We start from the raw sequence: 60,948 nt of genomic DNA, 5'->3' as shown, positions 1-60,948 counted from the left end.
TTCAACAGGTCTAACACACCATGGAGCACCACGCAGTGAGAAATCTTCAGCGCGAAACTTGGCAGACCACTCTTAACATGTTCAATTAGTTACGGCACCTTCTCCATACACTGCACAAATCCTTTTTATGAGTTTCAGTTATATTTTTACCTTGCTTGAAACAATAAAACATAACATACCAAAAATGTTCCGTATTTTCTTCCATTTTCAGTATTAAAATGGCTACACAAAAATTCCCCAATTTTGATGTTTTTTAAGAATGTATACTTATACAACAGCTATCACAATACAATGTAACAAAACTGTTTTGAATGAAGTTAAAGATAACTAAGCACTAGTAGAGCCATCTTATGGATAAAAACAAATGAATTTTTTAGCTAACCCAGTATCTCTATATTGCACTTTTTTATGTACAAGAATAAAACAGTAAAGTCAAATGTCCTGTAAATACTAAGAACAGCACAAATTTGTCACAATTAAACTTAATGAAGAAGCTGATATGAGTATTAAAAATGTAGAAAAGTAATACATGTAAGTACAGAATGCCAAGATTGTATCAATAAATTTTATATACAGAACAATATACTACACTATTTTAAACTTTTTAGATTTTTGTGTTTATTAATACATGTCTTTGGTTCTAAATCAAGACCTTTTTTAAAAAAAGAAGGTCACTTGAAGATACAAAAGATTTTTTGTAAATGTACTTTCTGACCTGTCTTCCTGACAAATTCAGCACTAAATCACAACTAAATCTTAGTACCAAGCTCTTTGACAATTCCTATATTCAAAAGCAATGTAAAATATAAAAGGAGAATGGAAATATTCTGAGGAATAATCAATTTTGATATATTTTCTAAGCTATTCTATTTTAATAATTTTCTTTGAAACTCTAGATGATTTCAATAGTCTCATAAAATTAACATTTAAATAAAATCATTCATCCAAATTATTTTATGCTACTTATAATGACTTTCTCAATTTTTATCTTAAATTGAAATGTTCCTATTCACAAAATGAGAGTAATTTATCTCTAATACATAAAGTACTCATTTTTGTAACTCAAACGAAGATAAAGTCACTTCTCACAAAATAAATAGTAATTTAACAGAATTAACTTTCCTCTATTGGCACTAGATGCTTGAAGATTATCAAAGATCAACACAGAGCACAATACATTTTGGAATTAGTTGAGAATACTATAAAATTTCTACTAGTAAATATAATTTTGTCCAAAAATGAAGACAAAAGACAAAAGTAATGACAATTCCAGAAGAACATTTCTAGTCACAAATAATTAGGTTTTACTTAAGTTTATGGGAAGCATTTAATTGCCTAAAACTTATAGGGGAAAATGGCCATATTTGAAGACAGCCACAAGGATCAAAGTAGAACAAAGGATGGTAACAAGCAGAGTCGCAGAACATACTAAAAAGGTATGTGTAGTCAGTCCCACTGGGACCTGTAAAGTCACATTTTCATATACCTATAAAGAGAGATGGAGAGAGAAGTTAGAGACATTTAAAATGCATGCTATAAGTGAGATCACTATTTCTTTGTTTTTAAGTTTTTAAAAAAATATCTTTCAGCCAATGCTACACTATATGTAACATTATTGATTGATTCTTTTGGATTGAACATTTCATTTAGTATAATAAAATCAGATTCATCTCCCACAATAATTCTTAAATTCTCATTAGTTTTGACTTTTTGTACCTTTTACATAGAACTGAGTATATTCTTTTTTAAAAAATGCAGGCTATATCCCAATGTCACCTCTTTAATCAATATAATATGTTTCATATTAAATTATAGAATTCTAAGTTGATGCCTTAAAGGAAAAATATTAAAACAATAAAACTAAAGTATCCATTCATTTTGTTTTGCTGTTTCTCTCCCTAAATAGCTTTTAAAAGTCTGTTGTTCAAAAATTATATAATTGAATGTATCCTTTACTATTAACACAATATCAAATAGTTGTAATAATGACTAGCAATGAAAAAGTGCTCCTATGTTCAACTTAATTTATATTTTCTATTTGGTTTTGAACATAAAGGGTTCAATTAGAAACTTTGGAAAATCTTATGGTTTAAAAATGGGTTTTTAAATACATTAAAATTAGGTAATTTGGGGATATATTTATTTTTGGCTTCTTTTTATAAATACCTAGATTATAATTTCACATACAAAAAAGATTATGTTACCAACACAATCTGTAACAAAGTACTATTTGAAAATTATCTTTCAAAAAATGGCATCTTAAACAAACAAGTCCTGGTATAGATCATCACCTTAGTAACGGTCACCTATTTTCTGCTATATATAAATAAGAAATGTAACACAAAGTAAATTTAAAAAATCAAACTACTTTTTAAAAAAGATTTTATTTAATTATTTTTAGAGAAAGGGTAAGGGAGGGAAGAAACAGAGGGAGAGAAACATCAATGTGAGAAAGAAACACTGATCAGTTGCCTCTTGGATGTGAACCAAACCTGCAACCTAGGCATGTGCCCTGACTGGGGATTGAACTGGCGACCTTTCACTTTGCAGGACTATGCCCAACCAAACCACACAGGTCAGGGTTAAAAGTATCAAACTGCTTAATTATGACCTTTTATTTGAAGTTACACAGTCTTAAATGGAATTGAATTAAAAATGTTTTAACAGGGTAATTACTTATTTTACAGCAATGCACATCACCAATTTTTAAAATTAATAAATCATGTATAAACACTAATCATACTCTTTATTCACACAAGAAAATCTAATGCAATTCTCCAGATGTATTTTGGAATTCGAAAAAATTCAAGTAGCATGTGATACTGTGATTTATATAATAAGAAATACATATTTAGTTTTTCATTCTCCTTCCTTGCTCAAACCTCCCCACACTGTTGGAATTTCCTAAGTGTTGAGAGTGACCATGGTGTCTTTTATGATGATGAAGTCACTTTCGAAAAGCACCTAAGGATGAAAGCTGGTTGCCTGTGGAGCCAACCATATGATAACAGAGTAGGAACTCTCAGTCCCACCTCCTGACTTCTAGGAGGAGGAGAGGGACTGGAGGTGTTGTAAAGACTTAACCACTTTGAAGAGAGAAAAGAAGTGGACTATGTTAACTAAAGAAGGTAAAAAGAGCCCTGGCTGGTGTGGCTCAGTGTATTAAGCACAGGCCTATCCACCAAAGGGTTGTTGGTTGGATTCCCAAATAGGGCACATGCCTAGGTTGTGGGCCAGGGCCCCAGTGGGGGGTGCACGAAAAGCAACCACACATTGTTGTTTCTCTCCTCTTTCTCTTCCTTTCCCCTATCTAAAAATAAATAAATAAAATACTTTAAAATAATTTTAAGAAATAAAGGAGAAAACTGTAGACTTCTTAGACAAAACCAGTGTTAATCAATTATTAATACTTACCTAATTTAATAACTAAAAACAAGTTAGGAGGTCAAAACTATAAAAATGGTCTCAAACAGCCTAGGTTTAAATATATAACAGTGCCCTAGCCAGTGTGGTTCAGTTGGCTGGGTACCATCCTACAAACAGAAGGGTCACTCGTTATGGCACAGGCCTGGGTTTCCAGTTTGGTCCCTAGTTGGGGAATGTACAGAAGGCAACCAATCGATGTTTCTCTCCCTCTCTTTCTCCCTCCCTTCTCCTCTCTCTGAAAAAGAATAAAAATAAAATAATAAATATATAATAGTAATACAACTGTCTAAAAATTAATCATAGTAGGAATGATTCTACTTTAAGTTTTATTTTCCTTTTTTCACTTGTTCTGTGTAACACAATGAAGTTAACTACTTTATTTTGCTGTTCAAAAAATTAATAAAAATTTCTAAATAAACTAAAGTTTTAACCAGATGGACATACTATTATTTTTTTTAGCCATTCCACATCTTTAAAAAGCCTATCAGCTACACTTAAGATCTGGACCAATGAGGCATGGGATTAATGCTGAATAATTACCAGCCCTCAAAGTAAATGATTCAATGACTCTTTATAAAGGAGAAACCACTATTGCAATCAGTAGCAAAGAAACAACATTAACAACAACAAAAAAAAACCCTAGTTTTCTATGGTAGAACATAAAATTCTAATCCCTTAGATGTGGCAGAAACATTACAGAAAGAATTTTAGATGAGGCAGTATGATCTAAAAACATAAAATATTAACTTACTGATCTATATTTCATATTGTCCCACTGGCAAATATCCTTACTCTTCAAAGCACAAGGAGCTGCCACTTTTGACTGAGACCAGCATTTCAAAATTGGAAACTCTGAGAAAAGTGGTAGAAGATCGTATCAGAAAACCTGTATCTAGACTAGAGGCTAGTCCAGAGGCCAATCAGTCATGTTGGTATATAAGTATTCAAATATTTTAATACGCAACATACAGGATTTGGATCCATCTATTACATGCTGTTTTATTTTAATAGCCTATTCTAAGTGAATGTGTGAGAAATTATAAAATCACTTCTTAACAAATCTCATTAAACTAGGGACTACTTTACAAATTTTTTAATTTAAACTATTTCTTGAAGCAGATAAAACATACTTAGAACAGTGCACAGAACCTAAGCATACAACTCAATAAATTTCCAAGATTAAACACATCCATATACAAAGCACTCAGACTAAAAAACAAAACAATATCAGAACCCCAGATTCTTTCTCAGAGGGCATATTCTTTTCAAACTTTACTTTGGATATGTCAAAGGTATAATTAAGCCCTGGCCAGGTAGCTCAGTTGGTTAGAGCATTGTCCTGATAAGCTGTGGTTGTGGGTTCGATCTCTGGTCAGGGCCCATACAAGTAGCAGCCAACAAATGCATAAATAAGTAGAACAACAAATTGATGTTTCTTTCTCTCTCTCAGCCTTCCATTCTCTCTAAAATAAAAACTTTTTTTTTAAGGTACTACTAATAGAAACAGAAAGCTAGGTTGGATGAACAAAGCTCACACAGTTGAACACTTTTATTTTCTCATTATGAAACATATGATGGCAGCAAATGTATGGATTAAACACTTCCTATCTGTCAGTCTTTAGTAATCATACTAGTGACTTATATAAACATTCTAATCAGCCACAATTTGGAAACACAAAGAACCAAAATCTGAAAGGAATTTCTTAGTCTTGATTCTAAGAAAAACAAAAATGGTGAAAGCATAGTTTGTTTTCATTTATTCAAATCTACACATAAATACAGAACTACACACAGAACGAAAAACTCATGGACTATGCTTATAGCAAAACTAGGTGATAAAGTACCCCCTCAAAAAAACAATAGCTGTAGTCCTGTAATGCCAGCACAAATACATGGAAAGCAGCCAAGAGGCAATGAGGACCATGTCTGAAAAAAGAAACACACCAGACATTATATATCTACTCATAAAAGAACATAGCACCACCCACAGTCTTGCCAAAAGAAGTAAACCTGAACTGATCACACTTCTGGAGCCAGCTGCCAATTTCCAGTAAATAAAGAGATCAGATGAACTACATGAATACTGTCACCAAAATCCCAACTCTGAGAAAACTTTTTAAATGGGCAAGACTAAATTAGTGTCTAAGAATGCCCATGTGGGTGACAAAAGTATAAAGAAGTATAAGGAAGTGATTAAATGTGAGGATAGTGGGTTTAGTCTTAAAAGACAGGACGTGGCTATGATGGAGACAGCATACATGAACTGTTGCTGGGGTGGCTGGCAAAGTTCTATTTCTTGACCTGGGTAGTAGTCAAAGGATATTTGCCTTATAATAATACACTAAACTATATATTTGTGAAGTTTTTTATATTGTGCTTTATTTTATAATAAAAAAGTTAAAAAGAAAAAAGAAACACGTTTTGTTATCCCTTGACTTCAGACCTGCCACCATACTTTTAGTTTTATTTTCAGCCCTCAGAAAACATGTGCAACCCTCACCTTGGTCACAATACATGAGTAAATCAGGGTTATTGATTACAATAAAGGTTTCTCCATCTTTACTATGTGGCCGATGATAGCGGTAGTGCACAGGCAAAAGAGCTTGGAAACAATCAATGCACTGTGAATCCTGTCTGGTATAAATGAGAACTTCGGATTCCTCAGACAAATAGTTGGGAGCTTCTATATTAAAATCTTCTGAAACCATCACTGCCTGTCAAAAAGAAAATAAATATTAACCCAATAGAAAAAAAATGAATGAAGATTTCAAAAACAAAAATAAAACCAGAAGACTGCTATACAGGTGAAGAGAAATGTCAAATTCATCCCTCTTATAAACAATCCCATTGCCCTTCCATCTTCAACTTTAAGAAAACACAAGACATGATGATCTATGTTTAATAAAATTTTATTAAAAGCAAAGTGAAGAAATTACACTGAGATGCAAAATTTTCTAACAAAAATTATTTCTATGTAATTTATCAATCTTTGTTTAGGTGATAAAACAGGCACTAAGAAAAATTTTGTGAATAAATATAGAATTATTTGATAAGTATGAAAACCATTATGTAAAAAAGTTAACCCGATATTGGGTTAAAATGATTGGTATCCTTCTAGTAATTTCCTGTTCTTCAGGGAAGCAGGTAAGATGGTAGTGAGATAAAGCACTGTGTCAGGAAGTCAAAGCAAAGGTCAGCACTCTTTCTATACTAGTTATGAAAAGGTAATGGAAAAAATGGTAATAATTCCTATAAGAAAAAATATAGTAAAAACCATTTTAAAGTAAGTATTCTACACTAAAAGTAAAAATGTACATGTGGAAGAAATTAGCCCTATAGTATAATATGCATGTTTGTGTATTACATATGTATCTATATATGTACACATATTGATACAAGTAGGTAGGCATTATATACATACCTGTGTTTGCATATGGATGTATTCACACATACAACTTCTCTCTAGATTATCTATGCAAAGCCCTGACATATCTCAGAAAACAAAGCAGCATTAACTTCTTCCCATCACAGCAAAAATCCTAATGCTCCTGTTTGATAATGACACAAATTGCTGTATTTTTTTCAGACGTTGTTGAACTCAGTGGCAAAGGTCACGGGATTATATAATCTTATGAGTCATAAGGAAACTCAAGAGGTGATCAAATTAAACTACTGTCCCAACAAGGATATTTTTCAAGTGTCCAGCAACTGCTTGATTACTTTCAATGACTGAGTTATTTCATTTTATCTAATGTTAAAAGGTTTAATGTTATTCTCTTCCTATGAGTAGAAACTTGATGATCTGGTCTATAACATTCACCAATTGTCCTTGCTTACAATATCTGCAATGAATCTGTTCCTCATTTCACTAAGGGTCCTTAAACATCAAAAGTCCTCCATCATGCTGCCTCTACTACATTTTTCTCCCCCTTTCTCACGACATGGCTTCCAAACCATTTATATTAGTTACCTTTGGAAATACTCAGGAACTAGGGTAACAATATTACCTTCTTTAGCCAAAAATTACATTAGCTTTGTAGCAGCCCTATTTCAGTGTGATATCTAGCTAGCTAGCTATAGATAAACTCTTAAAAAATTAATAGGCTTTATTTTTTAGGGCAGTTTTAGGCTTACAGAAAAAATGAGAAAATGCAGCATCCACATATAGCCTACTCACCCTCCACACACAGTCACATAATTTTCTCTACTATTAACATGGGTGTAGTACAGTAATTTTCAACTGGTGTGCCACAAGAATTCTTAAAACATGCAACACCTGACTATTTAGTCAGGGGCACAGACTTCTTTTCTCTTACGTTGTCAAATAAAAATAAAATGACAACAGCCAACACAACAAGAACTGCCCAGTGTGAATGAATCAAAATTATACCTATATTTTGTCAGACTGGCAAAAAATTTAATATATCTTTTGGTGTGCCACAGAATTTTAGTAATTATTTTATGTGTGCTACCACTGGTAGCACATTTGTTACAATTGATACCCAATATTGATAATGTTATTAACTAAAGTTCATAGTTTTAAAGTCAGGGTTCACTCTTTATTTTGTATAGCCTATGGATTGACAAGTGTAAAATGACACATATCCACTATTACAATATCATACAAAATAGTTTCAGTGACCTCATGCTCTACTTACTCATCCCTATGTTTTTCATTTGAACTTTTTGCAGAAAACTTTAGGTAAATTCCATCCTACTTTTTCAAGTAATTAACTCAATCAATTAAATGCAGGACTTTAGATTGATCTCTATTAAATTTTATCTTTCTGGCTACAGTCCATTTTTTTTAGACTGTTGAGATTTAATTGAAATCCCAATCTATTAACCAACCTTTATCTAATATTTATGAACATAGTAACTATGTCTTCAGTATTTTTAATCTAAGGACAAACATGTTGACTTTTTTTTGTCAACATTGGAAGGTCAAGAGAAAAGTCCTAAGGAATATTACTAGAGACCTTCCACTAGAAATTTTTAAACGAACTCTTTCAGTACAGGATACAACCCAAAATAACACAGCCCAAATTTTTCTATCTTGTCTACAAAGGTGTATATGTGACCTGATATCAATAAAGGTACCTTTCTTTGAGTACTTACAATTAGGAAGCATTTCACAAAGTAGTTAATATACATTATATCCTTTAACTTTCACAAGAATTTTATTAGGAAACTATTAAATCTGTTTTGTGTGTGTTACATGCTATTGAATTAGCTTCAACTCCTGGTGACCTCTGAATGAGTGATTTTCACAATGTTTTGTCTTCAACAGCCCTGCTCAGTTACTGTACAGTCACACATACAGCTTCTTTTATGGAGTCAATCCATTTCTCATTTGCCCTTTCTCCTTTCCTGCTGCCTTTTATTTTCCCCAGCATTACTGTCTTTTCCAAAAAAACTCTGCCTTCTCATAATGTGCCCACAGTAGGGCACTTTCAGTTCTGTCATTTTTGCCTCCAGAGATGATTCAAGCTTAATTTGCAATAGACCCACTTGTTTTATACTTCTGGCAGTGCAGGGGTATCTGTAGAGTTGTCCTCAAACACCATATATTTCAAATGAATCAATGTTTTTCCTATCAGCATTCATCACTGTCCAACTTTCAAATCTGTACCCAGTATTTGGGAATACAAAGATATGGATATCTTAGCCATGGTCTCTAATGATACATCTTTGCTCTTGGTGATCTTTCCTAATTCTTCCATTGCTGCCAAGACTTCTCCTGATTTCTTCCTTCCTTCCTCCCTCCCTCCCTTCCTTCTCTTTCTTTTCTTTTCTTCCTTCCTTTTTTTTTTTCTCAAGATTTTATTTGTTCATTTCTAGAGAGAGGGGAAGGGAGGGAGAAAGAGAGGGAGGGAAACAGTGACGTATCAGATGTGTGAGAGATACATCAATGGTGGTTGCCTCTCACACACCCTGAACCAGGGACCTGGCCTACAACCCAGGGATATCCCCTGACTAGGAATTGAACCAGCAACTTTTTAGTTCGCAGGCTAGCACTCAACCCATTGAGCCACACCGGCCAGGGCTCTTTTGTTTTTTAATCTCACAGGAGGACATGCTTACTGATTTTAGAGACAGTAGAAGGAGGAAGAAAGGAGAGAAACATCAATGTGACAGAGAGACATCGATTGCTTGCCTCTTGTATGCACCCCGAAAGCGGATAGAACCCACAACCTAGGTATGTGTCCTGACCAGGAACTGATCCCATGACCTTTGTTTTTTTTAAAATATTTTATTTATTTATTTTTAGAGAGAGAAGGGAGGGAGAAAGAGAGAGAGAAACATCAATGTGCGGTTGCTGGGGGTCATGGCCTGCAACCCAAGCATGTACCCTGACTGGGAATCGAACCTGCGACACTTTGGTCCGCAGCCTGCGCTCAATCCATTGAGCTATGCCAGCCAGGGCTATGACCTTTGGTTTTACTGGATGATACTCCCACCAACTGAGCCACACCAGCCAGGGCTTCCTTTGATTTTTTTTTTTAATTTAATCTTTAATCAATATTTTTCCATTACCATTTATATCCTTATACCTCCCTCCCCCTGGCAATCACCACACTGTTGTCCATGTCCATGAGTCCTTTTTCCTCAATTCCTCCACTCTCTAACTTTTCCCCCAACTGGCTGTCATCTGCTCTCCATCTATGAGCCTGTCTCTGTTTTGCTGGTTAGTGCAGTTTGTTCATTTGATTCCACATATGAGTGAAATCATATGGTATTTGTCTTTCTCTGACTAGCTTATTTCACTTGGCATAATGTTCTCCAGGTCCATCCTTACTGCTGCAAAGGGTAAAACTTTATTCTTTTTTTATGGCTGAGTAGTATTCCATTGTAGAAATGTCCCATAGTTTTATCCACTCATCTACTGATGGACCCTTGGGCTGCTTCCATATCTTGGTGATTGTAAACAACACTGGAGTGAACATGGGGGTGCTTATGTTTTTTCAAATTAGTGTTTTGGGTTCCTTCAGATATATTCCCAGAAGTCAGATCACTGGGTCAAAAGGCAGATTCATTTTTTTTAAGATTTGATTTATTTATTTCTAGGGAGGGAAAAGAGAGAGAGAGAGAGAGAGAGAGAGAGAGAGAGAGAGAGAGAGAGAGAGAGAGAGAGAGAGAGAGAGAAACATCAATGTGCGGTTGTTGGGGGTTATGGCCTGCAACCCAGGAATGTACCCTGGCTGGGAATGGAACCTGGGACACTTCGGTTCCCAGCACGCGCTCAATCCACTGAGCTACGCCAGCCAGGGCAGGCAGATTCATTTTTAATTTTTTTAGTTATATTCATACCTCTTTCCACAGTGGCTGCACCAATCTACATCCCAAACAACAATGCAAAAGGGTTCCCCTTTCTCCATGCACTTGTTATTTGTTGCTTTACTGATAACCATTCTGACAGGTGTGAGATGGCATCTCATTGTAGTTTTTATGTGCATTTCTCATGATTACTGATGTTGAGCATCTTTTCATGTCTGTTGGCCATCTGTGTGTCCTCTTTGGAGAAGTATCTGTTCGGGTTCTTTGCTCATTATTTAATTGGGCTGTTTTGGGGGTGTTGAGTTTTGAAAGTACTTTGTAAATTTTGGACATTAACCCCTTATCAGATGTATCAGCAAATATGTTCTTCCATTTTGTGGGATGTATTTTTATTTTGTTGATGATTTCCTTTGCTCTGCAAAAACTTTTTAGTTTGATGTGGTCCCATTTGTTTATTTTTTTCTTTTGCTTCCCTTGCCTTGGAGGTATATCCAATAAAAATTGTTATGAGCAATGTCTAAGATTTTGCTGCCTATGTTTTCTTGTATGATTTTTTGGTTTCAGGTCTAACAGTTAAGTCTTTGATCCATTTTAAATTTATTCTTGTGTGTGGTGTAAGGTGGTCTAACTTCCTTTTTGTGCATGTATCTGTCCAATTTTTCCAACACCACATATCGAATAAACTATCGATAGCCCAGTGAATGTGCTTGCTTCCTCTGTTGACTATCAATTGACTATAAAAGCACGGGTTTGTTAAGAATTGCCCTGCCTGGTATTAGAAGCTGTAACCCCCGCCAAGGCTACGGCTGAGGGAACGACCTTGGAACCGTAAGCCAGCAAGGAGACAAAAGCTTATCTCCCTGGCAGGAGCACTGCTTCTGCTGCTTCATTCATAACTGAACCCCAATGCTTGGTCGGTTAGCCCATGATGGGTAAGATTCCCCAAGGAGGGAACAACCTAAGGCAGGCACGATCACGTGGGAGGCCCCCAAGAAAGGACTTCAGGGGCTACAGCAAAACGGGGTGATGGACCCTCGCTCCTCAGCTTTGATATATAGCCTGAGTCCTCATCAGCTGAGGACTAAATCTCCTTATCTCTTGGTTGCCTTAGTTCCCTTGCTCCACCTAAGCCTGAAACAATGACAGGGTGGTGCAGCTCTGTGCTGAAAAGGGCGGTTCCCCGGGTGATCAGGCCTAAGAAAGAAAAGGTAAGATCCTGTGAAACCTGCTTTGTTTAGAATGCTATCAGTTGAATGATAAGGGTCTAAGGAAGAAGTAAGTTTGTTCTTTAAAGTTTTACAGCTCTTTGATCCTGACTCAAAATAGGCCCTCAGACTTCCTTGCTATCTATTGTTTGATCCTTACTTCCCAGCAATGTTTAATGAGCTTTTACCTGAATCCCTATGCAAACGAAACCAATAAAAAGCCTCTCCGGAGAGGGAACAGCAAGCTCTCCCCACCAGAGAGAGGGTGGCCAAGGCGGTCCCCACGTGAGGAGTGGCGGAGTGGCCCTTCTGTTCCTATTCCCCCACAGGACCTGGTTGTCTCTGTGTATGTTTTTAGCATGTTTTGACAAGTATCCACAGCCAAGATGGATACTGCTGGCTGGTATCCTCCACATGGGTTTATTTCTGGGCTCTCTATTCTGTTCCATTGATCTATGTGTCTATTTTTATGCCATGACTATGCTGCTTTGATTACTATGGTCTTATAGTATAGTTTGATATTAGGTAGTGTGATTCCTCCAAATTTGTTCTTTCTTAGGATCAGTATTACTATGTGGGGCCTTTTGTGGCTCCATATAAATTTTTGAAATATTTGTTCTAGTTCTGTGAAAGACACAATTGGAATCTTGATAGGAATTGCGCTGAATCTATAGATTGCTTTGGATAGTATGGACATTTTAATGATGTTAATTCTTTCTATCCATGAACACAGTATGTGCTTCCACTTATTTGCATCTTAAAATTTCTTTAGTGCCTTCTAATTTTCTGAGTACAGGTCTTTTGCATCCTTGGTTTATTCCTAGGTGTTTTACTCTTTTTGAAGCAAGTATGAATGGGATTGTTTTCTTAAGTTCTTTTCTGTTAGTCTGTTATTGGCATATAAAAATGTAACTGATTTTTGGATATTAACTTTGTATCCTGCTACTTTGCTGGATTCATTGATCAATTCTAGTAGTTTCTTGGTGCAATCTTTGAGGTTCTCTGTACAATATGATGTTGTCTGCAAATAAAGACAGTTTTACTTCTTCCTTTCCAAATTGAAAGCTTTTTATTTCTTCTCGTCTGACTGCTATGGCTAGAACTTCCAGTACTATGTGAATAAGAGAGGTGAATAGAGGACATCCCTGTCTTGTTCCCAATCTTAAGGGGGAACGCTTGGGTAGTTTTTGCCCACTGAGTATGATGCTGGTAGTGAGTTTCTCTTATATGCCTTTATTATGTCTAGGTATGTTCCCTTCAATCCCACTTTGCTGTGAGTTTTTATTGTAAATGGGTGCTGGGTTTTATCAAAAGGTTTTTCTGCATCTATTGATATGGTCATGTGGTTTTTATTCTTTTGTTTATGTGGTGAATCACAATTACTGATTTGTGAATGTTATACCAACCTTCTATTTCCAGAATAAATTCCACTTAATCATGCTGTATGATCTTTTTGATGTATTCCTGTATTCAGTTGTTTGCTAATATTTTATTGATGATATTAGAATCTATGTTCATCAGGGGTACTGGACTATAATTTTCTTCCTTTGTGTTGTCTTTATCTGGTTTTGGAATTAGGATAATGCTGGCCTCGTAAAATGAGTTTAGGAGTCTTCCCTCTTCTGAATTTTTAAAAATAGTTTGAGAAGGAGAGGTGTTAGTTCTTCTTGGAATGTTTGGTAAAATTCACATGGTGGGAGTTTTTGTGCTTCAGTTTCAAAAGGTGTAATCTGTCTATTTGCTGTAATTTGTCTATCTGTCTTCCTGATTTGTTTTGGAAGATTATGTGTTTCTAGGAATTTATCCATTTCTTCCAGGTTGTCCAGTTTGTTGGCACATAGTTGTTCATAACATTTTCTTACAATCTTTTGTATTTCTATGGTGTCAGTTGTTATTTCTCCTCCTTCATTTCTGATTCTATTTGGGTCCTTCTCTTTTTTTCTTGATGAGCTTGGTTAAAGGTTTGTCAACTTATCTTTTCATGATATTTTGTATAATTTTTTTAGACTTTAGTTCATTTACTTCTGCTCTGATCTTTATTATTTCCTTCCTTCTACTCACTCTGGGCTTTGTTGTTCTTTTGCAAGTTTTTTTAAGAATGAAGTTAGATTGTTTATTGGAGGTTTCTCTTGTTTTTTGAGATAGGCTTGTAATGCTATAAATTTTTCTCTTAGGATTGCTTTCCCAGTGCCCCATATATTTTGGGTTGTAGTGTCCTCAATTTCATTTGTTTCAAGGTATCTTTGGAGTTCTTCCTTGATTTCGTTGTTGGGCCACTAACATGTTATTTAATTTCCACATCTTTGTGTTTTTTTTCAGTGTTCTTGTGTTTGAATTTAGTTTCATAGCATTGTGGTCAAAGATGCTTGATGTGATTTCAATCTTTTTAAATTTATTGAGACTTGTTTTGTGTCCTAACATGTGGTCTCTCCTAAAAAACAGTCCATGTGCACTTGAAAAGTATGTATATTCTACTGCTTTGGGGTGAAATATTCTGAAGATATTGATTAAATCCATTAGATCTAATGTGTCATTTAAGGCCACTCTCTCTCTGTTGATTTTCTGACTGGAAGATCTATCCACTGAAGTCAATAGGGTGTTAAAATCCCCAACTATGACTGTATTTCTGTCGATCTCCTCCTTTATGTCCATCAAGATTTGCTTCACATATTTAGGTGCTCCTATTTTGGATGCATAAATGTTTACTAGGGTTATATCCTCTTGTTGGAGTGTTCCTTTTATCATGATGTAGTATCCTTCTTTCTCTCTTACTGTAGCCTTGATTTTAAAGTCTATTTTGTTGGATATAAGTACTGCTACCACAGCTTTTTAAAATTTTCCATTCACATATCTTTTTCCATCCCTTTACTTTTATTTTGTGTGAATCTTTTGATCTGAGATGGGTCTTTTGGAGGCAGCATGTATATGGGTCTTGTTTTCTTACCCATTCAGCTACCCTCTGTCTTTTGGCTGGAGCATTTAGGCCATTCACATTTCAGGTGATTAGTGATATATACATATTTAGTGCCATTTTATTGTTAGACTGTTTTCCTCTTTTGTTGTTGTTGTTGTTTCTCTTCTCCTCCTCCTCCTCCTCAAAGAAAGCCCTTTAACATTTGTTGCAGTATTGGTTTGGTGTTAACCAACTCCTTTAGTTTTTTTCTTGCCTGGGAAAACCCTTTATATCTCCTTCAATTTTAAATATAGCCTTGCTGGGTAAAGTGGCCTTGGTTGTAGGTCCTTGCTTTTTATCATCTTGAATATTTTACGCCACTTCCTTCTGGCCTGAAATATTTCTGTTCAGAAATCAGATGAAAGCTAATCGGTGTTCCCTTGTATGTAACTACCTGCTTTTCTCTTGTGGCTTTTAGGATTCTCTCCTTGTCTTTAAGCCTTGTCATTTTAATCATGATGTGTCTCAGTGTAGGCCTCTTTGGGTTCAACTTGTTCAGGACTCTCTGGGCTTCCTGGACTTGTGTGACTCTTTCCTTCACCAGATTATGGAAGAGTTCAGTCATTATTTCTTCAAATAGATTCCCGATCCCTTGCTTGCTCTCTTCTCCTTCTGATATTCCCGTGATGCAGATGTTGTTACAATTCATATTGTCCAAAATGTTTCTTAAGCTCTCATTTTTTAAAATTCTATTTCCTTTTTGCTGTTCTGCCTGTGTGTTTTTTCCTACCTTGTTTCCCAAAATATTGATTTGATCTTCTGCTTCATCTAACCTACTGTTTATTCTCTCCAGTGTATTATTTATTTCAGATATTGCATACTTTATTACTTATTGGTCCTTTTTAATGGTTTTTATGTCTCTTTTCATGTTGTTGAGTATCCTTATAATCATTACTATAAACTATCTGATCAATTGCTTGTCTCCATTTCACCTAATTCTTCTGGAGAATTCTCTCATTCTTTCATTTGGGGTCTGTTTGTCTTCCCATTTTGGCTGCTTCTTTGTATTTTCTGACTTAGCTGCTAAACTAGTCAGTCATCAAACAGATCAGTTGTTGATCTAATCAGGCTGTGATCAGCAGCCTGGCTTAAGCACCACACAGCAGGGTAGAGTAATTCCTGTGAGCAGCAGTTGCTTTCCCTCAGGCTGATGCCACTTAGAGAGGAGTGCTCTGCCCGAGAAAGATGGCTTCTGTAGTATAGGGTATGACACAGCACATGGATCCTGGTAGCTATTTCTTCAGTTCTCTCCCCAGAGCCACCAGTCCCAGATTCTCCTCAAGCATTTCTAGTCCACTCTGCCTTCCCTCTGCCAAAGCCCAGGGTAAATGGCTACAAAAGAAATTTTTGGCATTGGCCCTTTAACAGGCTCTCTGCATCTCCAGCTGTCTCTCCCTGGCAGACAGAAATCCTGTTGCTTTTCACAGCTGGATGTTACCTGGGTTCCTTTCCAGCTGTGGTGCTGTAGACTGGGGAGCCCAGCTTGGGGTTTAGACTTCATACTTCTCAGGGGAAATCCCTGTGTGCTGAAATATTCCTCTGGAACTTTAGCTGCTATCCGTGGGAGCCCAGCTAGCCCTCTCATGCCTACTCCGCACTGCCTACCTGTCTTGTGGTGAAGTGATTTCTTCTGCCTGTCCTTGGTTATAAGGCTTCTCTCTACCTAGTGTTCAGTTGATGATTTCTCTACAATTTATTGTAATTCCAGGTTGGTCCTGGGAGGTGGTTAGTGTAGCTTCCACTTACTCCTCCGCCACCTCAGATCTGGATTTCTTCTTTTAATTTCTTGAGTGCAGATTTTATATGAATTGATGAATGAACCAAGGTAAGCAAAACTTTAATAATTGCAATGTCTTCACTGTCAATGTTAAAGTTGTGTATTTCTTCTATAATCATGAATTCTGTCTTGATGTTCAAATGCAGACCTGCTTTAGCTCATTATATAAATGGACAAAGTTATCAGAGTGGATAAACAACATAGTTAGGAAGTAGAGGAGCCAAAATTCGAAACCAGGTCAAATTGATTCCCCTATTCTATTAGGTTAAACAATATAAAATAATGTTTGACTAGTTGAAAATTATGCATAGTAAAAACTGACATAAAATATATTCCTGACTGTGCTGTTTAGAATTTATGGCGGCGCTATGACTTCAATTTCTCTAATTATTTATTTGTTTGGTTTAATATTTTTATTGTTTTTTTTCCACAGGAATAAAAACATGGTAACTCTCCCAAAATTGAGAATTTTTTAAAATATGAATTGAAGCTAAGATATATGAAAAATGAGGCAGGCAGAAATGGCAATTTGGTCTTTAGAGAGGGCTCTGTTGCTCAAGGATTATTTGGTGATGGTCAAAAAAATTTTATTCCTGGTACCTTAATCTCAAAAATTATCCTTATAAGGGGTTTCTTTTCAGGTGATGAAAATGTTCTAGAATTAGATAATGGTGACAGATGCACAACTTTATGAATATACAAAAAACTACTAAATTGTACACTTCAAAAGTGTGAGCTTTATGTTGCATGACTTATGTCTTGATTTTTAAAATAAGGATAATTTTTTTAAATGAACTTTAAAAGAGACCCAAATCCATTTTAAACCAAGATCAATTAAGAACGAGCAGAAGTTAATCCACAGACAATAATTTGAGGTCTTGGAACCAACTTAGGCGTTTCAGGTATGAGTTTTTTTGAAACCTAGTTTAAACAGGGAGAGAGAAAAAAATTATACAAGTTGGTACATCAATTGACAAGTGATTAAAATTTCAGACAGTGGAGGTATGGATATCACTTTAAATTTAAAACAACGGAAAACCATTTTTAGAAATCATAGCCTGACAATCAAAAGTGATTTGGGCAATGACTGGATGCTGGAAAACCTCCCAAACATGTGAGAAACCATTAATGCAATCCCCAAAAGTACAGTGACTATATGCTGATATACAAAAATTATAATTCATTATTTCATTTTTCACTCCAGATAAGACAACAGAATAGCATGTTACCAAGAAATTGAAATTATGCATTAAAAATTAATCCTAAAGCACATGCATTGGTTAACACACATGGACCTATACATTTTCATGACGACACTCAACAACATGTGTCACAAACTGACCACAGCAAAGTTAAATGAATTAAGCTACAAAATTGTCAGTAATGTGCTATATTCACATTTGCAAAATCTTTCTCTCATGGACTAGAGCTCTAAAAAAGAATCCTCAATTAAAACATAGTAACTGGTGCCTTTGAACAACTTAAACATATAATCTAAAAATGTAAAACTTTATAAAAATGAAATATATAATATTTTTCTGACACTGGGATGTTAATCCTTGGATGTTAATTTCAAGTGGGAGAGTATCTGGTACCTGTTCTCCAAGTTGGACATGGCAGAAATCCTACTACTACATAGTTTGATTGAGTAAAATTTATGATTTCAAAAACACAACATTTTCATTTTGACCATAAAATGGTAATTTCATGTTTCAATATAATATAATGCTGTTTTCAAAGAATGTGAGAGGTTTTGATTAAATATATCTAATAGATCTACCTAATAATGGAATTATTACCTAATAATGTTAGCTGCTCACAAACCATCACAAGCTGTTTTTTAAAAAATATTTTTTTTCTTTATTTTTAGAGAGAAGGGACGGGAGGGAGGAAGAGAAGGAGAGAAACATCAATGTGTGGTTGCCTCCCATGCATTTCCCCATTGAGAACCTGGCCTGCAACCCAGGCATGTGCCCTGACTGGGAATCGAACCCGTGACCCTTTGGTTTATAGGCTGGCACTCAGTCCACTAAGCTACACCAGCCAGGGCTCAAGCTCTTTAGAAAATATTTTGTTGTCACATCACCCATTTGATATAGACTCACTGTTCTATTTGCTGCAGCCAAAAATTTCATGTCATGGAACAGAGTCAAGATCTCAAGCTAAATATATAAGCATCAATCTATATATAAATTCTCTTCTTTCCATTTGAATTCATCACATAATATCACTTCTCATGACAAATTTTCTGTACACAAAGAATTGAGCCACAGTCTCAAGTCACTGAGGCAGAAGGAAATAGCATCTAATAGAGCAAGAAATCAATTTCCAATGATTTATATGTCATAAATGAGACATCTATTTTTCTAAAAATTACCAAAAGAAAAAGCAAATTCACCTAAATGCCTTATAATTTAGGATTTGAAGATTGGGTAACAAAAAAATATTCAAGAAAAGAGAGTTATCAATCAATCTATAGTGGCACCCTTTACTCCCTTCATTATCTTTGTTATCCAGTCAACCAACACACATCCCAATCTATCCCAACCAAAGGTGTGGGCATGTGACTTCACTCTGGGTACTTCTATGCAAAAAAATTCCATTTTCTTAAAATATAGAAGACAATTTTATTAAGTAGATTTAAATATAATTCTAACACATATTACTACAAGCCGAAAACTGCATTTAAATTCAAAGCCTATTATTTGAAGTTTCAAAAACCTCATTCAGAATTAATGATTCAGAGAAGAAACAAATGAAAAAAAAAAAGCAACAAGGTCTTTCCACATGTGTATATGTATCTAAACTGGTATATATGTGAACATGGGTGTCAAAACTGCTATATATACACAAAACAGAGCACAGGAGAAACCTGATGAGTGGGAATTAAGAGAGATGGAAGCTTATCATTGTGTACCTTTTTATACGTTCTGAATTTTGAGGTATGAGAATGCAATTACCTATTCAAAAAGAAATTTAAATAAAGAAAGATAGAAAGAAAGCAAGCAGGTGGAGAAACTGGCCTCAACAGAATTAGAAGTAAATTGCCGTCATGAATGAGTCCAAGTGCATCCATATTTTGTCTTTTTAAAATTCACATTTAGATTATAATCTTATGAACTAAGACAGTATCTCCCAAAATTTCTTAATAGGAATCACCTGAGCCATTAAAAGCAGATTTTGGGGTATAATCTAGACCAACTGAATTAAGATTCCCCAGAAGACAATAAACTGTAGGAAAAGTACCCCCAGGTGATTCTTATTAGAGAAACCCCTTAACTAAGGAGTAAGGTTTGTTTCTGGAAAGAGCAACAACTTTGCAATTAGACAAACCTAGATTAATTTCTTGGCTCTTCTTTCATTTACCTATGTAATCCTGGATAAGCTTGATCTTTTTATGCTTCGCTATCCTTATGTATAAAATGGAGACAATATTTCCAGGGTTGTTATAAAGATTAATCTACGTAAAGGATGTGGGACATAATTTTTCTTAAATGCTTAATTTTACCTTTCTTAAAAAAAGATATCTGGCATACAGAAATCCAATAAATACTAACTTTCTTTCCTCTCATACTCAAATCATACAGATGTTGGGGTATGTGTCTCTAATTCAATAAAGTTGCTCCCTGGCTAGAGTGGCTCAGTGTCTCCCAAAATTTCTTAATAGGAATCACCTGAGTCATTAAAAGTAGATTTTGAGGTCTAATCTAGACCTACTGAATTAAGATTCAGTGAACCAAAGGGTTGCTGGTTCCATTCCCAGTCAGGACACATGTCTGGGTTGCAGGCCAGGTCCCCATTTGGGGGCACGCGAGAAGCAGCCACACATTGACGTTTTTCTCCCTCCCTGTTCCTCTATCTAAAAATAAATAAATAAAATCTAAAAAAAAAGAAATCCAATAAGTATTAATTTCCTTTCCTCTCATACTCAAATTATATAGATGCTAGAGTTATGTCTCTCTAATTTAACAAAGTTATTGCCCTGGCTGGTGTGGCTCAGTGGATTGAGTGCTGGCCTGAGAACCAAAGGGTTGCTGGTTAGATTCCCAGTCAGGGCACATGCCCTGGGTTGCAGACCAGGTACTCAGTCAGGGATGCTCCAGAGGCAACCACACATTGATGTTTCCCTCTCTTTCTCCCTCCCTTCCCCCATCTCTAAAAATGAATAAAATCTTTAAAAAATCTTTAAAAAATCTAAAAAAAAATAATAATTTAACAAAGTTGCTGTTGAAACAGGATTAATTACTTGTTAATCTTCTTAGATACATATATAATTTTTCTAGTCACTAAACTAAGAACCAACTTGCCAAAAAGCATTTACTAGTTCAATTTAGGTTTACTACTGACAAGTACAAGTATCACTCACTTGTTAAAGAAACTCCTATCCCAGAGGGGAGGGGGGAGAGAACAGTGGGGAGAAGGGTTTTTAGGAACTACTATAAAGGACACATGGACAAAACCAAGGGGGAGGGTGGAAGCAAGGGAGGGAGGTGGGATTGGCTGGAGTGGGAGGAAAATGCAGACAACTGTAATTGAACAACGGTAAAGTAATTAAAAATATATATATAAAAGAAACTCCTATCCAAATGAAAAGATGTTACTTTTTACACTTTTACAAAATGAATAAAAAATACTACAGTTTAGTTTTCTTGCATACTAGTTTGCCTTAATCTAAAGTATAGCTTCCTTTAAAAAAAACTCTAAAAAAAAATCTTCTAATAGTTGTAAAAATCCTCTAATAGTTGTACCTCTGTTATGTTCCTCTCTCGTAATGAAGCCAACTCATATGGATCCACAAAAAGTCCTGTTGGGATGTACTGTTTAATTAAGAGTCGGCAGGTCTGTAAGTCCTCGATGCTTTCTCCAAATTTCACTTTTATTAAAAGGTCTCTGTAAGACAAATATGTTTAAAGTAAATCTCTTCATTCAATTGTTAATGAGATAGCATAATACTACATTCAAATGAGTAGAAACACTATATTTCAAAGATTATAAAGTCAAATGAAATATTTAATATAATGTCAGAACCACCCATTAGATCAGAGATGTCAAACTCATTTTCACCAGGGGCCACATCAGCCTAGCAGTTGCTTTCAAAGGGCAGAATGTAATTTTAGAACTGTGTAAATGTAACTACTCCTAAACTAAGGGCAAGGAGTTCGGCGCTACCGCCAGGTAGAAACAAGGTGCTGGGCCAGGTAAAACAAGGTGGAGGGCTGGATTCGGCCAGTGGGCTTTATGTTTGCCACCTGTGTATTAGATCTTTCATATATTTATGTCATAAGCCACAGTATTATATTAGTGCAACAATTTTCAACCAGTGTGCCACAAGAGGGACACTGCTGTGCTGAAAGAATTTTTAAAACATGCAATACCTGACATTTTTTTAGTCAAGGACACTGACCTCTTTTCCCTTAGTGTCAAATAAAAAAACAGCCAACACAACAATAGCCATCCAATGTGAATAAATAAAAATTATACCTATTTTTTGGTGTGCTACAGAATTTTGGTAATTAGTTTATATGTGCCATGAAATGAAAAAGGTTGAAAATCACTGTATTAGTGTGAAATCAGACAAAAGTCAATAGAAAGAGACAGAGTCCAAAAATGGTCAAACACATATTATCTTCCTTTAGAAAAAATTTTTTTTACTTATTTATTTTTAGAGGGAAAGGAAGGGAAAGAGAAAGAGGGGGAGAGAAACATCAATGTGAGGGAGAAACACTGATTGGTTGCCTCTCAAATGTGCCCTGACCAGGGACTGAACCTGCAACCAAAGCATGTGCCCTGACTGGGAATCAAACTGGTGACCTTTTGCTTCATGGGATGATGCCCAACCAACTAAGCCATTCTAGTCAGGGCTAGACACACACATTTTCAATAACAGTGCCAATATAATTTGACGGGGAAAAGATAGTCTTTTCAAAAAACAACACTGAGTGGGGAGGGTTGGGAGGGTGGGCTGGATTGGGAGTAAAAGGAGAAAACTGTACTTGAACAATGATTAAAATAAAATTAAACAAACAAAAAAACCCAACATTGAAACAACTGGATATCTATATAGCAAAAAATAAACCTTGACCTACACCTCATACTATATACAAAAATTAATTTGAAATAAACTATAAACCTAAACATATAATTGTCCTAATTTTCTGTCTGGAGGCACATTTGGACCAAATGCAGGAAATGAGATCCAAAGCACACCATGACAATTTTGCTTAAGTGAGAAAATAGATGTAAAAGTTAGGGAAAGCTGAAATGGCTGGAAGTCATAACACTAAGATCCAGAGAGGAGGAAACTATGTAGGAAGAGCTTAGAAATATGAACTGGGGAGTCCCCTTGAGTTTTTGTGGAATATTAAAATATGCATGAGTAAGGTGTGACTCAACAAGATGGGCAAAGGATGATCAGGGAACTGAAAGATGAGAAATTCTAAAATTTCACACAAGGTAGGGAGATATTTCCATTCCAACCAACCAAAGCAAAGAAATCCCAACGGGGATCCCAATCAAAGCTTTCACTTGAAATCCCAAAGGGTAAAGCCTTAGTAGCTAAATTAGCCTTGCAGTAATGAAGGGCCATTTGTAACTTTAGACCCATACAAAAAAAAATGGTTAAAAGGATCAAGTTTATAAATAAGTAACTTAAAACTGCTAACAGCCCTGGCTGGTGTGGCTCAGTTGGTTGGGCATCGTTCCACAAAGCAAAGGGCTGCTGCTGGTTCGATTCCTGGCTGGAGTACATGCCTGGGTTGTGGGTTCAGTTCCCAGTCAGGGTATGTATGAGAAGCAACTCATCTACAATTCTCTCTCACATCAATGTTTCTTCCCCTCTCTTTCTCCCTCCCTTCCCTTCTCTCTAAAAATAAATGAATAAAATCTTTAAAATAATACCTTAAGAAAAACTGCTAATGAAACTGCTAACTCCTTTAAAAGATAAAATCCACACACTGAAAAACATTTATATCTACAATATTCAGTATCTAATTAAAAGTTACTAAATATGCTAAGAAGCAAAGAAATGAGACCAATAATGAAGAAAAAAATCATTCAAAGAAAGAGAAGTAGAAGTAACAGTGATAAAATTAGCAGAGGACATTAAGTCATTATAAATATTCCTAACATGTTAACATGTCAGGGATTTAAAGAAAAACATGAACATTATAATGGAAAGTGAAGAAATATATATAGAACTAAATGCAACTTTGAGAGATGAAAAAGACAATTTCTGAAATAAAATCTATCCAGATATGATTAAAAGCAATTAGACACTGCAAAAGAAAAGATCAGTGTCTTGGAGGTACAATAACAGAAGCTATACAAACTGAAGCATTCTGAGCAAAGAAGAATGGGAGTGGGAGAAACCGTTTCAGAGATCTTTCAACAATCTCAAGTAGAGAATATCAAAAGAGGCAAAGAGAGAGAGAGACAGAAAAAAAGTACGTAACAGAAAGAAAATCTGAAAATGATATAATGGCTGAAAATTTTCTGATTTTCATGAAAACTCTAAGTTAATAAATCCAAAAAGCTCAACAAATACCAAGCAGAATAAACACACACAAAAAAATACCCCATACTAAGACATATTATCATCCAGTCACTGAAAAAAAATTTGTTTAAGCAATCAGAGAAAAAAGGAACATTATGTATAGAGTAACAAACATAAGAACACACCAGAGGACAATGGAAAAATGTATGTAAAGTACTAAAAGAAAAAAAGCTGTCAGTTTAGGATTATATATCCAGGAGGTAAATCCTTCAAAAATAAAGATTAAGACAAACACAAACTAACAGAATATGTCACTGCAATAAATAATAAAGGAAGTTCTTCAAGCAGAACAAGGAAATCAGATGGAAACTTGAATCTACAAGAAAGACAGAAGAGCAAATGGTAATGTGTGGGTGGACATAAAAACATTTTTCTCACTTTTAATTTCTTTAACATATGATTGATAGAGAAACTGGAACCCTTGTGCATTGTTGATGGCAATGTGAAATGGTGCAGCCACTACTGAAAACAATATGACAATTCCACAAAAAAATTAATATAAATGAAACTTGAGGACATTAAGCTATGTTCGATAATCCAATCACAAGTACTGTACAATTCCACCTATATGGGGTACCTAGAATAGTCAAATTCATAGAGATAGAAAATACAATGGTGGTAGCCAGAGGCTGGGAAAAGGGGGGAATAGAAAGTTGATGTTTAAGAGGTATAGAGTGTCAGTTTTGCAAGGTGAAGAGTTCTGTGGATGGATGGTGGTGATGGTAACACAATAGTGTAAATGTTCCTAATTCCACTGAAGTGTACAATTTTAAAAGTTTAAGATGGTATATTTTATATTATGGATATTTACCAGAATTAAAATAAATAATAATGTAATATGACTTTTCAAAACAAAAATAATAACAATATATGATGGGGTTTACAACATAAGTAAAATATAAAGTTAACAAATGTATGTCAACAATAGCATAAAGAAAAGGAGAAGGAAATGAACTATTCTGATGAAAGATTCATACACTATTCATGGTGTAAAATAATACTATTTGAAAGTAGACTGTGGTAAGTTAAAATTGTATACTGTAGACCCTAAAGCAACGAACTAAAAAAAAAAACAAATACAGTTAGTAAGCCAAAAATGGAGATAAAATGACATGCTTAAAAAATACTTAGTTCATCCAAAATAAGGCAAAAATAAAAGACCATATGGGCGGAATAGAAAATAAGTACCAGATGGATGAGTTTCAGTCAACCCAAACAAACCAATATTTACTAAAAGTAAATGGTCTGATCACTCCAATTAGAATGTAGAGATTGACAGACTGGATAAAATAGCAAAGTTTAATTCAATGTCCTATTGGAGATCCTAGCCAGGTAAAAAGGGGAATAAAAAGATATAAAAAGTATACAGATTGTCTTTATTCACAAACCCATGATCATCTATGTAGAACAGCCCAAGCAGTCTACAAAAAGGCCATAGGCATTGATAAGTGATTTCATAAGGAATCGGGGTTCCATAACACCATATGAAAATCAATTATAGTTCTATTATTGGCAACAAACAAGTAGAAATGAAAATTTTACTTCAAAAAATATGAAATATTTAGGGATACATTTAACAAAATATGTGTAAGACATAGACTCTGAAAGTTACAATATTGTTAAGATTAAACTGATAAAACCTAAGTAAATGAAGATGCCATATTCATGCATTAGAACACTCAATGTTCACAATCAGTTCTCTACAAACTGATCTAGAGTTTCAACAGAATCCCAAACAAAATTTCACAAGGCTTTTTTGATGAAATCTACAAGTTAATTCCAAAAGTTATATGGAAATGCTCCAGCATTTCTCTGATCTACCTATCTAGTAGCTCTATAAAGAAAATAAGTTTTTAATAAATCTGTGCTAATTCCCAGAGACCTCCACTTCTTCCTGTATATACAAACCATTCTTTTAATAATCTGGCCTGGAATTTTGCCCAGAACCTACATCAACTAACTCCCAGATTATCCAAAGATTACAAACATAAATTCAGCAATAATTTAAGCAAGTTCTCCCACTGAAATGAGATACAGTTCATCAGAGAGGGGAGACCCTACAGTCTTTTGTAGCCCTAAGGCCCTATTGTATACTTCCCTTACACATTCTGCACTTCAGTTTCCTACTACCAATGTTTGCTTGACCCTTTCCAAAGTGGAATTTTCCTTGATTAAGAAGCTAGAAATAAGAGGACCTATCAAATTTTACTTTCTTTAATTTGTTAATGTTTCCTCATCCACCCTAGCAGCAAGACTATACATGCTCTACACATAATTAAAAAGCCCCTTTTAAAGCAATGATTACTGGCATATTCTGAAGGTCTCAAATAATAGATTTCTAGTTTCTGAAGATATTCTTGTAGGTTCTGTCTCTCTTCATATTTGGTTTTATGTAGTGCTTTTTATCTGCAATATTTACAACTGAACAGCTACTTCTGCCCTCACAACAGCCTCTCCAGGCACTTATTTCTTCCTTATTAGAATTATTTATGAGTATACTGTCATCTTTATAATATTTATTATCTCCCAATCCTCTTGAGAATACATCCCAATGATTTTAAAGAGAGAAGCTATACACTTGGCACAATTACCTTGGCATTATATAAAATGTGCAAGGAACTCCGTCAAAAAACTCCTTTCAGAAGCAACTGCCCTCCCAAAGTCAGTTTTATTACTTTATAGTCATACCTCCTTTTTGACTGAAACTGTACTTCCCTGCTTGATCACTTGTCTCAGTATTAATAATAATACCTAACCTTTTCTAGGTATGTACTATGTAACAAGCACCATATTAAAGGGCTTTCCATATACTCTCTGATTTAGTTCTCACAACCCTAATGAGGAACTACTATCATTATTCAGTGTTACTGATAAGGTAGTAAAACTTAAGTAACTTGATTAATACCATGCAGATACTAAATAATAGAGCTAATTTTTGAGCCCAAATCTGAGTTAAAAAGAAAACAACAAAAAACAACCCCGCCCCCAAGTTCTTTCTATGATACCTCCTAGTCATTCACATGTAGGCCAACTTTGAAGAGGAGAGTAAGATATTTTAGTTTAAGGTGACTTATAAATGAAGCGATTTTAAAAATAAATATTATCAGGCCCTGGCTGGGTGGCTCAGTTGGTTGTTGCATCATCCCCTATACCAAAAGGCTGCAGGTTCAATCCCTGGTATAGGAGGCAACCAAGTGATGTTTCTCTCTCATGTCAATGTTTCTCTTTCTCTCCACACATCCCCATCTGCCCCCTGAATTCTTTCTCCCTAAAATCAATATAAACATATCCTTGGGTGAGAATTAATAAACAAATAAATAAATACATGCATCAGAATTTTTAAATCAAATACCTGAGAATCATTTCAAAGTAATCACCTTGAGAAGCTTTAAAGTTGGGAAATTTTCTTATGGAGCAGTTTCTACAACTTTTTATCAGTCTTTTAAATATCTTCAATACTGGTAAATACTAATTTTTGAGGATAATTTGTGTTTTAGAAACAGCTTGGTCATTTGGAACCAAGTCTTGAAAATCACAAATAGTGACTTAGGGTGGCATAATATCTTAGCACTACTTGTGAACATAGCTTTGGAGCATGGCAGTCCTAAATTGGAGCCAGATCTGGCTCTACCACCCTACCCACTACTACCAAATGATTTAAATTCTGAGCCCTAGTTACTTCATCTGAAAAATTAGAAAGGTATCATCCATCTCACAACCATTGCAAAGATTAAACAGGATATTGTATCTATTACTTCTAACTATATGGTAAATAATAAACATATTTTCTTTTCCACTGTTATTTTAATTATTATTTCAAACTGTAACCATATATAATAAATCTGTCACTTATAACTGGAAAAAAGCAAGTGATTTTCTTTCAGTTCATCCATTTTTCAACTACTGATTTTTTTGCTCTAAATTATATGAAACAGTACTTTGATGCAAGTATAAAAGTCAGTAGGCAATTTACCTGTGGAAACCATCTTTCAGAACTTCTTGTCGCAAAATAATTTCAGAGCAAGTAGGCCTTATGCCTATAAGAACCAAAAGAGTTTTTTGTTTAAATAAAACAAACACTCAAAGAAAGAATACTTAAATACTTAGAAAATAATTGTTTTAATAAGTCTTTACTTGAATGAAAAATATAACCAACCTCAAAATAAAACAAAAACTTTTAAAACTTAAACTGAACTACATATTAATCTACTTCTAGTATATATAGCATGGGGGTTAGGAACATTGACTTTGGAGTTATTACCTATCTTCAAATCCTAGTCTGTCATTTAATAGCTGTGTGACTTTGGGCAAGATAGTTCATTGCTCTGTGCTAGTTGTCATGAGAAAATATATGTAGGACTTAGAACAGGTCTAACCACATAGTGTTATATGTGAGTATTTGTTATTAATATTACTTTGTTCAGATGATCCCAGGACACCAAAAAGAACAGAATGGCTAAAAAAGAGCCAGCAAATCTCAGTTTTAATTCTAGCTCACTGAAACTGTGTTTTAGATTCATACTGGCAACTTCTGTATTCTACCATCTACACCTATAAAACTGAAAAGACAGCATATTATGCCTTTTGGAGATGTTGGGAGGGTTTGAAAAAAAACAAAAACAAAAACTGGAGTTTTTTCAAAGGGTTCCCCTATAAACTTAGAATAACCAGAAATCTCACTATACAGACTTCATGCAGATTTCAGACATTAAAACTATTACTTAATATCAGCATCATACAATTAAAAATTCAATTACTGGTTATCAGATCACCAGCTCTGCCAGGCATCTTGCTACATAATTTTATTCCATTTTCAAAAGCTGGCAGTGTACAGAAAGAACATTAAAACAAACACACTGAAAACCATATTGTATGCTATATTGCTAGGTCCATTAGATATATTCCTGAAAATACACATGTAAAAAAGTGACATGGAGATGAAAACATCTGAACTATACAAGGGAAGGAAGGGAAAAACTATGGAAAAATAACATTTCTTAAATAATATTTATATGACAGATACTCTACTTGGGGCTTTCACATGAGTTTTAACTTTCACAATCTAGCAAAATAGGCAGACAAAATTATTGCCATTTGTACAAAGGAGGCTTATAAACAGTTACTAACTGGCTCTGGGTCTTACAAATAAATGACTGATTGAACGCCAGATTTGCCTGACATTTAAAGCCTCAGATATTTCCACTTTCCTAGCTATTTAAAGAAAGCCTCATTTACTACAAACAAATAACTTAGGGTACCTCTTGTACAAATCCAGACGTTTCTTCATCATGTTTAATACTAAGGGGGGTGGGGTAGGGAATAAGAGTTTTTAGATACCAATATATTAAATTAGAAAAAATGTCAGATTAAAGGTTTAAATTGGAATATACACTGGAGAGTAGTAAATCACATTCATCTGGAGATGGTAGGAAGGCTAATTTATAAACAATATAACAAATACTAGACAATTTATGATTTTTAAGGCAAAAGTACCATTTTCAAAATGAATTTTTTGCATCTGAACTCACCTTATATATTTTTTCACTTAAGTATTACTTTATTTGGTTATTGTGGTCTGTTTATACTCCCTCTGGAAATTGACCCGTTTTAAATCATGAAATGCCAGTGTGGGAACAGTCTAGAAAGATATTACCAAGTCCAATGGTTTAAAAAAATTTTTTGGCCTCAAAATCTTGTCTTCAAATAAATTTTGAAGCATAACATGTAAACATACAAAAGCAAAACTGAATTGATTGACAGATACTAGTCGAATATGCTCATTTTCCAGATGGAGAAACTCACATGGGTTTTTGGACTTTCTTTTCCTTAGCAAAGTCGTAATTTATCTAATTATCACTGCAGGAATCTGTCTACCCCGCCACAATGAAAGCTCCAGGAGGGCTGGAACCACAACTAGTACAGCACTCCAGCCCACGTACTGGGGCCCAAAGAAATCAATCATTCGCTTGCTTAGACAGGAATGATAAAGAAACCCTAGCCCAAAAGTAGAGTGTAAGCAATGGAGTAGCTAGAGAACTTCCACGCATGACCGGTGGACATGGACAATGGGGTGGGGAGATTGCCTGAAGGAGTAAGGGGTGCTGGGTGGAGGGGGAAAGGGGGAAAAACTGGGACAGCAAAATCAATAAAATGTAATTTAAAAAATAAATAATAAACACCTGGGATGAGTGAAAAATTTTTTAAAAATGTTTGTAAGATAGTCTTCTTTCCACTCCCCCAGTCTCTGTATTCTGGATTGGGATTCTCACACCTCACAGGGCACAGAGGCCTCGCTGGCCCTTCCGTGATAAGAAGCTTCATGCATCCCAAGACGCTTCAAGGCTGTACTTCCTTCACAATATTTTAGTAACAGAGTGGCCAGTCCTGCCTCTGAACAACAGAGCCCGACTCTCCAGAGTCCACAGAGCTGTGCGGGGCGGGTGGAGTGACACAGAAGAGGAGATACGTGGATTTTGTTTTTAACCTCTTCCAGCTCACCACACAGTCCTAGGGTCGCGCGCCGGTTACAGCGACTAACCTTTGCAAACTACCTTTGCAAACCGCTTCAGGAAGAGGACTCTGGAGTCCGAGCTGCGGCCCACCCCCTTGGCCCTCAAATCCCGCCACCATTTTCGCAGACAAGCCCTTCCCTTTACCTGCGTAGGTAGGTGCGGCTTTGAGGGCGGTAGCTGCTGTGCCGGTAAGCCCAGCCAACTCCCAGAGTAGCCAGGCCACCACTCGGACGACCGCGACGAAGGCAGGGGAAGCCAGGACGCCGAAGAATGTGCGCTGGAGAGGAGCGCACCTGGGTGCAATGAGGACGGAGGAGCCTGCATACGCTTCACGCTGCTCCTAGAGCGCGCTGCCCAGCAGTTAGAGACTGGGACGGAAGCCTACGTGCGCGTAAGCCTTTGGTCCTCGCACGCTTTCGGTCCCCCAGTTCCCAGCCACTACTCCTCGCAGCCCGGGTGCCCGAAGCTTGTGGCCTCTCCACCAGCGGCAGTCCCTGACTCAGGGTACGTCCCTAGATGCCCCGCCCCTGGCTGTTCCGGTTGAGGGCGGGGCAAGGAGAGGCGCAAGCGCCTTTGAGTGCACCGGGGCTGTTTCTGTGGGAACCGTTTCCTGGGCTCGGAGCCCGAACGTGACCTGGGCACGCTGGCTTGGGAGGGCGCTCGCCTAGTTGTAGTCCTTGACCTCCACTTCCAGGTATTTGTGGATTCGGGGCACCTGCCGGGGAGTTTTACCCCACAGCCACGTCTGCAGGACCCTGGTTGTTGCCTCTTCCTGCAGTGCCAGACTCCGCCGGGTGTCAAAGTCGAGTCAAGTGCTTCTCAGTGCACTGCAGGTGGATGGAAACAACCCCCTCACGGAGTTTTTAGACGATGTCCTGCCGGAGAGGATGCATTTTCTGTACTTCTCCAAGGGTAAGAAAAAGTCTTTCACTGATAGAGACGTGAGTAGGGAGAGGATTGTCTGTCTACGCGTTGGCAAAATCCGTACACTGTGGGGGATGCTTGGCTAGATTCTGGCAGTCACTGATCCCTGGGGTGGGGGTGCGGGGGAAGGGGAGAGTATTAGTGTCTAGGAAAAAGCATTCGTCTGTCTTCATGAATTGAGTTGAATCTGTAAGTAGGCCGAAAGAGTGTCCATTGCAGGTTAGAACAGAACAGAGGGCTGTAGGACGAATGTCTCAAAGAGGAAAGATGTCAGAAGATAAAAACTGAAAATAGCAGAATAAGCATGTTATGATGAACTATAGAGATAAATTTTGGAAGAAACTCTTGAAAAAATTGAAACTGGTTGTCCATAGAGAGGGGAAAGCAGGGGACAGTAGATTTATTATAGGTCTCAGACTTACTTTACATTTTAGACAATACAAACATTAGTAAAAATGAAAGTTAAATTAAAAAATATAAAAACGTCTATAGTCAAAATTACATTATTGAGTATCAATTGTATACATTCTTCATCAGGACAGCCATTTGCTTGAGTGTGTGGAATTTGTGCTCAGTGGAATCTCCTAGAAAATGTGCTAATGTACCAGATTTTAGTGAGATGAACTGGGATTAGTATTTGTTTAAAAAAAATAGGAAGAAAGAGGGGGTGGAGTGGGATCATTGCATTAGATCAGGGGCAAAGCACAGAAATTTGAAGAAGCATTTTTTGTACATGTTATTAATTTTCTAAGTACAAAATTCTCACATCCAACAATACAGGGTGAATAATAGACATTTTGGTATATCCATAGGAAATTCAGCAGTCATATAAATATTCACATTTTAGTGGAACTTAATGACAAAATTACATAGACTGTTAAATTTGAAAGGTTCTTTAAATTTAATAGTATGTGTAACATAAAAGACCATACTATAGTTAAAAAAATAAAACTTTGTCTAGAAAAAAGGCTGGAAGGAATCAAGGGTGCTTATTTTATGTTTCCTCCACTTCCTGTTGATGTGGACTCCAGACTGTGGGGTCTGTGTGTTGTGGCTGGGATGAACAAATTCACACGAACTACAGAAGTTCTGTGGAGAAAAAGGACAGGACAGCCACTCTCTGAGAGGAGGGCCCCGACCCTTGCCTGCACAAGGCTTTTATTGCTTTTCTGGGAATTATATACATTGAGGATGGTCCTCATTTCCTATGCACAGGTTTGCTTTAGGTGGTTACCTTTTACAGATAACACAGGAAAGGATGTCGTCAATTACTTCAAAAGGATGTTTCAGATTCAAAGGGGAAACATGGTTGACCTGGTTACACTCCATCCTTGGGAGGTTTAGCATAGATTTTAGGAAGTTATTTTAAAGATATGCAGTAAACATTTGCTGCCTCAATTCAGGATGAGGGAGTTTTAGCAAAAAGTGAGCCTCATAGCAGCCTAGGTACAATGCAGGCCTGACAATGCAATTCCCTATCGGAAAACCTATCCATGGGCTCGGTTCCTGTGTGCTGACTTGCTCCCCACCAGTTTTCCAAATTGGGCTGGGTTACATTCACCATGTCATGTGGATAGGTTCCCTATACCCCATCCCCTCCAGTTTTCTACAGTGAACATGTATTAAATAACTATGTTCCTATAGTGATTCACAGACAGAACTGAGTATATGGTTACCCTATGCTGCTTTACTTCTAGGTTCCTTGATATTTGCAAATTTTCCTGGGAATAATGTAGTCACATCTAAAATAGTCCCTATAATTAAGTATACTTTGGCATTGGGGGCAGGGGAGGGAAAAGGGAATAGAAAGTATTAACCTACAAAATAGTTGTATTTCTTGTCATTGAAAAAAAAATCATATAATGAGACAAATAGGTTGAACTAAAAGTCATGTAAACTTTATTGCCATGTATATGTATAGGCTGATTCTGCATTGGGTCTGCCTTTTTGATCATACAGACTGTAAAAACTTACAGGATGTACAGGGGCGGTCTTATTTTAATATATTGAATTAACTATGTACAGAATGCCTACTATATTCCAAGTATTGCACTGTGATATTGTGGTAAACAGTGGATATAATCCCTGCCCTCTTGGAGCATATAGAACAGAAGGGAAGAAAAATGATTAAATAAGCAATTACAGCCCTGACTGGTGTGGCTCAGTGGGTTGGGCATTGTCCTGCAAAGGGAAAGGTGGCTGGTTTGATTCTTGTAAGGGCACCAGCCTGGTTTACAGAAAAGGTCCCTGGTTGCGGGCATGTGAGACGTAACCCATCAATGTTTCTTTCGGACATTGATGTTTTTCTCCCTTCCTCCCTTCCCCTCTTTCTAAAAATAAATAAATAAATAAAATCTTTTAAAAAATAAGTAATTTCAAAAACTCCATGAGTACAATGATTGGGAAAGTACAAAGTGAACAGATTTGGTCTGGTGAACCCCTCCAGGCATAATGTTTAAGATTATAGAGCATGCTTGTATATACTTGTTTAACTGGTAAATAAAAAAGATCCTGTAAGTCAGTTCTTGGGCTGACTCATGGGTTCATACACAAACTTTGGTTAAGAGTACAGTACACTAAGAAATCAAAACTGAACTGCGTTTCTAAGCTCATGTGTGACTATAGCTACAGCCCTCAATGAATCAGGGATCCAACAGACTAAGGCTAACAAAGGGCCAAACTGAACTTTTAGGATAACTCTTGAAATATTGGGCTTGATAGGCTGATCATGCATCTCTAGAACTGATGTAGATCTGAACCAGAGCCAGATATGCTGGGGAGGAGAGGTGGGGAGGAGTGTGATTTATCCAACACTTTTGGTAATTTTTTTTCTTTTTTGTAGGAAGTCATTATGTGATTAACACATCTTCATCAGATTTCCTCTGATTTACCCTGAAGTGTATGTGAGAATGATGTGCACTGCCAAGAAATGTGGAGTTAGATTCCAGCCTCCAGCTATTATCTTAATCTATGAGAATGAAATGAAGGGGAAAAGTCGCCAGCGCATTATGCCTGTACGAAACTTTTCAAAGTTTTCAGGTACCTCATATTTTATCGCACCTCCTATCTTAAATATTCTCTAAATCACTTAATAAGAATGATTTGAGTCTTATGGTGTGACATGGCATTCAGAGTTAAACAGACGTCTTAGGTTACCAAAATAAAAAATACATCCCTCCTTTCTCTACCACACTCAAAACTCAATATAAAAGAATAGTTCTGCAGAATAAGTTGTTCTCAAAAAAGCCACTTTGCTACTTGGCTATAATGGCAGATAATGATGTCAGTAGTGTGCGGTGCACCAATAGTTTGTGGTGTATAGGTTCTGTGTGGTATATAGTTTTGTTTCTCTCCTAGATTGCAACAGAGCTGCTGAACAATTAAAGAATAATCCACGACACAAGAGTTACTTGGAACAGGTGTCCTTGAGACAGCTAGAGAAGTTATTCGTTTTTTTACGAGGTTACTTGTTGGGACAGAGTTTGGCAGAAACAATGGAACAAATTCGACGGGAAACAACTATTGATCCTGAGGAAGACCTGAACAAACTAGATGACAAGGAACTTGCTAAAAGGAAGAGCATCATGGATGAACTTTTTGAGAAAAATCAGAAGAAGAAGGATGATCCAAATTTTGTTTATGACATCGAAGTTGAGTTTCCACAGGATGAACTGCAGTCTTGTGGCTGGGACACAGAGTCAGCAGATGAGTTCTGATCCCCAAAACAAACATTTATTGGGTAACAGAAACTCCATGTTTATACAGAGAATAGAGATTAGTTCTAGAAAATTCTGTAAAGAACACTAAATGTACATGTTGGATCATATTTGGATTGACCATGTGACTTTTCAAAACCAAGACATGTAGAAAATCTACTATGTAGGTGCATGAGGAATATAGAAAAAACAGAACATAGGAATCTGACTTTAAGGAGCTTACAATCTAATTGGAAGATATGTCAAAAACTTGTGAAAAGCTAATGAACAGTATTAGGCAGCAAAAATATTAAAGCCAAATGATTGATAAAGATGAAAAAGGGTCACAGCCTAGATTACTGTAGAGCAGAATAGTCAGGGAAGACTTGGTCCTTTAGTGGCAAGATGGGACTTTGGCCCTTGAAGTGGTAGTACTTGAATAGAAGCTTGTATAGGATTCCAGATGAGAGAAATTGGGAGGAAAAAGAGGGGAAGGGTACAGTAAGCAAATTATAATTTTATTAAATTATATCAGATAATTTTATCAGATTAGAGGGTGTGTATGGTTACAAGGGGATTATCCTGTATATATTATGTCTTTATATACATTTAACTCTGTTTTACAAGTATTTAATTCTGGAGTAGAAGAGCAAGTCCATGTCCTTTGATGGACAGCAGGGGGATTCTGCCCTTCTGGTATCAGGAAATATAAACCAAAGACATTCTGAAACCCTGAACCTCTTCCCGTAAGTAAGAGGTTTCTTTATAAAATGGGAACTCTACCCATAATAAATGAACAATAAGTCCTGCCAGTTTGGACCTGTTCCTGAATTTGCATGTACAAAGAAGATTTTTGTTGAACAAGGTTATATGTGTATAGATCTTTCTTTCTATATTATTATTTGATCAGTAGAAATCCTGCATTTTCTGCAAGGAAATTAATACTAAATAAAGCTGGAAAAATTAGTCATTCTTTGTCTGTTTCTACTCTCTTTACCATTATAAGCCCCCACTAAAGGGATCATTCTTATAGTGACACCACCAGGGACTTAAGATGGTCATGACTCATGTATATTTGCCAAAGGTGGCAAAAGAATTTTCAGAATTGGAGATTCCTTTATATCTGCATAATATTTTAGTTTATAGATATAGATGATATATTTTAAAGTTGACTTTAGATTGTTTTCTCCTTTCACTGTTACAAACAATGCAAATAACCTTGTACATTCTCTATTTTGCATGTGTACATGACTATAAATAATGCATAGAGGGGAATTGTTGGATATGTGCATTCTAAATTTTCATAGATATTGCTAAATTTTCTTCCAGAGAGTTAGTTTCTTTCTTTCTTCCTTTCTTCCTTTCTTTCCGTGCTTTGTACCGTATAAGTACCTACTATGTGCTGAGCATGTACTGTTCTAGAGTCTGGGGATGCAGCAGTATATACAACAAAGTCCTTGCCTTTATATAAGGTTTACAGTCTAGTTGGAAAGGGAACAGTAAACAAGTTATGTCCTATGATAAGTAGTCAGAGGGGATGGAAGCCACTGGTTTTGATACAGTTGATCAGAGAAGGTCTCATTGAAGAGGTAACATTTGAGCAAAGGCCTGAAGCAAGTAGGGAAAAAATATGCATTTCAGGGGTAGTGGAGAAAGGTAAGTGCATAGGTCTCAGGGTAGTGTGCTTGGCATAGTTGAGGGACAGCAAGGAGGGCGATGTGGCTCATACAGATGAAGCGAGAGAAAATGGTAGGAGATGCGGTTGGAGCACATGAAGGTCTGTCTGAAAAAAGTGCAACCATTGTTTATGTAGCGAGAACAGTTTGTACAACAGCAATGTAACCTGGCAGCCAAGGAGAGTGGACTGGAATGTGCATGTGTGAACAATGACAACTTCACTGTACTAGTCAGTGGGGGTGGTAGATGCTGTTGAGTGAGCATGTGTACTGTGTGGCCATCACATTCAAAATGACTGAGTGAGTAGAGCAACGAATCTGTATCAAATTTTGTGTTAAGCTTGAACAGTCCTCCATGGAAACTATTCAGATGATTCAGAAGGCTTTCTGCAACAATACAATGAGTGCAGCGCATATTAAAGTGTGGCACAATGCTTCAGATGATCGAGAATCTGTTGAAAGTGACCCATATTCTGGAAGGCCTGCAATAAGCAGAACTCTTGAGAAGGTTGAATGCTTATGGGCTGCAATCAACAAAGATCAGAGAACTGTGTGAGGTCCCAAGGTGCCTACTTTGGAGGCAACTGAGACGTTATTGTCCTGGGTACAATGTTTCTTGTATCTGGTATCTTCTTCAATAAATATCTCTATTTTTCATATTACATAGCTGGATAGTTTCTGGACAAACCTCATATTTTACCAATGGGCAGCACTTACCATAAAGGTTGTACCAACTTAAATATCAGCAATACATGAGAGTACCTGTTTTCCCCACATGCTTATCAATAGAATGTTAACAAACTTGTTGATCTGTGCCAACTTTATCATTTAAAAAATAGTATTTCATAGTTTTAATTTGCATCTCTTATTATAAGTGACACTAAGTATAAGATCTATTTTTAATGAAATAACTTATGTCCTTTGCTCATTTTTCTTTTGGGTTACTGGTCTTTGTCTTACTGATTTGTAATAAGTTCTTTATTAAGGAAAATAGTTCTTGGTCTGTGATTTGAGTTGCAGATATTTTCACCTTGTCATTTGTTTTGACTTTGTTCATATTTTTTCCAGGCTGATGTTTTTCAAGTTGAATTGATCAATATTTTTCTCTATACTACTGCATTTTGTGTCATATATAGAGAAGCATTCCTCATTCCAAGATTTTTTTTAAGCCCACGATTTTTTCTATACAGGAATATATTTTGGTTTTAGATGTGAGATGTGACCCCAACTTTACTTTTTTTCAGATGCCCATCGAATACCACTGTCTATTGAATTACCTATCTTCCCCACCTTGATTTGAAATGCATTCTTTTCCATATACTAAATTCCCATATATATCAAAATAGTTATCTTTTGATTATGTTAATGTCACCTGCAGCACACTTCCCAATCCATGTTTTTTTGACTAAATTAAATATATAGGAAGATACAAAATGTGCCATAATTTTTGCCTTTGAGATGTTTAAACAAAGTTTAGCTAAAGCCACAAAACTAGCATATATGACGTAGAGGTACTGCTACATACAGGTAAAGCAGAAGGGGGAAATCATGAGAGCCAAGCAGTTGTGGGTGTTTTCTGCCATGTATGTTATTCAAAGCTTATTATTCTGCTGATATCTTTTACATTTTTTCCACTAGAAAATTAATACATGTTCAATGTTAATTATTTTAAAAGTTTAGGCAAATACCAGTGTAAAAGTGAAATGGGAAAATTCCCCTTCAACTCAATTCTCACTCTGCACAGAAATTGCCTTTCCTAGAGGACTCGGGGTTCCATCTCCTCTTGTGACCCTGCTTTATCATTCTCTTACTCTGACCCTGTCTTTCTCACTTCAGCTTCATTTCCTGCTGACTCATCCTCTGCAATCTATAAATATATGTAAGACCCTGCTGTATTAAGTAAATACTTGAAATCACCTTGTCTTTTCCTACCTAATTCTGTATCTAATCAAATTTTATCTCATTGTTAGATGTATCTGCTTCCCCTGACCCTTGCTCCTTCCACTCACCTATCCTTTAGAGCAGATCTAGAAATGCATTCTTAGCCCGTGAAGCTCAGTACTTCAAGAGCTGCCCTGAAAGTTCAGTTTGGCCACAGGTTATCCTGAGTCTTTTGGGTACCTAAGAATCTCTAGTTCATTGAGGGATATAGGTTTGGTCACATGTGAACCTGAAAATGGAATTCAGTTTGGACCTCTTAGTGTACTATACCCTTAACTAAAGATTGTATATGAATCCCTGGGTCAGCCCAAGAATTAACCTGAAGGGTCTTTTCTATTTACCAATTAAGCATGTATGTATCAAGCACTCTCATATCAAGGTACTGTAAGTGATTACGTTAAATATGTCCTGGGACTGATTTGTCTCCCTTGTATTTTTGCAATTATTTTACTTGTCAAGTTCATTGTAATTATTTAAATACCTATCTAGTATTTTGACAATAGTAGTGGATGAAAATTGAGGAAAGGGGGTTCCAAGCAAGATGGAGGTTGTAGGTAGAAACCTTTTTCTTCCTTGTACAACCAAAAGGAGAATAACAACCAATCTAAAATCAATAAACAACCAGAAGTACCAGAAAATCAAACTGTATGGAACTCTGACAACCACAGAATCAAAGAAACAGTCAAAGAGAACAACCAGACCAATAAGGCAGACAGAACACGCTGCAGGGCGGCAGACCTGGAGCAGGTGGGGCTGACTGCATGGTGGGGCTGACTTAAGGGGAAACTGAGACTCAGAGCTGACTGTGGACTACAGCAGTTGCTGTGGTTGGAGAAACTCCCAGTCTCACAGGACAGTTTGTTGGAAAGTGGGCTAGAGACAAGCAGGGAAGCTGATTTATTCCCTCTCCAGCCCCTCCCCCACAGGCAGCTCCGCAGCACAGCAAGAGAGTTGCCCTGGTGAATACCTAAGGCCCCGCCCCCTTACAGCTTAACAGGTACCCCAAACAAAGAAACAGGGCCAAAATGAAAGAACAGAGCAAAACTTCAGAAAGAGAGCTAAGTGAGGAGGAGATAGCCAACCTATCTGATGGAGAATTTAAAGCCCTGGTAATCAAAATGCTCACAGAACTGATTGAGCTTGGTCAAGAAATGAAAGAACAAATGAAAGATACTCAAAATGAAATAAAGCAAAATGTTCAGGGAACCAGCAGTGACAGGAAGGAAACCAGGACTCAAATCAACGGTTTGGAACAAAAGGAAGAAATAAACATCCAACCAAAACAGAATGAAGAAACAAGAATTCAAAAAAATGAAGAGAGACTTAGGAACCTCTGGGACAACTCGAAACATTCCAATACCCGAATTATAGGGGAGCTAGAAAGAGAACAACAGCAAGAAAATGAAAACTTATTTGAACAAATAGTGAAGGAAAACTTCCCCAATCTGGTGAAGGAAATAGACTTCCAGGAAGTCTATTTGGGACTTTCCAGAGAGTCCCAAAGAAGTTGGATCCAAAGAGGAACCCACCAAGGCACATCATCATTAAGTTACCCAAGATTAAAGACAAAGAGAATCTTAAAAGTAGCAAGAGAAAAGGAGACAGTTACCTACAAAGGAGTTCCCATCAGACTATCAGCTGATTTCTCAAAAGAGACCTTACAGGCAAGAAGGGGCTGAAAAGGAGTATTTGAAGTCATGAAAGGCAAGGACCTTCATCCAAGATTGCTCTATCCAGCAGAGCTATCATTTAGAATGGGAGGGCATCACTTCTCGGCCTTTTGGCTAAGATCAAGTGTAGAATGGGAGGGCAGATAAAGTGCTTCCCAGATAAGGTCAAGTTAAAGGAGTTCATCATCACCAAGCCCTTATTATGTGAAATGTTAAAGGGACTTGTCTAAGAAAAAGAAGATGAAAAATATGAACAGTAAAATGACAACAAACAATTATCAACAAATGAACCTAAAAAAAAAAAAAAGACCCAACAAAAAACAAAAGCTAAGCAAACAACTAGAACAAGAACAGAATCAGAAAAATAGACATCACATGGAGGGTTTTCAGTGGGGAGAGGAAAGGGAGGAATACAGGGGAAAGATACAGGGAAGAAGAAGAATAATTGATAAGCATTAAATAGAGGGAAGAGGTAAAAAATGGCATAGGAAACAGAGAACTCAAAGAACTTGTATGTACAACCCATGGGCATGAACTAAGGGGGTTAAATAGAGGGTTGGGGGGTGCAGGGCAAAGGAAGGAAAATTGGGAAAACTGTAATAGCATAACAATAAAATATACCAAAAAAAGAAAAGAAAATTGAGTAAAGGCCATTCATTGAATTTGGCAACTAGTTTTCTGTTAACATTCTAGAATGAAACCTGAAGGGGCCAATTAGGATAGAAATTGCAGGATATGAAAACGGTAACAGAAGATCTTAACTATGTGAGGTGATGGATAGGTTAATTAGTTTGATTGTGGTAATCATTTCACAATGTATATGTAGTATATCAAAATGTTGTGTACCTTAAATATATTTAATACTTGTCAATTATAGCTCAAGAAAACTGGACAAAAAATAAAAATAAATAAATAAAAATATAAAGGAAACAGAAGATCATATGCCTAAATGAAAAACATAAAACTATACAACTTTTAGAAGAAAATAAAAGGGAACATTTGTATGCCCTTGGCACATTAGCTCAGACTGCCACAACAAAATACTATCTAAACTGGGGAGCTTTTAAATAACAGAAATTTATTTCTCACAGTCCTGGAAATTAGAAGTTCAAGATCAGGGTGCTAGCCTGGTCAGTTTCTAGTAAGAACCTTCTTTGAGGCTGCAGGCTAACAACTGGTGTCTTCACATGGTGCAGAACAGAGCAGAGCAAGCAAGCTATCTCATGACTTAAAAACAATCCTCACCTCAGATATGCTTATTGATTTTAGAAAGAGAGGAAGGGGGTGGGGAGAGAAACATCAGTGTGAGAGAGAAACAATAATTGAATCAAACCTACACCTTAGGTATGTGCCCTGACTGGGAATCAAACCTCCAACCAACTGAGCAACCCAGCCAAGGCTCTCTTGCAACTTTTAAGGGCACTAATCCCATGCATGAGAACTCCACCTGTATTACTTCATCTAATCCTGATGGCCTCCCAAAGGCCTCACCTAATATCATAATGTTGGGGGTAGAATTTCAACATATGAATTTTGCAAGGACAGATCCAGTCCATACAGATGATGTCTTATAAAATTGTACACCTGAAACCTGTGTAATTTTATTAATCGATGTCGCCCCATAAATTCAATTAAATAAAAAAGATTCAGTCCATAACACTTGGGTTAGGCAAAAAGGTCTTATAATTGACATCAAAAGCATAATCTATAAAAGAGAAAAACTGATTATGTTGGACTTCATCAAAATTTTAAAATTTTGTCCTCCAAAAACATTGAAAACATAATAAGATAATTCACAGGCTGAGAATCTGCAGATCATGTATCTGAAAAAGGACTTGTGTCTAGTATATATAAAAACTCTTACAACTTAATAATAATAAGAGAAATAACTCATTTTTATTTGTAAGTTTATATTTAAAGAACCCAATTTAAAAATTAACAAAAGACTTGCATAGACATTTCACCAAAGAAGATAGGCAAATGTTAATAAGATCATGAAAAGATGCTCAACATCATTGCTATTAGGAGAATGCAAATTAGAAGTACAAGGAGATACTACTTCATACCCACTAGAATAGCTATGATTTAAAAAGACAGACAAGTGTTGGTGAGGATGGGGAGAAATTGGAACCCTCCTGTACTGCTGATAAAAATGTAAAATGGTACAGCCACTTGGAAATTTGGCATTTTCTTGAAAAGTTACACATAAATTTACTATACTACCCAGCAATTCCATCACTAGGAATCTGCATAAGAGAACTGAAAACATATGTCCACCTAATGACCTGTACTTGAATGTTCATAACAGCATTATTCATAATAGCCTAAAACTGGAAACACTCCTTTATCTGTCTGTTGGGTGAGTGGAGAAACAAAATGAGTAACATTTGTACAATAAAATACTATTTAGCAATGAAACATATACTAGGTGAAAAAAGCCAGACAAAAGACTGCATACATAGAATATGATCCATTTATAGGAAATATCAAAAAAAGGCAACACTAGAGTAGAAAGCAGATTAGTCATTGCCTGGGGTTGGAGTTGAGGAATGGAAATTGATTACAAATAGGCATGAGAGATATTTTGCAGTTGATGTAAACACACTAAGATTGGTTTGTGTGATGTTTGTACAATTCTATAAATTCATTAAAAGTCACTGATTTGTACATTTAAACACAGGTGAATTTTAGTGCTGACTTCAGCAGCACATATATTAAAAACAGTTGAATTTATGGTACATGTTGAAGTATGTAAGTTACTTTAATAAAGCTGTTAAAATCAGGAAACAAGGAATAGAATCAATGTATGCAGATCATTTTTTCTAAGAATGAACAAGAAGGGTCACAGATATGCTGAAAACCTCTTTGAACACACATAGAGATGGAAACTGAAAAAAGGTTAGAGAAGGAAGGAAATAAATGCCTTCATTCAATAAACACTTTTTGAGTATTTATGGAAGCTCCCCAGGACATCTTGAATGGGATAGCTTTAACAAAGGAAGAATGAGAGAGAAGACTGACAAGTTTATGATTTTAGTCTTCTCTTTAATGAACCAGGTGGAGCCAACAGATTATAGTAAGATGAGGAAGAGTTAGGGGAGAGAGTGAGGAGACAGGGTGAAAATGAGAAGTGAGCAGAAGGGCCTTTGTTAAGACAGAATGGGATGTTGGATGTGTTAACATGGATTTTTTTAAAAAGTAGACTGTGGAGGTTACATTAAAATCTGAAATATATCTAGGAGTTACAAACTAAAAAGGATTGCCCCTATCCTCACCTCCTCTCCCCTAAAAACAAATTAATGAAAGAACTTCCCATGATCATATTTATAGGAATGTTAATAGCTGAATTAAAAACTGAACTTCAAGCTAAAATGTTTTAGCTTTTATGGCTATAAGGTCCTTCTCTCAATAGTTCACATATCACACTATAGCAGATACTGTTGATTACCTACCTAACATCCCTTTTTCCTTTTTTTGCACGCACAATATTGTGGGGTTTTTTTTTGGGGGGGGGGTATAACCCCTCCCACATAAGTCTCAGATCCAGAGGCAAATCCTGATTAGTCTCAATAAATCCCAGTGGTCCCATTTCATTGTCTCTGATTGGTTTAGAGATGGGCATGTTACCCAGTTCTAGTCAATGAGATGTGAAGGGGTATCTATCGTACAAGAACTTGTGAAAAATGTGTTCTCTATTTGTTTAAGAAAAGAAAAATCCCCTCTATTTCTCTGGACATGGTTGTATCTGAATGTGACACCTGGAAATACTGCAGTCATTTCATGGCTAACCTGAAGATGTGCGAATCATTAATGAGGGCAGAACAAAGAAAAACACAGAAAGAATAAGCCAGAGCTCAGGCATGCTGTACCTGGAGCCTGCCCTACCTTTGAACATTTTGTTATGAAGTAAATTTCTCCATTTTTAATCCAGTTTTAATTGCTGTGATTCTGTCTGTGCAGCTAAAGAACTCCTAACTAGTAACAAAGAAGTAAGCCTCTTCCATTTCTGGACCCAATATGACCTAACTGTGTTTCAAGGATAGGCCCAGAGGCCTCTGGAAAGAGATTGATACAATGGATAAAGCAAAACATAAGGATTCGAGGAAGACCAGGCAAATGGCAAGGGCAGCACAAAGCAGTGGACCTTGGACTCTAAGGTTAGATGGAGCCCTGTGGAACCAGGAGGAAGCTGAGTTAAATGGGAGGGGCTGAGCAATCAAAAACACACTAGAAAGGGTAGTGCCAGAAGTCAGCTCTGGCAAGTTGTGACAGGTGAGCTTGGGAGAAAGAAATTAAAGCGCTTGTATCAGAGAAGGGAAATGCTGAGTTAAGGGATCTCAGTTTACCAAGTCCTTGGTGTTGATAACATCCAGCATGTGAACTTTCCAGACCAAGACTGTTAGAGAGGGAATTCAGTAAAACCAAAATAATTATGGAGTCTAGAGATTAAGGAGGCTGGAGGAACAATAGCTCAGATATTAAAAGATCCTGGGAACACTGATGAGGGGCAAAGAGGAGAAGAAAATCAGCCAGACCCTAAAGTCATCTGGGTAGGTATAAAATGCTTACTATGTTTTTTGGGCAATTGCATCTATAATTTGAAGAAGAAAATATGGAAAGATGTTTAGAAAGAGGGAGATGAAAAGTACAGAGGAGAAAAGTGATAAAAGATTAGAGGGTTTGTTGGTTTGTTTGTTTAAACAGAAAAAAGTTCTTGTATGTGCTGTACCAGAAGGAAACAACAACAAAACTCAACAAAATTGGTAGTACGTGTTCAAGACAGATAGGATAATCTTTAAATTGAACGAATGCCCCTGGTTCCCAACCTGAATATGACCACCTTAATATAGGAATTTTTCAGTTTCTGGTAAAAACTCTTAGGTTAGGAAATTACATTAGGGTTGCCTTCTTGACCTTGACCTTGTTAATAGTAGTCTTATGTAGTTGGGCAGATAATTACTGCATGCCTCAATACTTACAGGGAAATTTTAACCAGAGCCAAGATCTGTCATCACCACTGTTAAAAATTTGTTGATTTAGGGGACTGGTTTGGGAGTAAAAAGGAGAAAACTGTATTTGAACAATGATTAAAATAAAAAAAAATTTTGAAAAAAAAAATTTGTTGATTTCCTTGTCCATCTTTCCTATTATTAGACGCTGGCTACTATATTATTATACTATATTACATGAACTTTACATAAAACATCTACATATACAATTTATATAAAAATACATAATATATATACAAATGTCTGTTAAGAAAAATTACATGTGTCTTCTGGTGAAGATGGCAGTGTAGTCATCTCCTACAATATCAAAATTACAACTAAACTGCCCAATAATCATCATTCAGAACCCCCTGAAATCTGGCCAAACAGAAGTCCTACAAATAAGGAATTAAAGCAGAAGCCACATTAAGACTGGTAGGAGGAGTAGAGACCCAGAACAGGCTGGTCTCACACCCATGAGTGGCAGATAAAAATTGGGAGGGATATCTTGATTACAGAGGTACCCTCTGAGAAGTGAGGGGCCTTTGCCCCACACGAGGCCCCCCAGCCCAGGGTTCCACTGCCAGGAAGACAAGTCCCTATAACCTCTGGCTGCATAAAACAGAGGAGATTGAGGCTGAGTGAGATGGCGCACTTCTCGAGTTCCAGGCAGTTCCTCTTAAAGGGCCCACACACTGACTTACTCAGATTCACTCCCTGCACTGGGAGTTCCAGCTCTAGCACTGGGGCAGCAGCTTAAAAGGCACCAGAGCCATATGGGGGAGAAACTGAATTGTCTGGCATCAAGGCAACAGCTGTAGGGGCAGCTTTCTCCCAAACAGAAGTGCTGGCAGAGACCATTGTACCTTTGATGAGCCCTTCCACCATAGGGCAGGCAGGAGATGCCACATCTGAGGCTCCATAAACCTGGTTCACATTGTTTGCCCCACCCTGGTGAGTCCCTCAGACCCCACCCAATGCAACTGTGGGTCTCACCCAAGCTGTTGCCAGTGGCTTATCCATAGAATGGCCTGCCTTGGCTTATGCTTCATATTTCCTAAAATCAAACATGACAAGTATCTGGATTCATTGTGCCTGTACCTCTCAGTAAGTGGTCCTAGGCCTGACACTAGCAGCAGTTGGCCTAGGTTCACAGCCTGGCCTCTTCTGGGCACCTCCAAGACCAGCACAAGTAGCAGCCATCTACAGACTACTTTGTAGCTCACCTCGGGTATCTCGGGGCACAAGACAGGCAGCAGCAGACCATGGCCTGTTTCTCCTGGGAGACTCCAGAGCTAGTGCATCCAGTGGATAGCTTCAAACCACGTCAAAGCACCACTGAACCATCTCCATAAGTGACACACTCAAGTGAGGGACTCACGGAACATGAGAACCCTGCAGAAGTAGGAGCTGCTCTGTGGGGTGAGCCCCTGCACAGCCAATCCTCCATAGTGGTTGGAGGTCAGTGGTCAGAGGTCAGTGATTGCAGCCAGTCCATGTAGCTGATTGGCCTGGGTGTAATTTCCTCTCATTGACATGACAACAATCAAGGCTCAACTACAACAGGAGGGTGTACACAGGGTACACCTCAAGTGCCCAGCTTGGGTGATAGGGGAAGCTCTGTGGGAGACCACTGGACCCTACAGAACACCTAGTACATTAGGCCACCCTATAAAGCCTGGGGTACCTAGCAGCTCTACCTAATACATAGAAGCAAACACAAGAAGCCTACCAAAATGAGGAGACAAAGATACATGGCCCAATGAAAGAACAGAACAAAACTCCAGACAAAGAACTAAACACCCCTAGCTGATGTGACTCAGTGGATTGAGCACCAGCCTGTGAACTGAGAGGTCATAGTTTTGATTACCAGTCAGGACACATGCCTGGGTTGGGGCCAAGTCCCCCACTGGGGGTGTGTGTGAGAGGCAAACATGTATCTCTCACACACTGATGTTTCTCTCCCTCTCTTTCTCCCTCCTTTCCCCTCTCTCTAAAAAAGTAAACAAATAAAAATCTTTTAAAATAAAAGAACTAAACAAAATGGAGAAAAGCAATCTACTAGATGCAGAGTTCAAAACACTGGCTATAAGGATGCTCAATGAACTTAGAACCTCAACAGCATAAAAAAGGATCAACCAGAAATGAAGGATACACTAACTGAAATGAAGAATAATTTACAGGGAATCAACAGTAGAGTAGATGAAGCTTAGAGTCAAATCAGCGATTTGAAATATAAGGAATAAAAAAAAACCCAATCAGAACAGCAACATGAAAAAAGAATAAAAAAAAATGAGGTTAGTGTTAGGACCTTCTGGGAAAACTTCAAGTATACCAACATTTGCACCATGGGGGTGCCAGCAGGAGAAGTGAGAGAGCAAGAAATTGAAAACAACCCTGGCCTTATAGGTTAGCTGGTTAGAGTGTCATCCCAGTATGCCAAGGTTGCGGGTTTGATCCCAGTCAGGGCACAAACAACAGTCAGCCAATGAATGCATAAATAAGTGGGACAACAAATTGATGTTTCTCTCTCTCTCCCTTCCTCTCCCTCCAGAAAAAAAGAACAGTAAAATGGCAATAAATACATACCTATCAACAATTGAATCTAAAAACAAACAAACATGCACAACAGAAACATACTAATAGATACAAAGAACATGTTGAAAGTTGCCAGATGTGAGGGGGATTGGGAGGGTGGGTAGTAAAGATGAAGGCATTAAAAAGTACAGATCAGTTATTACAGAATAGTCATGGGGATGTAAAGTACAGCATAGAGAACATAGCCATATATTATTCTTACTAATAACTATGTATGGTGTCAGATAGGCGCAAGATTTATCAGGATGATCACTTAGTAAGTTTTATTTTTTTAAAGTTTATTTATTTATTTTTAGAGAGGGGGAGGGGAGGGAGAAAGAGAAGGAGAGAAACATCAATGTGTGGTTGACTCTCATGTGGCCCCCATTGGGGACCTGGCCTGCAATCAAGCCATGTGCCCTCACTGGGAATTGAACCAGCGACACTTTGGTTCACAGCCCATGCTCAATCCACTCAGCTACACCAGTCAGGGCCACTTAGTAAGTTTTATAATGTCTGATCACTGGGGTGTGCACCTGAAAATAATATAATTATGTATGTCAACTGTAATTAAAAATAAAAATGATTATTAAAGAGAAAAAATTATCCAAAACTTAAAAATAAGGCAAAAAATGAGGCCCACGTGTCTTTTTAAGTATATTTTATTAATTATACTATTACAGTTGTCCCATTTTTTTCTTCCCTTATCCCCCTCTGCCTTACATTCTCCCTTGCACCAGCATTCCCCTGCACTTAGTTCATGTCCATGGGTCTTACATATAAGTTCTTTGGCCTCTCCATTTCCTATACTATTCTTAACCTCCCCCTGTCTATTTTGTACCTACCATTTATGCTTCTTATTCCCTGTACTTTCCCTCCATTCTCCTCCCACCCCCTACCCACTGATAATCCTCCATGTGATCTCCATTTCTGTGATTCTTTTCCTGGTCTGGTTGTTTGCTTAGTTTGTTTTTCTTTTTGTTTTTTTAGGTTCAGTTGTTGATAGTTGAAGGTTTGTTGTCAGTTTACTGTTCATAATTTTGATCTTTTTCTTAGATAAGTCTCTTTAATATTTCATATAATAAGAGCTTGGTGATGATGAACTCCTTTAACTTGACCTTATCTGGGAAGCACTTTATCTGCCCTTCCATTCTAAATGATAGCTTTGCTGGATACAGTAATCTTGGATGTAGGTCCTTGTCTTTCATGACTTCAAATACTTCTTCTCAGCCACTTCTTGCCTGCAAGATTTCTTTTGAGAAATCAGCTGACAGCCTTATGGGACCTCCTTTGTAGGTAAACTTCTTTTCTCTTGCTGCTTCTAAGATTCTCTTATCTTTAATCTTGGGTGATTTAATTATGATGTGTATCAGTGTGTTCCTCTTTGGGTCCAACTTCTTTGGGACTCTCTGAGCTTCCTGGACTTCTTTGTCTATTTCCTTTGCCAGATTGGGGAAATCTCCTTCCTTATTTTTTCAACTAAGTTTTCAATTTCTTGCTCTTAGTTCATGTCCCTTCTGGCACCCATCTGATTCAGATGTTGGACCATTTAAAGTTCTCCCAGAGGTTCCTAAGCCTCTCCTCATTTTTTTGAATTCTTGTTCCTTCATTCTTTTCTGGTTGAATATTTCTTTCTTCCTTCTTCTCCAAACTGTTGATTTGTGTCCCAGTTTCCTTCCCATCACTGTTGGTTCCCTGTACATTTTCCTTTATTTCACTTAGCATAACCTTCATTTTTTCATCTAATTTGCGACCAAATTCAACCATTTCTGTGAGCATCCTGATTACCAGTGTTTTGAATTGTGCATCTGATAGGTTAGCTATCTCTTCATCACTTAGTTGTAATTTTTCTGGAGCTTTGATCTAGTCTTTTGTTTGGGCCTTTTTGTCTCGGCACTCCTGTTATATAGTAAGGGTGGAGCCTTAGGTGTTCACCAGGGCAGGGCAAACCACGTTGCTGTGTTGTGATGCTGTACGTGGGGAAGGGGTCCAAGAGGAAACAGTGGTACTTGCTCTGCTGTCTGCTAGATTTCAGTCACTTCTCTCAGTACCCACAAGCAAATTAGGCCCTTTTGGTGCTGATTCCCAGGTGGGTTGGCTTGTGTATGATCTAGGACCCTGTGGGTCTCTCCAATGAACTCTTCTGTGAGGCTGGGAGTTTCTCCCACTGCTGCCTCAACCCCCATCGGTGTTTTCAATCAGAGGTTTAAGGCTTTATTTCCCCATGCTGGAGCCCTGGGTTGTGTGGTCTGTCTTGCTCCCTAGTTGTTCCTCCTGGTTTATCTGCATGCAAATGTGGGACCGCCCACTCCACCAACTGCTCCCTTGCCTGAGAGTCCTCTCTGCCCAGCTGCCCATCTCCGCCCTTCCTACCGGTGTGGATAAATGTGTCTTCTTTAACTCCTTGGCTCTCGGACTTCCATACAGTTCAATTTTCTGTTAGTTCTGGTTGTTTTTTGTTTTTAAATTTGTTGTTGCCCTTTTTTTGGTTGTGCAAGGAAGCAAAGCATATCTACTTACATCTCCATCTTGGCCAGAAGTCAAAGAAAGATCTCACATGTCTTTTCAACATTGTACTGCAGCATTATTTAAAAATTTTCCCAAAGATTAATTAATTTTCTAGGACAATATATTTGTGTTTCACTTTGCTGTTTACCATATGATTAGAACCTAGATACTGTGTTGTTAGTTCCATGTTGATTTGAAATTTTTTGCCCAGTAGAGATGACTTATAGGTGTATTTGCCTATAAGACACTAACCACTTTTGTATCTAACCTAGCAATATTATTCTAATATTCCTTTGTGAAAGCCTATAAATACTTAGTTTTTCAAAATACTTTTTGAACTAGTGTTATCATCTTATTGGCCCCTTCATCAGTGAGTTAATAAGACTTAGACATGTACTTATTTTACATTGGTATGAGAATTACTTTTTTTAATTTTGAAAATTATACTTTGACACCTGATAGCCCATATTAACCACATGATAAAAGGATTAATATCTTTTTAGTCTTGGGACATGCTTTTGATATAATGGGCTGACATATTTTAAACTTTAAATTTTTGACAGTTCCACCTATGAGAGGACCTGGGAACAGGAAGTCAGAAAGAACAGAAAGCTTGAGGCAAAAGAGAAAGAGGCCAAGTTGAGAAGTTAGAGAAATAAAGGACACTTGCCATATGAGGTGTCGCCTTTCCTTTGGGTCACAGCTGGCCCAAGCAAGCAAACTGTGTCACCATCTTCTGATAAGCCTTTGAGAAGGTCCACCTTGGCACTGTAAAGTTAACCACTGGGACTCCAGAGTAAGAGGGCTCGGAGCAGCAAACTGGTCAGAAGGGTTGGGGTTAAGGGTAGTAGCTAGGAGAATTGTTTTGAATATGTAGATACAAGTGCATTGTGCATCTTAATGTCCCTCCCAGGCTACTTCATTTCCTGCAGCCATTACCTGATCATAAGGGAATGAGGATGTACAACTATTGCTGCTAAAATTAAAAAGAAAAACTACCATCAGAGGGCAGTGTTTGTTTTTTAATTTATAAAAAGGTAGCTCTGGCTCAGCACTAAAAGGATGTTAATAATATTTTCTTAAAATTAAACAATGTGCCTGTGTCCACATCTAGGTAAGTGCTGCGGTAAAACCTGGCTCCGCCTTTACATAGTTTTCAAATAATCTTTCTTAAATGCTAGGTCTTCTGTGCTATGCTTAGATTAATTCATTTTAAGCACTTAATGTATGCCAAGCACTAATCTAGGCAAGAGAGACATAGAGGAGAACAAGACAGGACTCCCCTTTCATGGAGCTTGCATTTCAGTGAGGAGAAGTAAGAAAATAAGGAAAGTATCATACATGCTGTGCAGATAAATTTAAGTGGAGTGATATGGGGCAAATCCTTCACTCCCTCCTGTATAATCTAAAAGGAAGACAAGAAAAACATTCTATCAGCCTGATAAATCCATAAATGCAAATTTCAAGATCATGTCACTAAAACACTTGTATGACCAAGTATTCTATATTCTATAGCATTGTATGCCCAATAAGCTTTATTCTTATAATCCAAAACTTCATCTTTTTCTGTTTTCAATTTTTGTCCATTTCTATGCCTCACTTCACTTTTTCCCTAAAGGGTGATGAGATGTCTCCCTGAGGAGAAGGAGCCAGGGGTTAGTTGTTCTGTTCTCCCTCCCTTTTGGTCCAAGCCTTTCAGCCACAGCTGAGGATGGATTGTGGGGTGGAGCTTACACAGCCTGTGCACTTAGGAGTATCTATATGCTCAGTTGTCACTGAGACTGATGGCTGAGAAAGATCCATCAGAGAATAGGATACCTTCATCTTCATTCCTTTTTCTCAGTTTCCTCTTGTTAAATGGAATATTCACACCTGTTTTCACTGGGCCAGTGTAAAGATTAAATAAGGCAATGTGTATATTATCTGGCAAGGCGTAAGTATTCAGTAAATACAAATTTAAAAAAAAATCTCTTGCATCTCCCTCTCTCCTAAGCTCCAGATATATGTTATCTGTCTTCCAGATGTACAAAACTAACACTAAAATTCAAGGCAACTAAGGCTGGGGAGTTATATCCCACTGAAGAACTGAATGAAGATTTTATAAGATATTAACATTTTGTTTTTCAATTATAGTTACATTCAATATTTTTTGTGTTAATTTCAGGTGCATAGCATAGTGGTTAGACAATTTATAATATTTTGAGTGACTGCACTAAAACCAACAGGATGAAATATTATGAAGATAAAAGTAAAGTTCAGCACTTAAATTAAAAAATGTCAACTGAGGAGCACAGGATGGGAAAGAATTTACTTCACAGTATTAATGTGAAACAGAGGGCACTTAATGGACAGCAGATTCACTATGAACAGACTGTAGAGTGGCTGCCAAGGAAGCTAATGTAATTCTATGCTGCACTAATTGAGGTTTAATGTCCAGATTAAAAAAAAAAAGAATGGCCCATTGTACACTGCCCTGGCCAGATCCTATCTGGAGCCATGATCTCTTTCAGGAGCCTCATATTAAAAGGACAAACTGGAGTATGTCCAGCAGAGAGTGACCATGTCACATGAGAATCTGTTGGAAAACACGATGAGGTGTTTGCCTAGAAAAGAGAAGATTGCTCTTAAATTTTTATTTAAGGACTTTTCACGTAGAAAACTGTAGGACTGCTTTTAAAAGGAAAAACTAGGCACAGTGGGGGAAACTTTAGGGAGCAGCTCTCACCTCATTGAAAGGAAGAATATTCTGAGGACCAAAGTTTTCAGCAACAGGGAGATGACTTTATGAAGTAGCAATCTGGATGTCCCAGAAAGCAAATGAGCAAGACACTGGATGGGAGGTTAATCAGATCAGTTTTTTTCAAACCACTTTCTATGGAGGGGCATCCCAGTGACCTAGGATGGGGGGGTAGGGAATGGTCATTTTTCCAGATTATAGAAAGGAAGGAGACTAAGGAGGAACTGGACCTTTAACCATAGAAGTTCAGTTCTTGTTTTAAGTTTCTCATTGTTGGAGTTCCACTTGAGATACTTAAGGGCTCTGCTCCTAAAATCAGATATTTAAAACCACTGGAGACGATGGCTTTCTCACCAACTCAGGTGGTGACACAACGCCTCCTCACTCTAGAGCACAGTCTGGGAAAGACTTAGCTTTGTCTGAGCTCAATCATTACTGAAGCTTTCTAAATGGTCCCCTCCTTTCCCTTAAAGTAAATAAATAAGTAAAATAGAGCAGTCTCAGTCTTTCGGTTAGTAGCCCTTGAATCTGTAAGGCCTGACAATTTTCTGTACATAGCACTGACCTTTAAGCCATGCACCCTTCCTTCTGTTTTACCTCCTCCATCAGTCTCCACCTCTGACAGACAAGGCTTGCCCCTCCACCCAAGGGTAGAGAAATCCTGGGGTCAAATTTCAGTCAGAACTCTATGCCAGGACATTTGTACTTACTTCTGCCCCAGCAGGCCCTCCAGGAGATACTTAACTAGCACAGGCCATTGGAGGGGAGCTAGTCAGGTAGGAGGATCCCTTCCCGCTGGCTAGGGTTTTCCAGCCACCCCACAGCTGAGTTCTCTCCTCCCTACTCAGAACCTCATTACTATTATTTATACTTCTCTTTATGTTGTCACAAAAAGTTGAGCAGCTTTTTAAAAGCACAGACCCAGTTACTCCTCAGATCTCCTGAGTCAGAATCTCCCAGGGTAGGATCTAGGATTCTGTGTTTGTAACAATCTTCCCACAGTGATCCTGTTTGGAAACCTCTCGTCTGTACCACCCACTTTGACACTGAGCCCACTTTACCTTGTGTAACTATTATCTCATTAATGTACCCCCATCTTTCCTCAAAGTGAAAGACCCTGTGTCACTTTGTTAGCATAGGTAGCTAAATATTAATAAAGGAAGGAAGCAAAGGGAATCAGACATTATTAAGCATAATCAACTAGGGAGCATAAGCCTGATTAATCAGGAAGTTACAACTTCACACACTCCCCAGGGAACCACCAGTCCAACTGCAGATTACTGAAGAGAGGGATCAACAATGAAGGGGGAAGTAAGCACATGTGCAGTAGAAGCCAAAGTGGTGAACAAGGGAGGTGCTTCTATAAGGCAAGAGTAACAGGAAGCAAGATGGTGACCATAGTGTTCTGTCTGTCTAGCCTGGAAGAGGAATTAGATTAGATAGGGGGCATGAAGCCCTGAGGTGAGGGGGTAGACCCATCCGAAGCCTGCAAAAAGCTTGAGAAATTGACTGGTTATTTTGAAAAAGCACCTGATGTCCTTCTCTCTCCCTCTCCTGGTAACACGGCTAGCTAGCCCTGTTGGTGCTTTCTCTCTCCATAGCAACCATGTGGCCCTAGCAGCTGAAGTGGCAGTGCATGGACTCCAAAGGTAGGCCCCAAGCAGGAGCAAGGGATCACAGCCAGGAATAGTGCTAAGCTACCTGGACTGGGACAAAGACTGCTGATACTAGACCATGGCACAGAACTTTTAGGCCATGGCCTTTGTTTTAGGCTTGATGAAGACAAGATTGGGCTTTTCCCACAGCAGGATGGATGGAGATGAGACATTGGGACATTGGAGATGAGACCTGGGTCACTCCTTTGAATTTGCATATGGCACCACAAGTACATCTTACCACACCACAATCTCCCATACGTGAGTCTCACAGAATGCTTTCCTACAACACTACAAGGACCCACTTCCACCGGCAACAACTTGGATTTGTTTCTCCATTTCCCACCCCCAGGTCCAGATTGTAGCAGTTGACAATGGAATAAAGAATGAGTAACAAACATCTAGAGTTCTCTCTACTTGCTTTACATTTGCTGAGACTTTTGGTTGCCAAAGTTTCTTCTTTGCTACCTTTTCAAGTTTCCAAGTTCATCAGACTTACCCAGAGAACTTGTTAAAACACAGACTGATAGGCCCCACCCTCAGAGTTTCTGATTCATTTGGTCTGGAGTGGGGCCTAGGAATTTACATTTCTAGCAAGTCCTCCAGACTGGACTGTGACAAACCCTAGGCTAGACTCTTGCTTTCATTCTTTTTTGTTGTTGGGTGTCCCTTTTTAAATCTACAATTTCCTTATATTCATATTAACTCCAAAATATTCCATAGTATCTCTCTGCTTATAGGCCTCCCCTCTTATAATGACATGATTTCTGTGGGATTCACGTATGTTGTGGCCTTCCATTTTAAACTGTCCCACAAGCCCTGGTTCTCTGGCCATTAGGCTGTGGCCCTGGGGCTTACCCTCACAAGGTGCTGTGCTCTTAGAAGGTGGTGTGCATTCTTGTTGAAGAAATTCAGAGAAGGGAAGGATTGGTATAGACTGGAACAACTGGGAAAGCTTCCAAAAAGGGATCAGATAATTCAGTTTATTCTAAAAGGGAGATTTGTCTACTTAGAAGGGAAAGAGCATTTCTGAAAGGGAACCACATTGCCAGTGACCCCTGAAAACAGGAGCATACACTGGAACGCACTCAGGAAACAGACTCGCCCCAGAACACACATCTCTTCAATGAAGTGGTAAAGTATGTCAAGGGAAAGCATCCCGTCTGTTGCCAGAACCACGGTAACTTATTAAGTGCAATCAACCACATGGGAGGCAAAGTGATGCTGATTTTGTCACATCGGGTGATTCAGGGGCTAGGAAGCTCCAGGGGCAGCAGTGCTGTGTAGGCCAGCAGTGTGGGCCTCCGCTCCTAAGTCACAGGACACGTAATTCCACATCTTCTTTCTGTGGAAAAAGCCCCACCCCTGCAGGGTATGGCAAGAGCTGACCTGAGGAAGAAGCTTTGCTCAATAGGAAATGCGCGATGATGGTGAAATGAGGAAGCCCTGCTAGGCTTCAGCTTGATGGTTTTGAATTACAAAATGAAAAAGAATGTGTAAAAAGTGAACACAATAGTGGAAAATTGGAAACAACCCAAATATCTGTCAATGTAAGAAATATCCAGAAGCAGCATGGTCCTGCTGCCACCTAAATGTTAGACTTCTATCCTCCAGAACTGTGCCAGAATAAACTTCCATTGTTGAGGGAGGGAGGGAGGGAGGGGCAGGGAGAGAGAGAGAGAGAGAAGAAAGAAAAAAGAAAAGAAAAGAAAAGAAAAGAAAAGAAAAGAAAAGAAAAGAGAAAAGAAAAGAAAAGAAAAGAAAAAGGAAAAGAAAGAAAGAAAACAACCAAACCTAACCTGTAGGGAATTTTTATGAATTTATTTGTGCTAAATGGACAACTTATGCTGGGAGCAAGATCTGAATGCTGCAGAGAGTAACAGTTTTGCATCTTATTTTATGCCTTTGAAATTAAGGAAGGTTATGTGGAGGTGGGGGAAAGCAAGGTGGGGGTTGAATTACAGGATAGTTAATGAGATTATGTGTTCTCTGAAGGTGTGTTAACCTAGAGGCACAGAAATGAGGAGCAGGGCTTGCCTAAGGCAAAGATAAACCTTTTACTAACATGTTGTATGCCTGGAGCTGACTACTCACCATGACCTGCCCAGTTAGAAATTTATTATCAGATTTTCTGCAAGGTTACTTTCCAAAGAACCCCTTTTTGGTCCACATATCCATCAATAAGACACTTGCTAAATAAAATTGGGCTTATTCATGCTGTGTCATATTGTGATCCCCACAGGAAAAAAGAGGTAAATACCTGGAAATACCTCCTAGTTACATAGTTACCTGAGAAAAACAAATTACCAAATACTAAGTATATTTTAATCCATGATTTAAAAAAGATAGTAAAAATTATTGAAGGATGATCAGAAAGTTATTTTTCTGTGGGGAGGGAAATGAAGTTAAGGTGAGAAGGGAGGAGCTTAAGTGGGATTTAAAATTTTAAAAAAAAATAAATTTCTGAATGGTTTGACGTTTTTACACATAATTGTAATAAGTACAAGCTAGTCCTTACTAACTGCCAGACACTGTTCAAAGTGTTTCAGACCTATTAACCTATTTAATACTCCCAGCAAAGCTATGGAGGCAGGTATATTAATTTCTCCTATTTTCTTGATAAGGTAACTGAAGCACAGAGGACACACAGGTAATAATTGGAAGAGCTAGGATTTAAACCAAGGTCATTTGGCTCCAGAGTTTGTGCACTAAATCCCCTCATTATTATGTATTATGTTTCTTAGTGGACTATGTCAGCCCATTGAATGTTAACTGTAAATGTAAAATGATCCAAATTGAAAGATGAACTATACAGAGAAAAAAATGGAACTCAAGTCTCTAAAGCTATTTCTTTGAAACACTGATCCAAAGATTCACTTTGAAATCCAGCTCAGATGAAATAATTGAGGCATGAAAAAAGTTGTTCAGAGCACAAGCCAAAGCCTTCCTTCTCTCTTACCCCAAACTGCTGGTTAACATTTCTTGAACAAAGGTTAAATGTTTTTACCATGGAAACAGAGATAAGGTTAATATGCAAATATCTCTCTGATTTAATACTACTAAGGTCTAAATAGCAATTATATACAGAGAACAAGTTGTGGTTTGGGAAGGGAAAAGACAGACAAGAAGGAGAGAGCCTGGGAGCACCACAGAGGTCACATGGGGAAGGCTGGAGATGGCAGATTATCATACACTAGCTATTAATGACATTGCCCCACGGTGATTCCAGCCTACTTTTGTAAGCACTTCCCCATGTATTTTACACATTTGATCCTTCCTTTGAGCTAGGGAAGAGAGATATACCCCATTTTACAGAGAAGGAAACCAAGGTTCCAGGAGATTGTGGGATGGTAAATTATCAAGTTGGAGCTAGAACCCAAAATTCCTAATTTTCCTTCCAGGACCCTTGAATCGCACCCAGATACCTTAGCCATATCACAACTTAACCAGGTTTAGACCTGAGTGAGCATCAGTGGAGGTGGAGCAGATGAAGGACCCACATGTTAAGGGTAGTGATGGAACCTTGGCCAAGACCCATTGAGGAATGGCCAGGTGCGCTGACACTGACAAGGTCACAGGTTGGGAAAAGGCACATCAAGTCACACAAGGAGGAAGGAAAGAGTTGATTTGGCAAAGTCCTATGCCAGGACTTTGATTCCTCCCCACCCCCATTTCTAGGATCTTTCTCCTATTCATCTCTTTGCTTCCCTCTCCCACTCCAGCTGTTACTGAACAGCAAGTGGGGTCCTACTGCACACCACCACCCTCTAGGCAAAATTTGGGAGACAAAGGTTTTGTGATAAAGGAAAGGAGTCTTTTTTCAAAAACTACTCAGTTTTGAAATAACAGCTTTCCACATGCATTAGTCACTTAAGCCTATTAATTCAGGCTAAACTCTTCAACTCTTTAGTTACAGCTTCAATCACTTAAGCCTATCAGTTAAGGCTAAAATCTTTTTTTTTTTTAAGATTTTATTTATTATTAGAGAGATGGGAAGGGAGGGAGATAGAGAGGGAGAGAAACATCAATGTGTGGTTGCCTCTCATGTGCCCCCACTGGGGACTTGACCTGCAACCCAGGCCTGTGCCCTGACTGGGAATTGAACCAGTGACCCTTTACTTCGCAGTCCAGCTCTCAACCCACTGAGCTACACCAGCCAGGTCTAAGACTAAAATCTTTAATTCCTGAGTTCCCCTATCATTCCCCATGTTAGTTTAATTATCTTATTTCTACAGGGCTAGTTTACAAACTAAAACAACGTAAGATACAAAAACTACACAATTTTCGAAGAATGGCAGGCTTCTGCCTCAGAGCTCATTCTCTCTAGGGCACCCAAAGAATAACTCTGCCACTGTCTACCAGGCCAGCCTGATCCTAGGTGGTGCCCAGAGATTCTGCTCCCATCCAAAATCCATCCACAATACCATCCTTTGGGAAATGCAGGCAGCTGCAGCACAATCATCCAGGCATCCTCGAGGAAGAGAGCTGAGAGCCAGTGTCTGCCCTCCTTTTATTTTAAATGTTCGACCCGTAATTCCAGAGGCATTCAGCTGCTTAGCCAGCCTGTCCTAGGCTGTTTACCATTGCCTTGGTCAACTTCCTACTACAGCCCCTTCTTTCTCTTCCCCAGTGATCTGATCAGATCTCTGTGCATCACAACTCCATAATCACATTTACAGTCATGACAAACAGGAAAATACATGACTATTCCTTTGAGTGCAATCAAAAACCCTCCTAATTCTTTGAACTTCTGCTTTATCACCTAATTAGGATGGGTGAAGTTTTATGACTCAGTTGCTTCGCTCCTTAATTAAATCTAATTAATCTATGTACTGGTATATTCAATCTTAAATTCCTTCATGTTCTGTCTACCTGCTAGTGCTACAGAACCTTTAGATATTAAATGACCTGCAGTTGGATTTTGTATATCTTCCACAGCTTGGCTTGACTTTGCATCACACCTCCTGAAAAAGTGCCATGCTGGTGACACAGACATGGATATGTTCCACAAATCCTGTGATCAAATGAGAACAAATATATGGTAATTCCTCTGGGATAATTGGATGACTCCTGAAATTGACTGCAATGTGTCAGACTGATGATAGCAGTGGGAGGGAAAAAGCACTGAGGAGTCAAGAAAATTAACAATTAAAAAGCTAGTGTGCATAGTCCAGTGATGATTACTAGACTTGCTTAGAACAGGACTAAGTTTCAGAAGTCTGGGCACTTTTTCTGCCTTTCATAGTTCATCTTTCTATCACTTTACTTCCTTTCTATTTTTTATTATTTCTTTCTTTTGCCCAGGTTAAGATGGTAAATTTCTCTCCATGAAGGGTGAGATTATGAGATCTGAGGGCTGGGGGAAAAAAAAAAGCTTAGTGTGCATTACAAGGAAGGCATTTCATAACTTTTAAATTTCCACATTTTATTTTAGCCTTTACCACTGCTTACATAATTCTAAAAATAGCCACCAGGGGACAGGAGTATGCCAACTTCAGATGTTAGAACCCGCCTGCTTTGGGTTTCCTCTGGGAGAATTTCCTCACAGAGCAATTACTGTTTCTATTACACAGATTAAGAAAGTAAGGCAAAGGGAAGTAAATGCAGGCAGCTTAGCATCATATGAGTGGCCGAAGTAGAATTGGAACAGTGGTTTTGGTGTGGTTTTGACAGGTTCTTTTAGAACTCACCTGAGTTTGTAGCTATGATTACCACTGTTTTTCAATGTTAAAAACCTTTAATTAAAGGCAACAAATTAAGAAAACATTGAACAATGTTAATATAATAGCTTCCTTATTCCTATTTTCTAACTTAAACCTAATTTTTATCATTCATAATCCTTCTTTCATCTCTATGCCCAACGTCAAAGGGAGA

The 60,948-nt window shown here is 37.6% G+C and overlaps 2 protein-coding genes across 4 annotated transcripts; one reads left to right on the top strand and one right to left on the bottom strand.

Annotated features, from left to right (window-relative positions):
* Positions 1–254: 254 nt before the first annotated feature.
* Positions 255–32,956, bottom strand: PIGX (phosphatidylinositol glycan anchor biosynthesis class X). The gene is made up of 7 exons (XM_045851913.1): positions 32,900–32,956; positions 30,848–31,043; positions 28,165–28,228; positions 21,388–21,529; positions 5,927–6,140; positions 4,178–4,278; positions 255–1,486 (listed from the first exon to the last, which is right to left on the bottom strand). Exons 1-7 carry the CDS (start codon positions 32,954–32,956, stop codon positions 1,343–1,345), a joined length of 918 nt encoding a protein of 305 aa, XP_045707869.1. The 3' UTR covers positions 255–1,342.
* On the top strand, positions 31,038–37,660 carry CEP19 (centrosomal protein 19). Of its 3 annotated transcripts, none has more exons than XM_045851383.1 (4): positions 31,038–31,207; positions 31,482–31,615; positions 34,470–34,666; positions 34,985–37,660. In XM_045851383.1, exons 3-4 carry the CDS (start codon positions 34,537–34,539, stop codon positions 35,341–35,343), a joined length of 489 nt encoding a protein of 162 aa, XP_045707339.1. In that variant the 5' UTR covers positions 31,038–31,207; positions 31,482–31,615; positions 34,470–34,536; the 3' UTR covers positions 35,344–37,660. The 3 variants fall into 3 exon arrangements, with proteins under 3 accessions (XP_045707339.1, XP_045707337.1, XP_045707338.1); XM_045851381.1 differs by having other exon boundaries at positions 31,398–31,615; XM_045851382.1 differs by lacking the exon at positions 31,038–31,207 and adding an exon at positions 31,271–31,397.
* The last annotated feature ends 23,288 nt before the right edge of the window (positions 37,661–60,948 follow it).

The sequence above is a fragment of the Phyllostomus hastatus genome, unplaced genomic scaffold (genome assembly GCF_019186645.2).
Source record: "Phyllostomus hastatus isolate PE091 unplaced genomic scaffold, TTU_PhHast_1.1 phas_contig_86, whole genome shotgun sequence".
In the NCBI taxonomy this organism is placed as follows: Eukaryota; Metazoa; Chordata; class Mammalia; order Chiroptera; family Phyllostomidae; genus Phyllostomus; species Phyllostomus hastatus.
The sequence above is the reverse complement of the archived record's forward strand: the minus strand, read 5'-3'. Positions and strand labels throughout refer to the sequence as shown.

What these genes read in the sequence shown, in the direction of transcription:
- CEP19 (XM_045851383.1), top strand. Translation starts at nt 34,537, where the DNA reads ATGATGTGCACTGCCAAGAAATGTGGAGTTAGATTCCAGCCTCCAGCT. An exon ending in AAACTTTTCAAAGTTTTCAG is followed by an intron (nt 34,667 to 34,984) that starts GTACCTCATATT and finishes TTTCTCTCCTAG; the next exon opens with ATTGCAACAGAGCTGCTGAA.
- PIGX (XM_045851913.1), bottom strand. Translation starts at nt 32,956, where the DNA reads ATGGAGTGTAACCAGGTCAACCATGTTTCCCCTTTGAATCTGAAACAT. An exon ending in CTGAAAGATGGTTTCCACAG is followed by an intron (nt 21,530 to 28,164) that starts GTAAATTGCCTA and finishes TTTGTCTTACAG; the next exon opens with AGACCTTTTAATAAAAGTGA. An exon ending in ACAATATGAAATATAGATCA is followed by an intron (nt 1,487 to 4,177) that starts GTAAGTTAATAT and finishes CTCTCTTTATAG; the next exon opens with GTATATGAAAATGTGACTTT.